Source organism: Nicotiana sylvestris, chromosome 7 (genome assembly GCF_000393655.2).
Source record: "Nicotiana sylvestris chromosome 7, ASM39365v2, whole genome shotgun sequence".
Taxonomy (NCBI): domain Eukaryota; kingdom Viridiplantae; phylum Streptophyta; class Magnoliopsida; order Solanales; family Solanaceae; genus Nicotiana; species Nicotiana sylvestris.
Genome location: NC_091063.1, coordinates 24,458,335 through 24,530,423, shown reverse-complemented (window position 1 = coordinate 24,530,423; position 72,089 = coordinate 24,458,335). Strand labels below are relative to the sequence as shown.

The 72,089-nt window shown below is 38.8% G+C and overlaps 3 protein-coding genes across 5 annotated transcripts; 1 reads left to right on the top strand and 2 right to left on the bottom strand.

Annotated features, from left to right (window-relative positions):
• The first annotated feature begins 42,350 nt into the window (after positions 1-42,350).
• LOC104230105 (uncharacterized) lies at positions 42,351-47,272 on the top strand. The gene is made up of 9 exons (XM_009782844.2): positions 42,351-42,545; positions 43,670-43,741; positions 43,870-43,959; positions 44,516-44,558; positions 45,209-45,324; positions 45,681-45,785; positions 46,463-46,653; positions 46,754-46,823; positions 47,209-47,272. The coding sequence occupies exons 1-9, from the start codon at positions 42,351-42,353 to the stop codon at positions 47,263-47,265; spliced, it is 939 nt and encodes a 312-aa protein (XP_009781146.1). The 3' UTR covers positions 47,266-47,272.
• Positions 47,273-48,452: 1,180 nt separating this feature from the next.
• Positions 48,453-54,018, bottom strand: LOC104230104 (uncharacterized). Its single transcript, XM_009782841.2, has 3 exons — positions 53,592-54,018; positions 50,750-52,122; positions 48,453-49,062 (listed from the first exon to the last, which is right to left on the bottom strand). Exons 1-3 carry the CDS (start codon positions 53,916-53,918, stop codon positions 48,876-48,878), a joined length of 1,887 nt encoding a protein of 628 aa, XP_009781143.2. The 5' UTR covers positions 53,919-54,018; the 3' UTR covers positions 48,453-48,875.
• Positions 54,019-55,239: 1,221 nt separating this feature from the next.
• LOC104230103 (probable lipid-A-disaccharide synthase, mitochondrial) lies at positions 55,240-59,809 on the bottom strand. 3 transcript variants are annotated; one of them, XM_070151818.1, is made up of 9 exons: positions 59,713-59,809; positions 59,361-59,622; positions 59,082-59,181; positions 58,861-58,966; positions 58,563-58,783; positions 57,994-58,072; positions 57,366-57,604; positions 55,929-56,155; positions 55,240-55,780 (listed from the first exon to the last, which is right to left on the bottom strand). In XM_070151818.1, the coding sequence occupies exons 2-9, from the start codon at positions 59,594-59,596 to the stop codon at positions 55,588-55,590; spliced, it is 1,401 nt and encodes a 466-aa protein (XP_070007919.1). In that variant the 5' UTR covers positions 59,597-59,622; positions 59,713-59,809; the 3' UTR covers positions 55,240-55,587. The 3 variants fall into 3 exon arrangements, with proteins under 3 accessions (XP_070007919.1, XP_070007920.1, XP_009781142.1); XM_070151819.1 differs by having other exon boundaries at positions 59,447-59,804; XM_009782840.2 differs by having other exon boundaries at positions 59,440-59,803.
• Between the last annotated feature and the right edge of the window lie 12,280 nt (positions 59,810-72,089).

The window sequence follows — 72,089 nt, the reverse complement described above, 5'->3', positions numbered from 1 at the left end:
TTAGCTGTAAGAGAGGCAGAACAACAAGAAGCTGCGCAGAGAATTGCTGATGAGACTGTCGAACATAATGGGGGTCGAAAATTCAATCTAAACCGACTTTTTGTTGAAGACTAGTTTGGGAATGCAGCACCCAGGCCTTGAAGATCATTGGGTGATTATGCTAGGCCAGTCTACAATCAAGGACTGTCAAGTGTCAGACCTCCACCCATTACATCAAACAACTTTGAATATCCAAAAGAACTGCATTTTTAGAGGAAAGGTGAACGAAGATCCTAATACTCACCTGATGGACTTTGAAGAAATCATGAACACCTTCTAATACAATAGAGTATCAAAGGATGCAATCTACTTACATGCATTCCCTTTTTCATTGAAAGATGATGTGAAATACTGGCTTCGTAACTTACCCACAGGTTCTATCAGGACATAATTTCTGCCAGAAGGAGACAGAAATGGTTTTCGAAGCTTGGGAAAGATTCAAAGAGATAGTCAGAATGTGTCAGCATAATGGAATTGATTTGTGGATGCAACTCCAAGATTTTTTTGGATGGACTGACACCTACCCCGTGACGAACTTTGAATACTGCATGTGGAGGTCCAATAATGAAGAAAATTCCGAAGGAGGTTGTCTTAATCCTTGATGAATTATCTGAGGATGCTAATCAGTGGCTGACTGATAGTAATGACAGAAGAAAATCAGTTGGGGTTCACAAGGTGGACTCTAACACATCTATGCAAGCCTGGCTAGACACCATGGCCAAGGAGATAAGAAAGCTGACATTGGCCAAGGTACAGAGTGAGCCGCAAACAACATGTAACTTTTGTGGAATGGGACACCCTACACATGATTGTCAAGCATCAGCTGAGGAAGTCAACGCTGTGGGGAATTTTAATAGAGGAAACTACCAAGGTGGGAACAACTATAATTCTATGAGTCAGTTACATCCAAATGTTTCGTGGAGTTCACCTAGTGGGAGTTTGAACTCATGGCAACAAAATAATCCTTGAACCTAGGGTCAAGGACCACCAGATTTTCAAAACCAGTTGAGGCAGCAATACCAGCCACAACAGCCAAATTAGTTTAGTATGGAAGATCTTATGAAGGCATTCATCAACAAAATAAATGAAAAATTCGAGACTCACGACACGACTATCCGAAATCTAGAAAGACAAATGGGACAAATTGCAAACTTGTTATCTGAGAAGGCTCCTGGGACTCTTCCCTCTAACACTAAAAAGAATCCAAAGGAAATAATCAAAGTTGTATCTCTGAGAAGTGGCAAAACATTGACTGACCCAGTGGTGAAAGCTAGACCTAAGGTGGTGAACAAGCGGTCAAGCAGACTTAGACACCAGCAGAGAAAGAGAGTGAAGAGAAGAAAGGCTAGAGTAGTGGGGTACAAAAGGAGATTGAAGAAAGCAGACATATGCCAACTCTACCATCCCTCAAAATATGAAGCGGGAGAAACTTGACAAATGTTTGGGGCGATTCTTGGAGATGGTCAAGCAAATTTATGTGAACATTCTCTTCACAGAGGTACTCACTCAAATACCTGCTTATGAAATATTCTTGAAGGAAAAAATTCTGTCTAGCAGAAAAAATTGGAGGAGACAACAGTGGTTTAAGCTGAATGCCCACTGTAGTGCCATATTGCAAAAACAATTCCTAAAAGTGTGGAGACCCAAAAAGCTTCACCATACCATGCTCGTTAGGAAATGAGAGGTTCAACAAGGCCCTCTGTGACTCTGGTACACAGGAGCAAAAGCTGGTGGAGCTGTTGAAAAAGCACAAGAAGGCCATTGACTGGAGTATATCTGATATTCAAGGAATCAGTCCAGCTATTTGCATGAACAAAATTTTGTTGGAAGAAAATAACAAGTCAATGGTGTATCCCCAATGCAAGTTGAACAAAAATCTGGAAAAAGGTAGTGCACAAGGAGATCATCAAATTGCTAGATGCGGGAGTGATTTCCCCGTCTGTGATAGCCAGTAGATTAGTCCAGTGCAAGTTGTACCTAAGAAGGGGAGCATGACAGTGGTGAAGAATGAAGACAATGAATTGATCCCCACAAGAACAGTCACTAGGTGGAGAATATGCACTAATTATAGAAGGCTGAATGATAAAATAAGGAAAGACCACTTTCTACTCCCCTTCATTGATCAAATGCTCGAGAAAGTGGCTAGACGTGGATGTTACTGCTTCTTGGATGGGTACTCAGGGTACAATCAAATACCCATCGCCCTAGAAGATATTGAAAAAACCACATTCACTTTCCTGTCATATAGTGTGACTTGAAGGTGTGTGCCTAAAGTAGAGATGGCAAGCATTCTTTCTCATTGCCATGATGGAGCAGCTGGAGGACACTATGATAGAAATTGCACTACAGCAAATTAAAGGTCATGGAAGTCGGTTTCTATTGGCCTACTTTGTACAAAGACGCACGGGCGTATATATCTTCATGTGACAAGTGTCAAAAGGCAGGTAACATTAGAATGAGGGATGAGATGCCACTAAACTCCATTCTGGTATGTGAAATTTTTTATGTTTGGGGCATTGACTTTATGGGTCTTTTCCCATTGTTTCATTCTTATGAATATATCCTAGTAGCCATTGACTATGTCTCTAAATGGGTTGAAGCAATTTGTACCAATATAACGTATCTTTTCATATTATACTATCATAGACAACCGAGTCGGAAGGCTGCTATGAGATAAGTAGAATACAAGATGTGATACCAACTTATACATAAGACATACGGGCCTATAAGACCAAAATAACCACTTGTATACTGAACGTAGGCTGACAAGGTCATACAATCTTTTACGTACATGACATCTGTCTACAAGCCTCTAAGAATACATAATTTTTATAAAGGTCAGGATAGAGTCCTGTCATACTAAATAGTACACGTCTAAATCATACTAACCAAATAAGAAACTCCGAAACAAATGGAGCGCACCAACATCTTTCGCTAAGCTGATAGCCTACTTGGAGGTCTCTCAACCTATCTATCGGGACCTCGAGCATGAAACACAGCGTCCCCAGGAAAAAGGGACGTTAGTACGAATAATGTACCGAGTATGTAAGGCACATAAATAAGTACATAACAGACATGTAACACATATAGAGTAAATGACTCAACCTGTAAGTCTGGAAAACTTTGTAAATCATGAAATACTTATAGTGTCATGCATATGCGTATGGATGTCATATCGTGCATAGGTACATGTTTCATAACATCATCAGCCTATGAGGGCATCCCATCATATCATCTCAGCCACTGTGGGCAAAATCATCAACATTTACCAACTAATCAGGAGGTGGTGTGTATATAACGTCGTAACCTTTTTCCATATCCCATATACATATAATATACATATATACGCGTATATAATGCCATCTGGTCATGGGTCAATGTACATGTATAAATGCATGATATGCATAAGAAATTCGTTAATAAGATTTTCTCGGATTGCCATAAAAATCAATATACCTTTCAGATAAACTTTATCAAATACGTATTTTTTGAAACTCATGAACAGAAGATATAGTAATAATTCACATGGGGAATCGAGAATATATACACCCCTAGTATTTCTATGAATAGAGTCATATATGAATGTTGCGTATTTTGCTCGTTTCATTTGTATTATTTGGATCATTCCAAAAAGAAAGAAGGAATAGCCTTAACATACCTGGAGTAAGGAAAATCCGTATAATATTCTTGGAAAAGATTGCACCGTACTCCTTTAGAACCACAAAATTTTATGTTGATAATGTTTAAATAATTCTTACTGGAATTGTTGATACTTGTAGGAATCGCATTGCTTAATGAAGGATTTAGAATATGTCTTAAGTATTTGAAGATGAAAGAATTGAAAACTTCACAGTAATGGCCAACGTTAGTTTTGCCATTAGTTTTCCATCTAATGTCTTGAGAATGAATGTTAACATCTAATGTCTAATGTCTTGAAACTTATCAGAATGGCTAATGTCTTGCCGTATTTTATCCCAAAATGCCAAACTTGGACGAAAATTCATTTTCTTTGACTTGCTTCCCTCTCACCTTCACGAATTTACTCATCACTTGTTTGAAATAGCATAATCCTTATAATCTCCAAATAATCTTTTCCTTGGACTGATGTCAATTACCTTATGATAAATTCAACGTACTATACTACATGGTGCAACATCGTCGTAATTTAATATTGTGAAGCGTAACATCATCGTAATGTAATACTGCAAAACGTAACATCATCATAATATAATACTGCGGAACGTAATATCGACGTAATATTGCGGGGCGTAACACAATCCCTACTAGGACCAATGATGCTCGGGTGGTGTGTGAGTTTTTACGGAATAAAATCTTTACCCCCTTCGGGACACCTCGAGTGATTATCAGTGACAATGGGTCACAATTTGTGAACAAGCAGTTCGCTGCATTATTGTTTAAGTATAATGTCACACACAAAAGAGGAACCCCATACCATGCCCAAACTAGTGGGCAAGTCGAAGTGGATAACCGTGAGCTTAAACGAATTTTTGAAATGACGGTTAGTGCTTCTCGTAAGGATTGGTCTGTAAAATTGGATGAAGCTCTATGAGCGTACAGAACTACGTTCAAAAAAATTATAGGGACTTCACCATTCAAATTAATGTACGAAAAATCGTGTCACCTACCTGTTGAGATATAATATAAAGCTTATAGGGCAATTACGATGCTTAATCTTGATCTTAGTCTTGCAGGTGAGCACAGATTGTCTCAAATGAATGAATTGGAGGAGTTTAGACGGCACGCGTATAAAAATGCGCGAATTTTCAAGGAAAAACAAAAAAAAATTGCATGATCATCTGATAAAGCCAAAAGAGTTTCAGGAAAGGGACAAAGTCTTACTATACAATAGTAGACTTAGGTTGTTCCCCGAAAATTCAAATCAAGACGGACAGGTCTGTATGTGGTGAAACATGCCTCACCATATGGTGCCATTGAAATACATGATGAAGAAAGGAATGAAGCTTTAATGTGAATGGGCACATGTTGAAATTGTACCTTGTTGGAGGATTTGACAAGCAATGCTCTAGCATCGTGATAAAATGAGCCTAAGTGACAAAGTCAAGCTGACGACTATAACTCAGAATTGCTTCTATCCCTTTTTCTTGATTTTGTAGAATAGTTAGATAATTGTAGTTTAGGATTATTAGAGTTTAGGAATTTTGGTCCTTGTTTGGGCAGGTGTAAGCATGAATTGAACATAAAATAAGTACATACAACCAAACCTCTCTATAACAGTGATCGATACCAACCCTACACCACTCCGAAGTGGCGAGAGTGGTCGAAGCAGCTTTTACCTGAGATGGTCAGGATCGAATCCACAGGGAGCTAGAATTGGGAATTGGATTCCTATCTAAACTAGTAGTGCGTAGTTCTCTTAGTTACACTTCCAATTATGTTTGTTTGTTTTGTTACTTCTAATTTTTATGCTAATAGTATGCTAAATTAAACTAAGACTGATTGCTTGTAAGGTTTTCTAAGTAGTTAAAGAGGCACTAGGGAAGTGACTTTCTTCTAGGTGAATACTTGATGGGATCTAAAGCCTAAGGCAAAGAAGTTATGTTGGGGATTGCGATATAGGCAATGCACATAATTACTCACTCTATACCTCTCGGTAGCTTTGACTTTGCCCTAATTGACTTTCTCAAGACCAATCAGGTGTCAAAATTGTGCAAGCAATATAGGCTCAAGTCGGGTATTACTATCTCTAGGTTTAACCCTTTAATTGGGACTATCAATATCTTGATTACACCCCAATTCCTTATTGGACTGATTTTCCTAGACTCAAGCTCTCTTTCTCAAGAAGAACCCAAGTCAAATAGGCACAAATTAGTGTTTGCAACCACCAATTTAACTTAGAAAACACAAATCAGTCCAAATATCAACTACCCATAGACATCTAAGCCTTAGAGCAAAAGACCTATCAAATACCCATACTAGGGTTGAGCCACAACCCTCTAGCTAATGGGTCTAGCTACTCATAATAATGGAAGAAAACAGAGAAATAGATGAAGAATAACCCATAAGATTTGATTACAAACTAAGATAATAAAGATTCAGTGTTAATATAGCTACAAATTACTAAAAATGGAATAAAACAGCCGTTCACGTGCTCTGGTCTCTAACAGATTACAAAATATACCCTAAAAATGTGAAAAGAAAGTATTTATATTAGGCCAAATTTTCTGGACAAAAATACCCTTGCGGAGGTACCGCAAACTACGAAAAATGCACCGTGGCCGTGGTGAGGCTTTTTGGCTTGAATATTCACTCTCTGAATCTGGACACCGCGGGCCGCACAAAATGTACCACGACCACGGTGGCTTCATTGCGGTCCGCATAAAATGCTCTACGGACCGCACTAGCTTCAAATGTCCAAACTTCCAACTCTCTGAAACCCCCTCTTCGCGGACCGCATAAAATGGATTGCGGCCGTGAAGAGGCTTCTGCGGCAGCGAGAAAACCTCCACGGACCGCGCTGCTTTAAGCTCCAAATTTGCACCTCTCTGAATCTCCTCACCGCGGACCGCACTAAATGGATTGCGGCCGCGGTGGGTATGTTGCAACTGTGCTTTGACTTGTTCTTGGTACTTGTAGATGTTTCACTCTTTTTGAGCTGGTTTTGACTACTTGTCACCTTTTTTACCAAACCCTGCAAACAAGTACAACATGTAAGCCTTTGGGACTATTTGTATACATTTTTAACGAAGTGTAAAATGAACTAGAATCCCTAGTTATCAACTCCCCCAAACTTAAGCTTTTGCTTGTCCTCAAGCAAACAAAATAAGTCAAACCTCTTTAAGAGTAAAAGCAAGAAAATTCAGCTGACTTAAAGTGACCTCATCTAGCATCAATTAGGACTAACAATTGCCCTCAATTCAAATGAATCATTAACAACATTCAACCTTTTAAGCACCATGGTTTGAGTGCGACACAAGAGCATCAAGAGTTGACTCAACCCATCAAGGAAACTCTTTCTACTACTTTGGTCATTGTGGAAACCAAACTCGTACTCCTCACTCTCCTTTAAGCAAACCTCACTTTTAGATTGTAGCACTCAGAACGAGAATAGTGGAAAGACACTCATATCTCTCAAAGAAAGGTCACAAGTCCGGCTCTAAGTACCATAAGCTTGCCCCTTATGTGAGTCACCACTAATGTAAGCTTCATTCAACTCAAGATCATATAGGGCTTTTGTGGAGATATAGTGAAGGCTTTTGGTTCAGGGTAGGAAATATTTGGTCTAAGTAGGTTCCATCTTCCCTTAAGCTCTTCATTTCTTTCATTTTGGCACGCATTCTCTTGACTATTTGAGTCATTTACTCCTTTCTTAGGGGTTAGAGAGACACACTATTACTCTTTCTTGTTCTTTTCAAACCTTTTTCTCTATTATAAACTTTCCACACCTTTCATCTCTTTTCTTTTATTGAATCCCTTCATTTCTTTTACATTGTTCATTCTTTTTGACTTTTTGATTTTCTTTTTTTTTTCTTTATTTTTTCATTGCCTTTCTTTTTCTTCATTTTATACCTTTTACCACTTTGTTGCATTCCTCGTCTCTCCTCCCAAACTTATGATTTTGCCTTGTGCTAAGGAAAGATCGGGTGCCAAGAGAGGGTATTTTTAGAATGGGTAAAGGCTTGTATCATGGTTTTTGCAAGAAAAGGGGCTATGTGTCAAAAGGGTTGACTAGGGATAGTATCATTGGTAATCTATGGAAGTTTTCAAGATATCATTCGGATCAAGGAGAGCCTATAATCACTTCTCAAGTCAAGCTCCACTTAGGATTTCGCCTAGACAAACATTCAGGGCAAGTTCTAGACTAATGGCACGGGACTTGGACTTGCAATTCAAATTCTCACCACACAATCTATAGGATTGCTAAAGAGATAGAGTCGGGGGGCCACAACAACCTTAGTTAAGATTTGAGCAACACGAATGGTCCCAAAAAACCATTTGATGATTATCATCCAACACAAGAGTCTCAAGGTCACAACTTTCACCATCCTATACACAACAATTTGTTTTTGACCATAAGATCAAAGGCAAATGTGCTAGACCCAAGTGAAGCTTTGCTTAAGGCACCATTACTCACTAACTACTATTTACACAAAAACAAAAAGAAAATAGACTCAAATCCTTAAGAAGGTTGTCATGACATCCATCATCGGGAAGAGCCACCCGGTTCACATAAATTCCACCTTTGGAAAGAACCGTGATATTAAGAAAACCAAAGGCTTATTGAACGCAAAAACTCAAAATAAGAAGCTACCAAAATGAAATAAGAAGCTATGAAAGAAAAATGCGGAAAGTAGAATAAATATGTACAAGAGGGGATTTAGACGAATATACATAAGGGGGAATGAATATATACATCAGAAAGTAACTTTATATATAGACCAATGTTGCAAAGTACAAAAAGTGAAATAAAATGGTAAAATTATGTGCATACCAAAAGTGAAAATCAAAGCATAATAAAAAGAAAATAGTATCATATTTACAACACCAAATCATCCAAATAGGGCTACCCCCTTAAATGAAAGCTAGCATTGTCCTCAATGCTAACTAACCAAAAATAGCTCAAAATAAAAGAGAGAGTAAAGAAAAATCCCTATTGGCCTTATGCCTGCATATGATCATGAGTCTGGGTCCCTGGGTCCTCAGACTGCTCGGGAACCTGTGACTGAATCCTTGTAACCTGTGTCTGCACTAGGACCTAGGCCTGTACTGGGTCCTGAGGCTGGCTAGAGGAACCTCCCTGTGGGTCCTCCAACTTTATCACAACATCATCAGCACAGGAAATCACCCTCTTCCTCTTTGTTGGCCTCTCCACCTCCTACTCCGGCTCAGTCTGGGCTGCTGGAGCCGGGTCATGCAATAATAGCTCCAAGGGCAAGTGATCAGCCTTCAATTTTTCTACTTCCACCCTCAACTCTTTCACTGACTCCTTTGATGCCCGAGTCTTTCTCAACTTCTTTGTTTCCTTTGTCATCTCCTTTAATGTTTTGCCATGAGAACCTACAGCCTCCAAAATTAATTGCTGGTTCTCCAGGAGCTTCTTTGGTTGTCCAAAAGCTCCTTGAGAGTATCCTTCAATGACTGTGGAACCTGTGGCTGAGGGGGTACAGATTGGGCTGCCACCAAGCTAGAAAGCACAGACAGCTTAGACGTAGATGTCTGCATCCAGTTGTTGATGCTGGCAAGGGTTTGGCTCAGACAGTGGGCAGTCAACGGGTAAGCTAAGGATGAGGGGATATATAGAACTATGGAAGTAGAGGGTCCTGGGGCAATGTCTGGTATAGTTGAGGGAGGCTGAGAAGAGGCTACTACTACTACTGGCTCTTCAGACTGGCCAGTAGAAGCAGTGGCTACACATTTCGGATCTTTAGGGTTGTCATCACCCTTGAGGCTGTACTAGGAGAAGGGTGCCTTTGGTTTCACATTTACATCAAACTTTATTTTCTCCACATCTTGATTCTCAAAATACATGGTCAGGAAATATGGGAAGGGGTAGGATCTATCACCTTCATTCACCACCTGTGTAATCACCCTGGATATAACATTCCCGATGTTGATCGGGTACCCCACCATGATAGATGCCACCAATATAGCCCGGGAGATAGGAAGAGAGTTCTCGTGAGTGGTGGGGTCTAGCCTGCTGCACACAAAGGTTTCCCACCCTTTCACCTTGAAGTTTAGGGTTCTTCTCAAAATTTGGACCCCTGTTGTCAACCATGCTAGGGTGGTACCTGGGATTGCCAAGTAATCTGCTAACCACGGATGGGCATCCTCTCCCAATGCTACCTTTTCTAAGTATAAAGTTTCATCCTCCTCCGAAAAGCCCAGGTAGTCATTGATTGTTTTCCCATCAAACTTTACTTTCAAATTTTGCACCTTAGTCACTGTAGTGCCCTTTTTGATGTGGGCAACATTAGTGTAAAACTCATTTACCAAGTGCTCATTTGCATCCTCAATGTTGCCTATGAAATAATCCCAGCCCGGCTTCTCTCTAAATTGCCTCTGCACATTTGGGTTGTAAGGTAGAAGATCCTTGTCAATATACCTTTATTCAAGTATCAATTTCCTCTCGGGCCACCATTCTCGAAATTTGTGGTAAGCAAGCTCACTGACAAATCTATCCTGCCAAGCCTTCGGCTTTCTAGTTCTCTCCACCCCCTACTTGAGGCACACCTCCTCCTCCTCTTTCTTCTTCTTCTATGGGATCCTCACCGGGTGTTGAAGCTATAGGTGAGGTAGAAGAAACATCATCACTCATCTCAGCTGAGCCCTCAGACGACTCAGAAGAAATTACCACTAAAGCTTGAGTAGTAGGAGTGCCCGAAGGTATATCTCTCAATCTTCGCCTTTCCGGCTAGTCCGGAACATACTTCGGCACTGACTCGGAGTCGGATGCCTCCCGGGAGGGTAAATACTCACTTCCCATATGGGAAGCAGCTCTATCCATAGCCTTTATTGACTTCATAGTGTCCTTGATTGCCTGCCCGACTTGGGAGGTCAATTTGATCATACCTTTCCCCTACCCCGGGAGGAATCTCCTTTTCCGTGTTGTTTTCTACCACCTCATCGTGATTGAACCATTATCTGCAAGTGAAAGTCAGTTAAAGCTTGTTAGTATCAAACCAGAAGAAGCAGTGAAAATTATGATTGTAGACAATAAAGAAAATAGTTGCGGACTGCAGACTACGGACCACATAAAATGCAGTGCGGCCGCAAAGACACCATCGCAGACCGCACAAAATGGCACCACGGTCCGCATTGAGGTGGGGGTCAGAATACCCACTCTCTGATTCCAGGCACCGCGAACCGCAAGAAATAGTCTGTGGCCGCGGTAAGGCACTGCGGACCGCAAAAAATTGACCGCGGCCGTGGTCCTTAACATTTAACTTTCTGAAGTTTCACCACTGCGGTTCGCACAAAATGGCATCGCGGACAGCAACGAGGCACCACAGACAACAATAAATCCACCACGGACTGCGGTAAGCCATAAGCAGTAGTATCAACCTAGGGTTTTATTTTTTGTCTCATTTTTAGCCTAAAATCACATATCATTAACCCACTAGGTGTTCAATCATTATTTTTAACTAATTAACCCTATTTTAATATCATTATTTAAACCTACGCTGCAATTTAAAGAAAAGGGAAGAAAAAAAAGTACAACTAACTAATTAAAAGAAAATAAAACAAGGTTAAAAACTAAGAAAAGATTAAAATTATCAGTAGTGAGATGCAACACAGATGATTTAGAAATAGGGTTTGAATTTGTGCAGTTAGGGCTTGGATGAACATTACTTTTTACTATTGAGAGTAAGAATGAGCGAAAAGTTTTAAATGAAGGCCTAAGGTCCTATTTATAGAAAAGAACCCTGGGACCCACCGTACCTACCCACCACGGACCGCAATAAATGCACCAGCTCCGCGGTGCTTGAACATATGAAGTACTGGGCATAAGGGCACCGCGGTCCGCAACAAAAGCTCTACGGTCGCGGTAGGGCACCGCGGACCGCACAAAATGCAATGCGGCCACAGTGACAACTTCAGAGAACTCCATTTTTAATCATTCACCACTGCGGACCACATTGAAATTTTTTCCCCGCACTAAGGCCTTTGCGGCCACAAGAAATGCAATGCGGCCGCAGTGCAAACTTCAGAGAGTGACATTTTTCCAACTTGGTTCTGCACTGCATCAAAACGATCCTACACACATCTCACAACCAGTTAGTCCAAAAGCAAATACTATATTAAAAAAATCAATGGAAAAAAAATAAAGACACATGGGTTGCTTCCCAAGAAGTGCCTGATTTAACGTCGCGGCACGATGCAAGTTACCATTAAATCACTTTAGATGAAGCAGTGCCACCACGTGGCTGTCATCAATTTTGCCCAGGTAATGCTTGACCCTGTGCCCATTAACTCTAAAAACCTCCCCATTTTTGTTCTTCAAGTCAAGTGCACCAAACGGAGTCAAAAACACCACTTCAAAAGGTTTACTCCATTTCGACTTAAGCTTTCCCGAAAACAGACGTAATCGAGAATTGAACAAGAGAACCAAATCACCCACTTTAAACTCCTTGCCACGAGCATACTTATCATGAAGGTACTTCATCTTGTCCTTATACAAGGAGGAATTGGAGTAGGCATGGAATCGGAATTCATCAAGTTCATTAAGCTGCTCCACACGAAGATTTGCTGCCACATCTCACTCAAGATTCAGCTTCCTCAAAGCCCACATGGCCTTGTGCTCTAACTCAACCGGTAGATGGCAAGCTTTCCCAAACACCAACCGGTACGGAGACATACCAATCAGAGTCTTGTAAGCAGTCTTATAAGCCCTGTCATGCCTCCTTTTTTACTACACCCCGTAAAGGGTATAAATATAAGGGAGTTTTTCTAATTAAAGGACAATCAAAACGGGATTTGTTTAAAGATTCAGAGTCGCCACTTCGGATAATTTAGGGTGTCTCAAGTCACCGGTTTAAATCCTAAATCGAGGAAATGATTGACCCTGTACTACAGTCTGCGAACCAGAAATCCGAGTAAGGAATTTTGTTAACCCGGGAGAAGGTGTTAGGCATTCCCGAGTTCTGTGGTTCTAGCACGGTCGCTTTGATCATACTTGGCTTATTACAATTGTTTAATTACTGACTTTAGATCCTATGTGCATTTACCCTTTACCGCTTTTTAATTAAGAAAATTATCTTGAAATGGGTCACGCATACGTGTACCTATTGGTTTGGCGCGTCAAAAATCATGCCAGGCGAACGTGTCCATAATTAATAACGCTTTATCGTTATTAAGAAAAATTGATTGAAGTTGCGCAGACGTATCCCTTGAGTCTTTTTAGAGTTAAATTTGCAATTACATTACGCGAAAGTATATATAATCGCAATACTAATCTAAATCGGGCCTAAAGCAAACTACGAATATTATGATTCTTTAAAAGCAACATTTATGAGGGCCATAGATGATTTAATTTATTTATGGCACACCTCAAACCCTTTCTATAAGTGCTAGTTCTTAATCTAATCTTACGAGGCCGTGAATTATCCATCAAGCATGTTAACCAGATTTCTTAGACTGTGCAAGGCAATCACCATATTCACCAAACCCATGATTCTCAACTTCTTTATTAATCAAAGAATACACATAATTTCTCAAAGACAAACCAAGTATTTCAACAGACTTAGTATATGCATTTTTATCATTCACATCAATTCTTGCCAATGTACCATTAACAACACTATGCAAAATATCAGAAGAATTCAAATAAATCAACTTAAGAACACCATCAACAGAACTAAGAGAAGCAGAAATCGACCTCTTAACCATAACAAGACACTTCCCATAAATCAATAAACAAAGGCAATATTTAACAATCAAAACATACCCGTAACTGGACATGAACAATACGACTAATCGTACCCGGAAAATTTATTGACCCTCGACGGAACTATGACCAGACCTCGAAACCAGCATCACCTCGACGTACGACTGGAATGGACTCCTTGAACGATGACCTCCGACGAACTTGAAGCTCGCAGGAAAGAGATGCTAAACGAGCTTGAGTTGATAAACTTACTAGTTGTTCTGTTTCATGGGTGGCTATAGAGGGTGGTCATTTGGTGTGATTTTTCTGCTACTGGCGACGGACAACAACTGGTGAAGGGTTGGGTACTGGATTTTGGGTCTGTCCGTATGAGTTCCGACGAGTGGGTTCGCGATGTTATGGGTTGTTTTCTGACGAGCTGGTTGAGTCGCTGGCGTGAGGAGGAGGACGAGGGGAGGTTGTTCTGGTTGATGAAGGTTTAGAATCATCAGTTGTTATATGTTCGATGTGAAGGGTTTTCTGGTTTTCCAGCGAGTTCTGTGATGAGGGAGTGGTTGGTGGACGACTGGTTCGCCGGCGATTGCGATAGCGTTGAAAGAGTGGAGGAGCTCTGGCATGTTTGAGTGGTGTGGCTGGTCATTCAACAAGAAGCCATGGATGGCTGCTTCAGGAGGAGGATGAACGAGAGGGTAGGGTTCTTTTGTGTGTTGATATGTGTTCTCGGTGTTTCATGGTGGTTTCAAGCCATGGCTGCTAGTGGGTTAGTTATGAAGAAAACGTCCGTGGAAGGGGGGGGTCATCGGAGAAGATGGAATCGGGGGGTGCGGGTGCTTGAAGAAGACGACCGCAGCCTTCAACTTTTTTCGTTCTTTTTTTTAAGAACTTATTTATAGGTAGAGTCTAGGTGTATCTTTGTATATTTTGCCCATTAGTCCCTAGATTTTTTGTGTTAAGTCCTTAGGGTCTTCTTTATTTATTTTATTATTCCAAGAAGTGTCTAGGAGGGTCCCTAGGCTTAATGGACTAATCCGAATTGGGCCAAGAATTGAGTTCTAGAACTCTTGACATTATGATCTAACACCTTAATTGACTCATTTTAAAGTAAGATAAAAATACTACCCCATGCCAAAGGCTAACATGAAACTATTATATATTTTTTTATTTTTAAAATTATATAAAGATAAAAATAAGTACTATTTTTGTATATTTTTATTTAAATTTATGAATGATATGTAAGCTAAAAATATATTTTTTCGTAATTTTCCATTTTTATGACGAAAATAAAGTGAAGAAGTTAAAAATAGTTGAAATAGCTATATTAGACCTAAATTAAATATTTACATGCTAAAATATAAAAAATCTTGGGGAGGGTCAAAAATCACATGTCTACAGCTGCCCCTCTTTGACTGGAAACGCGAAGCGTTTTCGGACAAAGAATGACTAGACAGGTTTTTGACCCGACCCTTATTTGGGAGAGACTAAATCTAAGAGAAAAGGGGAATGTGACCGAGCCCTGGTATCTGAGCTGCCTACATATCCTTGGCTATAAAGGAATCGGGCCACGTGTAGTTCAGAAGTGAATGAGGTGATGGAGAGTGCCGAGGTGGAGATCCGGTCGAGGTACCGTTCCGCCGAGGTTCCGGTCCGTGGTCCCTGTTATTACATCAAAAATCAAATGAAAAAGATAAACTAAACCTTTCAACTACGAGTTACAAGGTTCCTATATATAAGTCTTCTGAAGCTTGATCTTGGGTCTTGAATGGTTCTTCATGCAGACTTTAGATTTGAACCTTGGCGCTTGTTAGCTGCAAGTGCTAGCTCGTTCTTCTACAGCTTCTGGATAAAGACTGGACATGTAGTGCTTGTGACTTCCACCATGTCTTAAGCAGTTCACACCTTTCATCAACTTCTGCATTTGGATTCACTTCTTGCATTTCTCTCTTTTTCTTTATTGTGACTAACTTTTGTTGATCACCCCGAACTGCTGACTCGCATTTCTGCCGCGAGATTCTTTGGTTGCTGACTTGAATTGCAATCTGAGATGCTTTTCCTTTTCTCCAAGTGGACGCCTGACTGTTGAACTCGAACCGTCTTCTCTTGTTACTTGACACTGTTTTCCCTTGCACCTTGAACCATTTCCCCTAAAACTTGAACCGTCTTCCTTCGAAACTGCTTTCCCTAGAAACTTGAGTTGTCTCCCCTTGTTCTCCAGGTGGGTGCCTGATTACAACAAAATAGACAAAACAAAGGAATTTTTTCTGCCCCAGTTTGCACTAGGAAGATTTGTGAGTTGTTAGCAAAATTGTAAACCACTTGTACTATTGATGCAATAATGAAATTAAACCAAAAAAGAATAGACTAGGAAAACTGTAAACTAAGCTTGACTAAAGTAAAAACTGACCCTATTCTCCAGGCGGGGCTCCCTAACTGCTAACTTGAAATGTATTCCATGCTCTCCAGGCGGGCTCCTGACCGCTGAACTTGAAATGTATTCACTGCTCTCCAGGCGGGATTTTGACTGCTAACTTGAAATGTATTCCCTGCTCTCCATGCGGGCTCCTGACTTCAACAAAATAGACAAAACAAAGAAAATTTTCTGCCCCGGTTTGGTGGTTGGGCACAGATGCAAGTGTAAAATGGATCACATTACCAAATATCAATAAGAACTTGAAAGCTAAAACTTGAATTGTACTCCCTTGTTCTCCAGGCGGGCTCCTGATTGCTGACTTGAAATATTCCCTGCTTTCCAGGCGGGCTCCTGACTTCAACTTGAAAGCGCTCCCTGCTCTCCAGGCGGGCTCCTGACTTCAAGATAGACAACACAAAGAATTTGAAAGCTAAAATTTAAATTGTACTCCCTTGTTCTCCAGGCGGGCTCCTGACTGTTGCGCTTGAAAGTATTCCCTGCTCTCCAGGCGGGCTCCTGACTGCTGACTTGAAATGTATTCCCTGCTCTCCAGGCGGGCTCCTGACTTCAACATAGACAAAACAAAGAATTTGAAAGCTAAAATTTAAATTGTACTCCCTTGTTCTCCAGGCGAGCTCCTGATTTCAACTTGAAATGTATTCTTTGCTCTCCAGGTGGGATCCTGGTTTCAACAAAATAGACAAAAACAAAGAAAATGTTTTGCCCCAGTTTGGTAACTAGGCACATATGTGAGTGTTAAACTGAATCATATTACCAAATATTACTAAGAATTTGAAAGCTAGGTCCCATTATGCAGGGGGTCCTGACAACTCTTAACTAAACGACAATTTTAAATCTAAGTTATATCTTCTACATGTGTGACTTCTGCTAAATCTTGCTATCCAAGAGAATCTTTAAACTACTCCCCATTATTTATGAGGGTCCTGAAAATCAAATGTGAAATTTTATCTTAAGGGTGACAACTTTCATGTCTGAATTATACTACCCTACAGCAGAGTTTACGCTAAATGTTGTTATCTAATCGAAATCTTAAAGCTAAGTCCCCTTATTCAGGAGGGTCCTGGAAACTTCTAATTGAATCCTATCTCGAACATGCAAACTTCTAAGCTAACTTATATTCTTTTGGGATACATTTATGCTAGATTATGCTATTTCTGAACTTTAAACTAGCTCCCATTTTCCAGGAGGGTCCTGAAAATCAAAAATCAAACCTTTTTGGTGACTGCCTTTCTCCACGGAGGGTTTTTCCGAACAAACGAGATTTCTGCCCCTGTTTCAAATCAAAGAAAATCTTGTCAGCTTAAAAATATGGTGGTTGGTTTGTGGCCTTGACTTTCAGGACGGTTTCTCCTTCACTTCCCATGATAACTTTGATTTCCACTCGAAGACCTTGCTTGTTTATTGATTAACCACTTTCTCTGTCACCCTTATCACGGAAAATACTTCTGATCCGTTCCAACCCAATACCCTTTATCTATTGCATTGTGATCTTGCATTGACATGTACTAAACCTTTGTGTTTCTCATAAATCTCAAAGCACGACAATTGCCACCCACTCATCGCGCATGTTGTTTTTTCTTAACTTAAACCACTGGCCCTGGCCTTGAGGTCTGTTGCTCCTTCACTTGCCACGATAACTTTGATTTCTGCTCGGAGGACCTCGCTTGTCACTGATTAAAAACCTTTTGTTGATCTTACCACAAAAATACCTTTGATCCGTTCACCAAACCCCTCTATCTTGTTGCATTGTTTATGAATTGATATGTACCAAATTGTCGTGTTTCACCGAAAATATCTTTGATCCGTTCACCTAACACCCTCCATCTGTTGCATTGTTTCTGAATTGATGTGTACCAAACCTTTGTATTTCATAAGGATCCCAAAGCATGTTGATTATTACCAGTTCAATGTGCTTGTTGTTCTTTCCTGACTTATGACACTTTGATGTACATGGACAGATCCCGTTTTGTGCAATTGAAAAGCTTGTGGCAAATTTTGAAGTCATTTCTCACTTGTTCTGACCAAACAAACTCAGAACGAGGAGGTAAACAAGACAAAAGGAACAGAGTAAAGGACAAAGGAAAGAGATGATTCTTAACAAGAAAACTACAAAGTAGAAACCTATCAGATGTGGATACAACTCTAATGACCATGACATGAACATGTTGATTAAGTGGCCTAATCTGTCAAATAATTATGATGTTCAACTCTTGTTATACCCCTGAACCATGAAACTGGACTTCAATGCTCCGATTATCCAATCTGATTTACAATCCTTATTCGACTTGTAGTGCCTGAAGGGTTTTCACCATCAAGCCTCTCTCATTCTGTTCTTTCTCTCAACTTACCGTCGCCTTACGGTCCCCGCGTGGGTTTTCACCAATAAGACTCTCTCATTTTTGGATTTCTCTCAGCTCTCGTCGCCCTACGGTGCCCGTGAGTGTTTTCACCAATAAGACTCTCTCATTTTATTATTTTTTTGCTTGGACCAGAGTGTTGCCCCTGATATGAATTACCTCTCCTTACTTGACTTGGCATCTCTCGAAGACTGATCGGAAGGTCTTTCTTTGGAACGTAACGTGGGATTTTGGATAGGGTTAAAAAGAAAGGATATCAAAGGCTCAAAACAATTCTTATAGGTTCAAAATTACAACTTTCGGAATCAGATTTCTTACAACAACCACAACTTCTGCCCCAGTTTCTTGCTCGGGGACTTTTGAATTTTTGTTTGATGAGACCGAACCGTGAGGCTGCCTACGTATCCTTGAAAAGAATCAGGTCTAACGTAGTTCATGTCATAGAAATTACTTTGTTGTTGTGATTTTCTCTTTTCTCTTTCTATTTTTTCTCTTTTTTGCTTTCTTTTTCTATTTTTGTTGTTTTTCTTCTTTTTTTCCTTTTCATTCTTTTCTTTCTCTTTTCATTCTTTCTTTCTCTTTTCTTTCTCTTATTTTTTTTCTTCCTTTACTTATCTTTTGCGCTTGCGTTTCTGAACTTTGCTATTGATTCCAAAAGAGGGGTATGAAGGAAAATAAATGAGACTCAAAGGGGTAACTAAGGATAAAGTGTTTAGATAGCAGCACAAAATGCCTTCGTCGTTCCAATCTTCAAAACAAGGCAAGTACAACCAACACAATTAAACTAACCAAGGAAAACATTCGTAACACCTTTTGATTGTATCAGACTTGATAACCATATCCACACATTCGGCTTCTACATCTGTTAAATACAAAGCACCATTGGACAACACTCTCACCCTCATTACCACGAACGACCCCTGTCGATTTGGGCAAACTTGCCTTTAGCTTCAAACCAATACGGCAAGAGGCATTTCAATAGGGTTTCTTCATATTCTATCTGCCCCAGTTTCACACAATTCGGGCTTGAAGTGATCTCAAAATGCCTTTACTTATTTCCCTCAAATGTCCCTACATCTTCAACATTGTTTCATTGCTTCGTGACTAAACTGACTTTTAAAACCAGGCTGAGAATTATGCATGCATGTCATGTCACTAGAGTCAATAGGAAAAGAACCATAAAAAGAAAAGAGAACTAAACAAAAATGATTAGAAATTACAGAAAACAGAAAATTGCATTAAACAGATGGTGAAAAGGTTTGGACAACAAAACAAACAAACTAAACTGGGGTTACAAACCTAGAACAAACCTAGACAACATTAGACGGGCTACTATGACTAAACAAACTAGGAAAAATAAAAGGATAGAAGGGTTTAAGTCACAAGACAATATCCGGATTACAACCCTGAAATAACCCGGACAACAGAAATGACAACAAAATAAACCACTAAAACTCCTCCCCGGCTAACCAAAAAGGGAGCGTCTTTCCAATTGCCAAGCTCGGCATCTTAGCCACTGAATTCCGAATCAACATTACTAGGACCTTCACAAACTTCCATCATATTGTTCTTAATAAATTGACTTTGGGTTCCCTTTGCTGGCTCGTTCTTAAGATCAGCCTCTGATAGCACTGAAAACTTTGCAGCGCGTGGACCTTCAAGGATCTTAGAAGAATTCTCATATTCCTTTTCAAAACAAATCATACTCACCATATGCGTCTCATTACGAACAGGCGATGGACTTTGGCTAGTGTCTGCTGCATCTGGATTTTGCACGACAATGTCACCTGCATCAATAAGCTTCTGAATTGTTTTCTTCAGATTTGGCAATTTTATATGAATCGGCTTCAACATGTCCAATTACTTCAACTTTTGGAACAAACTGGCATATGATTCTCCAATAGGGGTGAAAGCCTTTTCTTTTTTTAGCAACCTCTCATTCTTAAATGCTTGATTGGGCCGGAAACCTGATTCAGGGGGTTTTCGGTAGGCCCGTGGGGGTGGATAGGCATTTCATGGAACTGGGTACTGGGAAAATGATGTACGACTTTGGGAGTTCTGTGGAGAGAAGTGGCATTGGGGAGGATCATCTGGTGCACAAGGATATCCCCGGGGACGATGTCGAGGCTGGAAGTGTTGATCGGGAAAGCCCATCGGATCATCTTTTCTATTTCTTTTTCTTCCACCCAAGCTTACTGGGATGTTCTGAATGTCTTTCAAAAAACTCATGATTTTGCCTGATTTGATTCCCTCTTCTACCATCTCCCCCATTTTTAACATATCATTGAAAGGCTTTCCCAAGGCTGGGATCAAATGATCGAAGTAGGTGGGCCCCTGGGCTTTTAGGAAGAGCTCAACCATTTCTTCTTCCCCAATCGGGGTATTGACTCGAGCAGCCTGCTCTCTCCATCTGAGTCCAAATTCTCTAAAGCTTTCCTCTGGCTTCATTTCCATTCTAGATAGGGAGGAGTGGTTTGTTGTAACGCTCAATCTGTACTGAAAGTATCGAACAAAATCTTGAGCCATGTCACCCAATGTAGGCCACTTACCAGTATCTTGATGAATATACCAGTCCAAAGCTGCCCCAGTCAGGATCTTACTGAAATATGCCATCAACAGGTCATCTTTCTCTCCAACACTTCTCATTTCATTGCAATAGACCCTCAGGTGGGCTACCGATTCTCCACACCCATCATACAAGTTAAATTTTGGCACTTTGAACCCCGCGGGCAAGCGAACATCAAGGGACACAGACAGTTCTTTGTAAGTCATGCTACCTTGGTCTTCCCTTCCTTTTTGTTTTCCAAGGATTGTTCTATGCCTTTCAGCCTCCTGGGTATCCCGTCTTTCCCTTCTCTTCCTGTGAACCTTTCATTTTCAACATGCAACTTATCCCGAGGGCTCTGTTTGTATGAGTTGGGAACTTTGTGGGCAACCTCTGAGGGGTAATATTGGGCATCGTGAGCTTTGAGTGGGTGTTCATTGTTGGGGATAGTGGATAAGACAACAGGGCAATTTTTGGAAAAGGTAATTGGAAGATGAGTGACGGAACTACTAGGGTGGTTGGGAAAGCCATGATAAACGGGTGGATCTGGAGAGTATGGGGGATCATTTGGCACTGTGACCGGTGTTTGGGTAGGGGTAGTATTTAGGAAGCTAGGTGGTGGCGAGGGTGGTGTCTTCCCAGTCATCCAGGCCTGATACATGTCCGCCATGTGTTGTCTTAACATCCTCACCTCTTCAACCAACCCATTGTCCTGTTCAACCAATTGCTTTTGGGCACCTGTATCAACCAACTCAGTTTTGTTGTTGTCTGCCATTGCCTTTTGACTTTATGTTGTGGAGAGGAGTTACTACTTCGAGAACCACAAACCAACCACCTTTCTGCTATGAAGATATCAAAAGGAACAAAATGGGGTCATCCCGTTAGCGTTATGGCATTTAACACCAAAAATATCACATTGTGTGCAATGCACCTAGCAACAATTAATGGTTCTAGAATGACTTCGAGGGTCATAAGGTCACTTGGAATCATCCCAATTTGTCCATTTGAATCTTCTCTTTTCTTTTCTTTTCTTTCCTCGCACTTCTTAGCTCGCTCATTTTCTTTCCCTTTCTCTTTTTGATTGTCGCTCTTTCCTTCCTTCTTCTTCTTCCCGGGCACACCCCCAGTACCGTTTTGAATGGCCTGAGTGGTCGCTTTGATCGCTGAATAACTCATGATCTTGTTGGACTTGAGTCTCTCTTCAACCATGCCTCCCACTTTTACGACTTCATTAAAGGACTTACCTACTGCTGACACCAAGTGACCAAAATAAGTGGGTTCCAAAGCTTGCAAGAAATAATCAACCATCTCGCTTTCTTTCATTGGAGGGTTAACCCTCACTGCTTGCTCTCTCCAACGGAATCCATATTCCCTGAAGCTCTCACCGGGATTCTTCTCAAGCTTTGTCAACGACAGACGGTCTGGGATAATTTTGAGGTTGTACTAAAAATGGCAGGCAAAGGCTTGGGCCAAATCATCCCATGTGTACCACCTGTTGTGATCTTGTCTGGTATACCATTCTAAGGCCGATCCACTTAAACTTTGGCTGAAATATGCCATCAGCAATTCATCTCTTCCACCTGCTCCTCTCATTTTGCTACAAAATCCTCTTAAGTGTGCTTCTAGGTCACCATGCCCATCGTACAGATCAAACTTGGGCATTTTGAACCCCACTGGCAACTGAACATCTGGGAACAGACATAAATCCTTATAGGCCACACTTACTTGACCTCCCAACCCCTCATATCTCGGAACGACTGTTCTAAGCTTTTAACCTTTCTGATCATCTCTTCATGCTCGGGATTTTTGGGTGGCTTCTCGGTCTCTACCGGGAGATCAAGATAAGGGGTGTAAGAATATGGTTCTGGAACTTTGAAGGTGGGTTCAGGGGGATAGTACTGGTTGTTATGAGTTTGGAACAGGGGTTCACTGGAAGATCGATGTAATGTAGTAGGTGGAGGTGCCACAAAAATGGGAGTGACTGGTGGAGGAGGGTATGGGACTTGTTTAGGTGGAGGAGCTTGTGATGTATGGGAAGTGGCGCCATAGCATTGTTGGTAGAGGGGAAAGGCTGGAGATGAGTTCACAGTGGGAGGCTCCAGAGGTTGGGCTGATGGTGGGATATAAGCAGGGTTGGCGGGATAAACCGGTGGTGGATGCCCCTTCGCCCAGGCTTGGTACATTTCAGCCATCTGTTGCTTTAGTTTATACATTTTTTCCCTCATTGCATTAATGTCCAATTCTTCCACTTCTTTCGATGGGTCGACAATACTTGTTTCCGGTTCCTGGTTGGCCATATTCAGCATGTCTTTCGATCGGGTGTTGTATTAGTGAGTTGCCAGAATGCCAATCAACTAACCACCTGCCTGGACTCAATGCATCAACAACAATATTGTTAGAGATTAGGTTTTAACAGATTGGTAACCGCACATTGGACATGAATGCACCTAAACAATTAACTGTCTCTACTATGTATTTGATCAGTTGTATGTGTCATCCCGGCTTTTTAATTGCAAACTTCCCCCTTTTCTTTCTTTTTGTTTCCTTCCTTTCACTCTTGCCTCTATTCTCTCTTTGTTTTTATTCTCTCTTGATCTCTTATTTTCTCTCTTTTCTTTCTTGTTTTTCCGCTCTTTTCTTTTCTTTACTCTCTTGTTTTTCCTCTTATTTTCTTTCTCTTTTTTTCAAAAATAAGGCCAAACCTTATGTAGGTTGCCTACATATCCCAGATCCGGTGAGAATCAGACCTGCGTAGTTCGGTCAGTTTTGACACATTTGAACGAACACAGTGTTTGACTCTTTTGAAATAACTCTTTTTGAAAAACATTTGGGCAGAGTTTCAGGACGTTTTTCAAATACCGGGATTTTTAGAACCGGGCCTTATTTCCCTCCCTATATCACTCTTGGTTTTCCTTTTCCACTTTATTTTCCCTGGTTGGTCAGCATGCAAGCCAAAACAAATAAATGTACACATAGCACATAGAATGCATCAGGATGGTCTGTTATTTTGGGCATACCTGTCCTAAACGGACTCAACCCCTGTGTTGAGTCCCCTAAGTCAAATGCGCATGATGCAAACGAACGTTCCTACTAGGGATATGGCATGAGGCTGTGTTTTTCTAGGTTTAAATCCTAGGGTTTTGGTCTAGACTTGGGGTACCAGAGCGGACAACTGGGGCCGAAGACTGGGTGACGTACCGGGAGCACTGAAGTCTACCCAGCCTTGTCGCTTGCCCAACCTCGTTCTATTTGGTATAATTTCTACAGAAAAAGCAGGCTATGCAAACGTATGCACAATTTCTAGAAGATTCAGATGGGTGGCGTAAGAAGACAGTTATATACAATTCGAATAATATTAAAGCGGTAAACAAATAGCATTTAGCACAAAAGATTCACAGAATACAGTAATATTAACAATAAAGCCAAACAAAATCATATTAACAAGCTCGAATTCTTGAACCTTGAACCAGAGATTCTGGGTTCGATCCCCAGCAGATTCGCCAGAGTTGTCACGCCTCCTTTTTTACTACACCCCATAAAGGGTATAAATATAAGGGAGTTTTTCCAATTAAAGGACAATCGAAACGGGATTTGTTTAAAGATTCAGAGTCGCCACTTGGGAAAATTTAGGGTTTCCCAAGTCACCGGTTTAAATCCTGAATCGAGAAAAAGATTGACCCTGTACTACAGTCCGCGAAACAGAAATCTGAGTAAGGAATTTTGTTAACCCGGGAGAAGGTGTTAGGCATTCTCGAGTTCCGTGGTTATAGCACGGTCGCTTTGATCATACTTGGCTTATTACTATTGTTTAATTACTGACTTTAGATCATATGCGCATTTACCCTTTACCGCTTTTTAATTAAGAAAATTATCTTGAAATGGGTCACGTGTACATGTACCCATTGGTTTGGCGCGTCAAAAATCATATCACACGAATGTGTCCATAATTAATAACGTTTTATCGTTATTAAGAAAAATTGATTGAAGTTGCACGGACGAATCCCTCGAGTCTTTTTAGAGTTAAATTTGCAATTACATTACGCGAACGTATATATAATCGCAATACTAATCTAAATCGGGCCTAAAGAAAACTACGAATATTATGATTCTTTAAAAGCAACATTTATGAGGGCCATGGATGATTTAATTTATTTATGGCACACCTCAAACCCTTTCTATAAGTGCTAGTTCTTAATCTAATCTTACGAGGGCCATGAATTATCCATCAAGCCTGTTAACCAGATTTCTTAGACTGTGCAAGGCAATCACCATATTCACCAAACCCATGATTCTCAACTTCTTTATTAATCAAAGTATACACATAATTTCTCAAAGACAAACCAAGTATTTCAACAGACTTAGTATATGCATTTTTATCATTCACATCAATTCTTGCCAATGTACCATTAACAACACTATGCAAAATATCACAAGAATTCAAATAAATCAACTTAAGAACAACATCAACAGAACTAAGAGAATCATAAATCGACCTCTTAACCATAACAAGACACTTCCCATAAATCAATAAACAAAGGCAAGATTTAACAATCAAAACATACCCGTAACTGGACGTGAACAACGTGACTAATCGTACCCGGAAAATTTATTGACCCTCAACGGAACTACAACCAAACCTCGAAACCAGCATCACCTCGACGTACGACTGGAATGGACTCCTTGAACGACGACCTCCGATGAACTCGAAGCTCGCCGGAAAGATATGCTAAACGAGCTTGAGTTGATAAATTTACTAGCTGTTCTGTTTCATGGGTGGCTATGGAGGGTGGTCGTTTGGCATGATATTTCTGCTACTGGCGACGGACAACAACTGGTGAAGGGCTGGTTACTGGATTTTGGGTCTATCCGTATGAGTTCCGACGAGTGGGTTCGCGATGTTATGGGTTGTTTTCCGGCGAGCTGGTTGAGTCGCTGGCATGAGGAGGAGGACGAGGGGAGGTTGTTCTGGTTGATGAAGGTTTAGAGTCGTCAGTTATTGTGTGTTCGACGTGAGGGGTTTGCTGGTTTTCCGGCGAGTTCTCTAATGAGGGAGTGGTTGGTGGATGACTGGTTAGACGGCAATTGCGATGACGTTGAAAGAGTGGAGGAGCTCCGGCGTGTTTGAGTGGTGTGGCTGGTCGTTCAAAAAGAAGCCATGGATGGCTGCTTCAAGAGGATGATGAACGAGAGGGTAGAGTTCTTTTGTGTGCTACTGTGTGTTCTCGGTGTTTCATGGTGGTTTCAAGCCATGGCTGCTAGCGGGTCCGTTATGAAGAAAACGTACGTGGAAGGGGGGGTCGTCGGAGAAGATGGAATCGAGGGGTGCGGGTGCTTGAAGAAGATGACCGCAGTCTTCAGCTTTTTTTCGTTCAGCCTTTTTAGTTCTTTTTTAAGCACTTATTTATAGGTAGAGTTTAGGTCTAGGTGTATCTTTGTGTATTTTGCTCATTAGTCCCTAGGTATTTTGTGTTAAGTCCTTAGGGTCTTCTTTATTTGTTTTTTTATTCCAAGAAGAGTCTAGAAGGGTCCTTAGGCTTAATGGACTAATCCGAATTGGGCCAAGAATTGGGTTCTAGAACTCTTAACATTATGATCCAACACCTTAATTGACTCATTTTAAAGTAAGATAAAAATACTACCCCATGCCAAAGGCTAACATGAAACTATTATATATTGTCTTATTTTTAAAATTATATAAAGATAAAAATAAGTACTATTTTTGTATATTTTATTTAAATTTATGAAAGATACGTAAGCTAAAAATATATGTTTTCGTAATTTCCATTTTTATGACGAAAATAAAGTAAAGAAGTTAAAAATAGTTGACATGGCTATATTAGGCCTAAATTAAATATTTACATGCTAAAATATAAAAAATCTTGGGGAGGGTCAAAAATCACATGTCTACAAGCCCATAGAGCATCATCCAATTTCTTTGACCAATCAGTCCTATTTGCATTGACCGTCTTTGACAATATACTCTTGATTTCCCTGTTTGAGACTTCAACTTGGTCACTCGCCTGAGGATGATAAGGAGTAGAAACTTTGTGATTGACACCATACTTTGCAAGCAAAGTGTCAAAAGCTCGATTACAAAAATGAGACCCCCCATCACTTATGATTGCTCGAGGAATGCCAAATTTAGTAAAAATTCTCTTCTTGAGAAATGCAATAATACTCCGGGCCTCATTATTGGGCAAAGCCACGACTTCAACCCACTTTGAAACATAGTCAACTGCCACTAGAATGTATGTGTTCCCACACAAACTAACATATGGGCCCATGAAATCAATGCCCCATACATCAAAAATATCAACTTCAAGAATGGTATTGAGAGGCATCTCATCTTTCTTCGAAATTCCACCCGCTCTTTGACATTCGTCGCATATCTTCACGAGTTCACTTGCATCTTTGTACAAAGTTGGCCAATAAAAACCACAACTAAGAACTTTTGAAGCCGTCCTCACCCCGCCATGATGGCCACCATAGGGAGAGGAATGACAAGCCTCTAAGATACTCAATTGCTCCTTCTCTGGGACACACCTTTGGATCACACCATCCGTGTAGATCTTGAACAAGTACAGCTCATCCCAATAGAAGTCCAAACTATCCCGTTTGAGCTTCTTCCTTTGGTTAGAAGAGAGCTCACACGGGATTATACCAGTCACAAGAAAATTAGCAACGTCCGCAAACCATGGCATACCATTCACCTAAACCGAAAGTAGTCACTCATTGGGAAATGAATCATTGATCTCTAGGCCATCACGAGGCCTCCCCTCATCCTCCAAGTGAGACAAGTGATCCGCCACTTGATTTTCACTACCCTTCCAGTCCACAATCTCCAAATCAAACTCTTGAAGTAACAAGACCCATCGCATCAGCCTAGCTTTGGAATCCTTCTTCGTCATCAAGTACCGGAGTACGATATGATCGGTATGAACTATGACCTTGTCACCCATGATATACGGCCAAAATTTCTCCATTGCGAACACAATAGCCAAAAGCTCTTTCTTAGTCACCGTGTAGTTCACTTGAGCATCATTCATTGTCTTGCTCGCATAGTACACTGGATGAAACATTTTGTTCACTCTTTGACCCAAGACCGCCCCAATCGCAACATCACTTGCGTCACACATGAGCTCAAAAGTTAAGCTCCAATTGGGTGCGGTAATAATAGGAGTGGTGGTGAACTTGTGCTTGAGAAGTTGGAAGGATTGCATACATCCCTCATTGAACACGAACTTGGCATCTTTTTCCAATAACTTGCACAAGGGATTCACTACCTTCGAAAAGCCTTTGATAAATCTCTGGTAGAACCCCGCATGCCCAAGAAAACTTCTAACTCCCTTGAAAAAGTAGGGGGAGGGAGTCTTGAAATCACATCAATTTTTGCTTTGTCCACCTCTATACCATGCTTTGAAATTTTATGCCCAAGAACTATGCCCTCATCAACCATGAAGTGGCATTTCTCCCAATTAAGCACAAGATTGGTTTCTTCACAACGGGCCAACACTCTATCAAGATTTTTCAAACATTTATCAAACGAGTCATCCACAACACTGAAGTCGTCCATGAATACCTCCAAAATATCTTCCACCATATCGGTGAAAATAGCCATCATACACCACTAGAATGTAGCCGGTGCATTACACAACCCAAATGGCATCCTAGAAAAGGCAAAGGTACAATATGGACAAGTGAAGGTGGTCTTCTCCTGATCTTCCAGAGTAATCAAAATTTGGTTATACCCAGAATACCCATACAAAAAACAGTAGAAGGCACGCCTAGCAAGTCTGTCTAGCATGTGATCAAGAAAAGGCAATGGAAAGTGATCCTTGCATGTCACTTTATTCAACTTGCGGTAGTCCATGCACACCCTCCACCCGGTAATAGTCCTGGTAGGAATCAACTCATTTTGCGAATTGGTAACCACGGTCATACCACCCTTCTTCGGCATAAATTGCACTGGCGAAGTCCAAGAGCTATCATAGATGGGGTACACAACCCCGACATCCAACCACTTGATCACCTCCTTTTTCATAACTTCTTGTATTGCCTCGTTAAACCTCTTTTGATGTTCCAAGGAGGGCGTTGCATCATCATCTCGAATAATCTTGTGCATACAGAATATGGGGCTTATCCACCGGATATTAGCTAATGTCCATCCAATTGCCTTCTTTCGCTTTTGGAGCACCGCCAATGTGGCATCAACCTGCATGTTAGTAAGACAAGAGGAAAGAATAACTAGAAAAGTTGAACTAGGGCCTAAGAATTCATACCTGAGGTGTAGAGGCAACGGCTTCAACTCCAACATCGGAGGTTCCTCGATTGAGGGATTTATTGGTGGAGTCTTCCTATTCTCAAGATCCAAAGAGAGTTTCCTATGCTCATAGGAGTAAGAGCCCATTCCATGTAAAGCATTCACACACTCCACTCGGCATTCATCCCTATTTACATCACGATTCAACAATACCGCCTCTAGAGGGTCCTCCACATTTATTATTGCACTAGTATCATCAACTATCACTACCATAACAAGGTCCACAAAAGAGCACACATCAGAACTGTTGGGCTGCTTCATTGACTTGCACACATGAAAGACCACTTTCTCATCACCCACCCGGAAAGTGAGTTCCTCTGCTTCAACATCAACTAAGGCCTTCCCGGTAGCAAGGAAAGGTCTACCCAATATGATCGGAACTTCATAATCTACCTCATAATCAAAGATCACAAAATCGGCCAGCAATATAAATTTGTCCACACGGACAAGCACATCATCAATTATACCCAATGGTTTCTTCATCGTTCTATCCTCCATTTGCAATCTCATGGAAGTCGGTCTCGGTTGCCTAATACCCAAAGTCTTGAAAACTGAGTAGGGTATCAAGTTGATACTTCCCCAAATCACATAGAGCTTTTGCAAAGTCTGCACTCCTAATGGTGCAAGGAATAGTGAAAGCACCAGGGTCTTCTAGCTTCGGGGCCATAGAGTGCACTATTGCACTAACTTGGTGGGTCATCTTGATAGTTTCAAAATCCATGTATCTTTTCTTTGTCACCAAGTCTTTCATGAATTTAGCATAACCCAGCATTTATTCTAGAGCTTCTACCAAAGGCACATTGATAGATACGCTCTTCATCATGTCAATGAACTTCTTAAACTGGTTCTCATTTTTCTGCTTCGCAAGCCTTTGAGAATAAGGTGGAGGTGGCCTTGGCAAAGTTGCCTTGGCTTTAGGTACAACCATTTTCGGAATGTCTTTTACGTGTTCCCTAGACGGGTTCATGTCATTCTGAGTTTCCACCTCGGCATCTTGGATATCAATCCTCACTTTCTCATTCATGTTCTCATCAATCACATTCTCAACCACCAAAGGAATCTCATCTTCTTTCAACTCAACCTCATCATTCAAACTTTCTTTTTGCTTGGAGGCATTCACATCACCGCCTCTTCCACTTCTTGTAGTTACTGCCATAACATGCCCGAAATTGTTCCCACCCTTCGAGTTAACTACTGTATCACTAGGTAGAGCCCCCTTAGGACGAGTATTCAAAGATTGAGAGATTTGGCCTAATTGAACCTCCAAGTTTCTGATTGAAGTATTATGGGATGCCAACTGGGTATCAGAGTCAGCGTTCTTTTTCATCACCTATTCAAACATTATTTTAATTCTCCCCAGTTTGTTGTTGGAAGAACTAGGACCTTGGGATGAAAATGGGGGTGGATTGTTCGGTTGTTGATACATTGGGGGCCTTTGAAAGCCTTGCCCCCAATTTCTTTGATTGCCATTGTGCCAACCGCCCTGATTGTTGTTTCCACCCCAGTTGTTGTTGTTACCATTCCAATTACCCTGATTGTTCTGATTATTGTTCTAGTTGCCCCAGTTTGAATTTTGGTTATTGTTCCCCCAATTACTATTCCCTTGTTGTTGATTTCCCCAATTACCTTGGGGTCTCCATTGTTGTTGGTTGGAAGAATTTTCCCTTTGGCTCTGATAATTATTCATATATTGCACTTCTTTATTCTGCCTATCATAACCATCATCTTGGAATCCACCACTATCATTGTCATACTGATCCGAACTCCCTTGACTTTGTTGACCTCTTTGTCTTCTTTTGTTCACTAACATGTTGACACCCTCCATAGCATTTACCTGTCTTGGATTTTGAAGTTGTTGTAATTGTGCATTTGCTAGCTGGTTCATTGTTGTTGTCAGCTCTGCTATTGCCTGCCCATGATCATGGAGCTCTTTGTGCAAGTGGATGACCATGGGGTCTCCCTGTGGCACATTGGCTCTACTTTGCCAAGCGGAGGACGTGTCAGCCATCTCATCAAAAATGTCACAAGCCTCATCATAAGATAGCTTCATGAAATTATCCTCGGCTAGTTAGTCACTATGCACTGATTTGTTGTGTTGATGCCTCGGTAGAATGTCTGTTGTATCATTGCCTCAGTCATATCACTGTTGGGACATTCCTTTACCATGGTTCGGTATCTCTCCTATATCTCATGCAATGGTTCGTTGGGCTTATACATGAAAGCTAAGATCTCGTCCCTCAATGCTGCCATATGTCCCAGCGAGAAAAACTTAGCAATGGATTTATCCGCTAACTCATCCCAAGTAGTGATGGAATGGTTGGGAAGCCTCTCAAGCCAATACAATGCCTTCCCTCTAAGCGAGAAAGGGAATAATCTCAACCAAAGTGCATCCTCTGACACATTAGTTTTCTTGCTCCCCCAACATGTATCCACGAAACCCTTGAGATATTTGTAAGCATTCTTATTGGGAGCACCCGTGAAATACCCTCACTGCGGTGGGACAATTGCACTAGTATATCCTTGGTTGGGAAGCACTAGAGGAGACACTCTTGTTGGTGGCAGAGAGGGTCTAGAAAATTATCATTGGCCTGACGGCCTCTCCTTTGTACTTGAGGTACAATAGGAACCTCATCATCAATATTGTCATCTACCTCCTCCCCCGGTGGAAGATCTCCAAGAGGTGCATTGTTTGCTACCATTTTATACCTAAATTTGCGATACACAAATTAGTAACACAGAAGGAAAGAAGAACAATACACAAAACTATTTAGATAGATAGCCAAAACAGTTAGCTCCCCGGCAACGGCGCCAAAAAGTGATCGGTTCCAACCCTACACCACTACAAAGTGGCGAGAGTGGTCGAAGCAGCTTTTACTTGAGATGGTCGGGATCGAATCCACAGGGAGATAGAATTAGGAATTAGATTCCTATCTAAACTAGTAGTGCGTAGTGCTCTTAATTACACTTCCAATCATGTTTGTTTGTTTTGTTACTTCTAATTTTTATGCTAATAGTATGCTAAATTAAACTAAGACTGATTTCTTGTAAGGTTTTCTAAATAGTTAAAAAGTCACTAGGGAAGTGACTTTCTTCTAAGTGAATACTTGATGGGATCTAAAGCCTAAGGCAAAGAAGTTATGTTGGGGATTGCGATATAGCCAATGCACGGAATTACTCACTCTATACCTCTTGGTAGCTTGAGAGACTTTGTCCTAATTTACTTTCTCAAGACCAATTGGGTGTCAAAATTGTGCAAGCAATATAGGCTCAAGTCGGGTATTACTATCTCTACGTTTAACCCTTTAATTGGGACTATCAATTTCTTGATTACACCCCAATTCCTTGTTGGATTGATTTTCCTAGGCTCAAGCTCTCTTTCTCAAGAAGAACCCAAGTCAAATAGGCACAAATTAGTGTTTGCAACCACCAATTTAACATGGAAAACACAAATCCGTCCAAATATCAACTATCCATAAACATCTAAGCCTTAGAACAAAAGACCCATCAAATACCCACACTAGGGTTGAGCCACAACCCTAGCTAATGGGTCTAGCTACTCATAATAATTGAAGAAAATAGAGAAATAGATGAAGAATAACCCATAAGATTTGATTACAAACTAAGATAATGAAGATTTAGTGTTAATCTAGCTACAAATTAATCAAAATGGAATAAAATAGTCGTTCACGTGCTCTGGTCTCTAACATATTACAAAAGATACCCTAAAATATGAAAAGAAAGTATTTATACTAGGCCAAATTTTCTGGACAAAAATACCCCTATGGAGGTACCGCGGACGGCAGAAAATGCACCACGGCCGCGGTGAGGCTTTTTGGCTTGAATATTCACTCTCTGAATTTGGATACCGCGGACCACACAAAATGTACTGCGGCCGTGGTGGCTTCATTGGGGTCCATATAAAATGCTCCGCGGACCGCACTGGCTTCAATTGTCCAAACTTCCAACTCTCTGAAACCCCCTCTTCGCGGACCGCATAAAATGGATTGCAGCCGCGAAGAGGCTTCTGTGGCAGCGAGAAAACCTCCGCGGACCGCACTGCTTTAAGCTCCAAATTTTCACCTCTCTGAATCTCCTCACCGTGGACCGCACTAAATGGATTGCGGCCGTGGTGGGTCTATTGCAACTGTGCTTTGACTTATTCTTGGTACTTGTGCATGTTTCACTCCTTTTTGAGCTGGTTTTGACTACTTGTCACCTTTTTTACCAAACCCTGCAAACAAGCACAACATGTAAGCCTTTGGGACTATTTATATACATTTTTAATCAAAACTCAAGTAAAACGGAGTGTAAAATGAACTAGAATCCTCAGTTATCAAACAACATCCCTATATAACAGCACTTCACCTATAAAAGCCAAACTTTTTCGAAACAAATTTCATGTTATGTTATAATATATGTTCTCTATAATAGCACTTTGCTATAATATCAAAAAATATTTGGAACAAACGAGGCTTTTTAGAGAGGTTTGACTGTAATAGAGTCGAGGTGCAACTCGTGGCCTAAAATGCATAAATCTCTGGAACTCTAAGAAAATTATCCTAGCGCGCCGCACTAGGCTATTACATATGCCTAGCATCAAACGTCCAACTCTCTGGAAAATTCCACTACCGCGCCGCATAGGGCGTCGCACCTAGCGGCCCGGTAGTACAAAATTTATGGTTGATTAATATTTCACAATTAAATTACCCATTTTCCCCTCCCTTTTTCCCACATGTCTCTTACTCTATTCTTTCACTTCTCTCTCTCACTCCAATTCTCTATTCTTTCCTCCATTTTTTCTTCCTCAAATCCTTCATACTTCCATCTCCCTCTCATCTTTATTCATCATCAAGGTACAATGTCTCATCGACCTAGCAAACGTTCTAACACAGGTTCCTCTGAAGTTGCCTCTAGTAGCCATCAAGGAGGTAGGCGGACACCTCCCTCCGACCCTGTGGAGGATGAAGAAGAGTGCATTGATCCAGATGTCGATATAGTACCAGACTGCAAGTGTGGTATTCGGGTTGTGCCAGCTCATGTTGGGATGTGGTACCGAACACTTGTTCCGGCAGTGAGTCCCCACTCGGAAGTCGGTATTGATGATGGTAAGCTCCATATTGATGATGGCAAGCCGGATCCACTTTTTTGAATTGATAATGTTTGAATCTTTTACCTCTCTAAGCACTTGATTTTGTTATGAGATTGTAAAAGCTAAATGAGGTATGGTTGGATTTTTGAGTGGAGCTATAGAAAGGGGAAAAAGGTGCACTGCTTGAAAATTTTGAGATCCACTTGTAAAGAATTGAAAGAAAACAGCTATGCATGTATTAGAAAAGAAAAAAATGGATTCCTTGCTAGTGATAGTTCTCATCTTGTTTATGCTTAAAGAAATTGGGAGCTTGATGTTGTTATATTGTAAAGGTTGAGATTTGGTTCAACATAAGTGTGTGGTTTAAATTCTGAAATTGTATGTATTAAAGTGCTTAGGGAGGTGTAAGTCACTATTATACATATGTATCCTACCCGTCTTGCAAACTGCATTATAACTAAAATAATGTCCTACTTGATCTTTGACTAAATTAGGTCAATTAGTAGAGCATTACACTACGGGCAAGCTTATGGTACATTCTCTGTGGCACGTGAATTTTATTTCTGAGAGTGAGTTAATTTTTTCTATCTTGAGTTCCTATTTGTTCTTGAATTTTATTGTGTGTGGAACTACTCTCTATTGGTTGTGTGAGGGAACATAATTTATGAAGGTAAGGTAAAGTCTTTGACCTCTGAGTTAGAGTAAGTGAGCAAGTTGTGAAAATTGCGTGGTGCTTGTGAGTCGAGTTTTGAGGCTAGGATGTCATGATATGGTGCTTAGTATATTTTAAATATTTTTTGCATGATGCGTTAGGGAAGTTGTCTGATAAGAAGGTCGTCTCTATGTGAATGCAGTTTGATTACTTGAGGACGAGCAATGGTTTAAGTGTAGGGTGTTGATGGTAGACTAAAAACTCATGTTTTAGCCGTAGTATTGCACTCTAATTACTGCATTTTACATTTGTTTGAGCTTAAATGATAGTGAATTATACTTATTATGTGTTTTATACCATGCAGGAAACTATCTCGAGCAATTAAGGTAAATTGAAGCTAAATCAAATAAGTTGGAGCTTTGAAGTCTGAGTAGAAGCCCAAGCAATTAAACCGGTATCATGTTCGGGGGTCGAGGACCAAGTCCGGATGTCAAAAAATGAATAAACGAATTTACTTTGTGAAAAATACACAACCTTGCTGCATGGGGCGTCGTGATGCGCGGCACGGCAGTGCAAAAGTTGGCCAGATAAGATTTTGCCAAACGCTCTGGAATTCCCTACAGGTGCACCACATGGGGTGGTGCAGTAGTACGAAAATATTAGAGTGATTTCTTATTTTAGCTAAAAAAGGATAGTTTCGTCTAGGTTTGTTTTGGGGACGGCTTAAATATACCAAAAACACCATTTTACAGCACTTTTGACCTAGAGAAGATTGGAGAACCAACCAAGGCAATAAGACTCAAGAATTCATCAAGATTTCAACCTGCAATCGGTGCAATATGAGAGTTTGTATCAAATCATTAGAATTGATATTTTCTTTGTTCTTAGACTTATTTGAGATATCTTACTCCATTTCTATGGAGTAATTTCTATTTGGGTGTTGATAGATATGGTGTTTTAATAACTTTATTAGGGATTTGATTCTTGATAATTATTAGAATTAACTGATGGAGCTTTAATATGTATTGTGGAGTTATTTAGTATTTTGTTTAATCGAAATAGGAGTTTTATATTGGATTTTTTCACATCTTATGATCTAATTTAAATTCGTGATTCAAATAGGTAATCTAAAGAGGCTCTTGAATTGTTAATCGAACTAGAAAATAGGGAATATTCGTGAGAAGTTACCCTTGAGATCATAAACATCATTTTATTGTTGCAATTATTTATCGTGCTTCAATTGGATTAATTACTGAAATTAATGTTTAATCGAAAGAGGAAGATTAACTTCAAGTGTAATATGATTATCAGTTGAATTCGTGAGAATCAACCGTATTATAGAGTGAATTAACTCAAGAATTGGATCCCGATTCGGTTATCTTGCACCTGTCTAGTCAATTACCCTTATTTCCCTCATTGATATTTCTTCGTGCTCATCTGCTATCTTTTGTGATCAATTATTATTTGCTTAAATTTTAGTAGTTAATCATAGTAATAGTCATCAAATGAAGTGTTAATTTTCCTGGATAGTAATCAATTGGGGATTATTCGAACACTATGTAAATCCAATCTCTGTGGAGACGATAATTAATCTATACTATCTTTAGCTAGCGAGCATAAATTTTTTGTTATGTTTTGCGCTCGTCAACATCAAAAGGTACTATTGTTGACGAGCATCGCCTATACTGAAAATATGTGTTGCAACGGAAAGCATACTACGAAGGAAGCTTCGTCGGCAGAAATAAGACCTAAATGATAAGGCATGCAGACAACGAGTCACTATGGAGCGGTTAGATAGTCTTTTGCTCGGTAGTAAAATTCCTACCGGGAAGTAAAGTTTGCTATTGGGCCAAAGATTATCCGACCGTTCACGAGTGCAAGCCACTAGGGGATTATTAGATAATCTTTGGCTCAATAGCAAAGTTCCTAAGGGGAAGTGAATCTTGCTATCGAGCTAAAGATTATCCAACCATTCACTAGTGAAATCTTTAAAGGAGCAAGACTTCCAGTATTCAAATTCGCATTCTTCGCACTCGAACACTAGGGAGTGGGGGGGGAATGATATGAGAATACAACAATAACTGCCACATCGACCGAGACTACAAAATCTGGAAACACTTTATCATCAGGACAAGGGACTGTGCGGCCAGCCCTGTAGAAACAAGTTGTACAAGTTAGCCACAAGTTATGGCAAATTTCTTTTTAGCACATCGAAGGCTTATGTACTTTTGAAAATGGAAGGAATAAAGTAAAGTCCTTTTATTTTTATCTTGTTTCTTGTCTTATCGATGAATTAATTTTATCATTTGAAAGTTAAATAAGTACGTCAAATGGTAGTGTCGTAATGAACAGGAAACACCCTCTTCAAGAGCACCTAAACATAAGAGGGTCCTCTCTTATGAAACCCTCATGGTAAAGGGTTAATTCTGGAAGAACTTATGCCTGGAATCTAAATGTTGTTGGGGAAAAATACACTTGAAGCCTCGCATAACTCGATGCAAAGAGAAAAACTTGTGCAATACTTAAACGAAAAAATACTTCTATATACAGTAAACATGCCAAACAGCACGAGTACAAAGTATGGAAAAGAAAAGAAAAGTGAAACGAAAGCAAAAGGCTAAGCTACCGCATCTCCAGAATTCGGAGGAAGAGAAACATCTGCACCCCTAGGAGAAGTATACGGATCCGCCGCCGACTCACCATCTTGTCCTTCACCATCATGCCCTTAAGGTTCTTCTTTAGTTCTCGAGAACTCGGAACCAGAACCAGAAGAGTCAGTAGCATCAGGTTGGACTAGAAGACCCCTTTGGGCAATTGACTCTAGCTCACGGGCCTTGGCGATCTTGGCATCAAAATCAATGGCACCCGCTTTGTCCTCTTCCAAGGTTTTTTTCCTTATGATATACATAGAATACATTTTTTCAACAATGAGGGAAGCCACTCAGCGCAGAAGCTCTTCCTTAAGCTAGTCAACCTCGGTTGAAAGGTTGTTCCTCTCAGACCATGGCTTGAAGGCTGACATCGAGGTCACAGATAGTGGAGTTAAAAACTTTATTATGATCTATGTCTCTATTATGCCTCTCTTCTAACCGGGCATACTTCTCCTCAGCAGCAGCAACCTCTTCAGCTTTGGAGTTCAAGGCTGCCTCCAAATTATTCAATCTTTCTGTAGAGGTAGCCTCGCGATCAGATGCAGCAAGAACGGCATTTTGGACCTCAACCCATTTTGCCTTAACTTCTTCAAATTGTACCCTTAACAGGGCGGCCTTTTGACCAAGGGTCACTACCTCTTGCTTGCTTTGCTACAACTGAGACTCCAACTCAATAGCCTCAGCAGCTTGTGCTTCCTGTTATGGGAGGCGAGCAACAATTTGATCATGCTCGGCCAATAATTGATCTCGCTCGGAGGTGAGTTTCTCCTTGTCAAGGATAAACCTCTGAAGGCCCTCAGAAGCAAGGAGGTTAGCCTGCAAAACAGAAGTATAAACTAAAAATCCTGCCATAACAAAGATAGAAGAAACAACAGAGGAAACAAAGTCGTTGCATTGTGCATGGCATTGTTCACCATGCACTCTCCCGAGAGAGATTGTATTTTATTCAAATCCTTTTCTGAAGCCACAAGCTTCAGATAATTAGCAAGTTCCACTGGCCGGGACAGCAGATAGCATCAGGTAGAAATCGAGAGGGAAACACTCCTCCTCCTCTGAGAATCTTCGACGGGGGCAAAATAATTATGCCCCAAATTCCCATGAACTGGGGACTGGAGAAGAGGGACATCCTCCCCTCGGACGCCCTCGGCCAGTGAAGATGATGTATCAGTTGCTAATGGCAAAGGCAAAGTCGGCAAAGAAGGAGATGAAGTTGATGGCATTGTCTTGAGAAGCAACTACGACAAAAAGAGTGCTAGTTGTTGGTTCCTCATCAACCGAAGAAGGGAGAGACCCGGTACCCAGCCTCACGATATCGGAAACAGTGATTGGGACTCGAAAGTGAGAGTTAGCATCTTCCACTACATCATATTCCCCTAGAGAGCCATGACATCATCCTCGATTGGCATAACTAGATCAAAAGATTGAGCATTCTGTTGAGCTGATGAAGGTCGTCGCCTTCTATGTAGAGAAGCCCCATCATCACTGGCTCATCCATCATCAATGATCACTATAGTGTCTATGGCTGGCTCGGGCGTGGCGCTCATCATCATAATGTCCCTAGATGGATCGGGCACGGTGCTCTTCGCCTTTTTATTTTTGCCCTCGGCCATGGAGGCACGTCATCTTTTTTGTTGCTTGTTCTCCAGCTGGGGACTCCGAAAAGAAGCACTTGCACCAGAAGTAGGCCCGATGACATCCATTTGGGTGAAAGCCTCGTGCAGAAACCTCGTCGCATTAGTAGGATCAGCCAAGACGTCCTCCTCGGGGACGGTAATAGAGCCCTGTGGAAGACTTGAATTCAACAGGGGAAAAAATTAACCAATTTTCCTATACGAAAAGTTAAAACAAGATACATTCAACCTACTATGATTTTTATCCTTCCACCCGTATTTAAGGGCCAGTTCTTTCCACTTTCGGGTATTAGGCGTAGTGACATCCAAAATCTTCTAGACCCATCGGTCCAAACCTTCAACCCTTAGTAGTGTCGACCGAGTTGCTGAAATAGTGAAAGAAGAAGAATCAATAATAGCATGGGACAATCTTTAACTAGAAGGAAAGACAGACGATGAACTTACGAGTACGGTTCCATGATTCAGGAAAGGATAGAGTCGTGGCTGGGATGATGTCCCTGGTGGTGACTGCAATGAACCGCTCTATCCATCCATGGTCGTTGTCATCGTCCATGCTGGTTAGCGAAGCATGGTGACCACGTTTGCTGAAGTTTATCATTCCCCAACGGAAAATCTTGGGGGAATAAAGATTCCCCAGTTGATCCAGGGATAACTCTTCTCCTGTCTCCTAGCATAGACGCCGAAGACAAGTAATCGTCTGCCATACAGAAGGGCTCACCTGTGCCAAGTAGACTTGGTAACGGATGTAAAACTGCAAGATAACAGAGTCAAGCACCGCGATCAATGAGAACATGCCCAAAGTGAATGGGTATATATAAACATACGTAAAACCCTTACTTAGAGAAAGTTACCCGCTCTGCTAGGTCAGGAGCAATGATATTCAAATCTTGACAACCACAATCTTACTTCACATCAGTGATACTAGAAGGATGGATGGAAGAAGAGTATAAACCAACAGCCCATGTGTGGGGGTTAGCAGAAGGGTACTTCTCTTCGAAGTCTTTAGTTGTAGTAAGTCTTCTGGGATAATGGTGCTCACTGTAGGAGGAGCATCATCATCAGTGTTTTCTTTGTTCTTTGAAGAACTGAAATTTCTAGAATAGGAGGCCATTGTTATTAAAAGGAATTAAGGGGTTTTCCTCCGAAGAAGAAGATTAGAGGAAGTTGAAAACAAGTGTGAGTTGAGTAAAGAGAGTTTGAGAGAGTTTAGAAAATTATGAAGTGCAAAAGGAGAAGATAGATGCGTATAACCAAAGGAATAGGCAGCTAAAATCATGGTCATAATTACCTCGAGAACCGGCGAAAGTTTTGTTGAATCATGGGATGACGCGTGTTCGGGGCATTAAATGCGGAGAGACGTGCGTCTAATCAACTGTCAAAAAACTTTTCAGAGGGGATCCGAGAATTTTCCGCCAAGAAAGGTATCTTCACCAACTTTTCGGTAACACAAGGATGTGCCACCGAAAAATAAGGGGACTATTTGTATAGGGTAAAGTATGTTCATATTAAATGCTCGCATAATAAAGTGACACATGGAGCCGAAGGCAGATGGAAAGCGAGGCAAATGGCAATCAGGTCCGAAGGCAATAATCATGTTTGTTCCCGAAGGGAATGATGCACATAAAGACAAAATAAATTCCTTTCACCCGATAGCATTTAATGGAGAATATTCTATAGCATTAAGTACGTAGTCCATTACAGAGAATATGGCATTCATTGCCTACCGTTACACATTCTTTAATGGCCTCCATAATTGTCATTTAAGAGGGGCTTGATCCTAGGACCTTGTTCCCTGGGAACAACTATAAATAGTGAGCTCAACAGCCATTGTAAGGGAAAGGAATTTTTTACAAGCTCATAATATACACTGTTCAAAGTTCAATAATATTTTATCTTCTTGCTTATTAATATCGTTACTACTGCCTCCGGAAGCTCTGCTCCTCGAACCAGAATTTCTGTTGTCTTATCTCGATTTCAATGTTAAGTCTTACATTCTTGTTTAATTTATTTGTCATTTTGGGATTAAATCAATTTACTTGTCTATAAACCATATATAAATTCAACTGTACCGTTTTACGGGTAAACAGAAGTGTTCCTTTTACTAAGGCATTTTATCCCTCATCGAAAAATAAAAAGGAAATCCTTGTGCTTTTATAGAAAAGCACATCTTCTATCTCTTAAAAGAGTCGAGAAGAAGTGATGTCTCGTGTTGTCGTCTTTGAGCATCGCTTGCTCGGCATTGATTAATATAGTAAAATTCGCGGTTTAATTTCCTTTTCCTAAAGCAAAATTTATTATTAAAATTTTCGATTTAAATTTATTATTTTCAACAGTAATTTCTAATATGAAAACACTATCCCCTCTTTTTCTGTATATTGCATAGGTTTTCAAAGCAAAAAAGTAAATGTTCAGTGTGATTTGCAGTCGTTTGTTTAGTTCACTAAAGTTTTGTAATTTTCATTGCCTGTATTACAGAATAGTTGTTTCATACTTCCATTCTATCTTGGGAAGATATCCAATAACCTTGGGCAACAATGAGGGGATTAAATTCATTAAGAAAAATACAATTATCTGTTGGCTTAGAACAATTTAATTCTCCTACTTCTATTTTTGTTTTATTTTTTTTTACAGAATTTATTATCGAACACAATTTATTAACATTAAGTGTTATATAGGGGTAGTGGTAAAAAATTAAACTAGTGTTTAGAAAGTTAAATAGTATGAGCAAGAAACCATCATAATAAGGTATAACCCGTTATTACTATTGCTTTCATTTTCAATTTTTCAAAGTTACTAATCTATAGATACTAGTAATATTTTACTATAAACAACATCTAGTTGGCTTTTAAAAGTTACACCTACTTGATTATGTAAATATATATCCTTTACTTTTTTGTATACAAAACTTAAAATTCTTACTTAAAAGAAAGGAGTATCAAACATTTGAAATTATTTAAAATAAAAAGAGTCATATCATTTAAAGTGGAAGTTATTGGATAGTAATTAACTACTAACTAAATCTAAACTTTCTCCTCCAATTACAAGAATCTGCATGACTAAAAAAAATAATTCAAAACCTCCAATTACATCACCTACTCCACCCCTATAAATACAGCTAACTTTGTCCATTTTCTGCTACTTCATTTTCTTTCAAAGGTAAACACTAAACAACTCTTTTCCTTTCACTTGGAGAAAATTCAGACCCTCATTTGGTTTCTTCTTTCTCATTTGGAAGGTTTTCAAAAGCAAAAGTTTTGTTTTAATAAGAACTTTAAATGGAGAATCTACCAGTATCATTGTTTATGGAAACTGCATTAACATCAACGCCAACGTTGCCCCCTCGCAACAACATTTCTTCTTCTTCACAGAAAAATGAGGGTCTTGATTTGGCTTCTGCCACCCCAAAACAGTTGGTGTTATTACTACATGATGTTAATCTTCGCGAAGAGGTTATCAATCAACTAACTAAGGTGACACGTTTTAAACCTTTTTATCTAAGTGTTTATATATATATGCATTTTGAGTACGTGTTAGTTTTTGTTTATCTATTTGTTTGTGTGTTTTTGTCCTCTACTTTGTGGCTGTTCGGTGTGTGCATGAGATATATAAAGGTAAAAGAAGTTCATCTGTGTTGTCTTTCATGCCTTCTTTTGCTCTTTTGAATGATCGCTAGAATCCACATTAAATTCTCTCAGAATAATATGATTGAGTGTTTTCTATTTCGATTAGAGATGTCAAAACAGGCTAGCGGGTTATAGAATTCAACGGACAAATAGCCGTCAAAGTGATGATTTTGAATTTTTATCCCCGTTTGCACAACTTCAAATTTAATATGCGTCTCGCTTGCCCCATAACTATCACTTTTAACTTTTGACCTTAAAGTTCTTTCAGACTCCCAAAGAACGTCAATTATTTCTGAATTCTTTTGGAATTCTAACAGTCGAGTTCAGCCCAATCCTCGGTTAAAAGGGCTTAGCTTGCAAAATGCTAGCCCAATTCATCCCTAAGTAGGCCGCAAGTTACCACTTTATATTATCTTGGAATTTTGACTTTGATGGACAATTATCTTCTTATGAATGAGTGAAAAAATCCTAAAAATAATTGATGATACATAGGCTATTAGTTATTTCACCCCTTATATGTGGGTATTTCTTATTTATATTTCGGTAAAGTGGTAAATTTGAAAATTATGACAATCAATTTGCTTGTACTTAAAAACACAGTGTTAGTGCTAAGGAGGTAGTGATCGGTGATGATGGTTCATTGCAATTCCGTCTACATCAACGAAGGATTAGGCAATTTTGGCTTAATTCAATTGTTTGTGGCCTAATAACATAAATTTAGTTTTAAATTGTAATTATTAGTTATAATTCCTAACCAACTTTATGATTTCAGGAATTAATATCCTCTAATTTATATTTGTGCAATTAGGATTTTGCAACTGCATTAAGCACGTGCAGTGAACTCATGCCTCTAGTCCCTTTTTCTGTTACCTTTTGAAAGTGCTAGAAAATATTGTGACATATATATATATATATATATATATATATATATATATAAGTTTTGGGTAATTAAACTTTTCTTATTATTTCAGAAGCGAGACACATGCACAGAGCTACCTTTGCTGTTGTGGAACACCTTCAATGCAGTCTTCATACTTTTACAGGTATATAATATAATATACCTCTTCTTATTTTCACTCATCTACCTAACTTCAGTTGGATAATGAATCTAAATTTTAAGTTGAATCCATCATTTTCGTAATACACAAATAGATTTATCTGTTAATTTCAGGAAGTGATAGCAGTGTACCCAAAGTTGTCAACCTCAATGATATCTATTAAGGAGTCAACTCGAGTGTGTAATGCCCTTGCTTTGTTTCAGGTCAGAAATGCACTACTAAATTATGTATTTGACATGCAACCTCTTTTATGCACTTATGAAAAAACCTGTTTGATTTGGTGATCAATGTGCTTTATGCTGCAATTGTCGTTGGCTTCGAGGAAAATCAGAGATGTGATGTCTTTATTTTTCTTGGCTTCTAGCCCTCAAGTGAAACGCAGCAGAGATACCCTTAAATTCTTTTAAATAAGTTCAGCCGAGTAGTTGTTACCATGTGACCAGGAGGTCACGGGTTCGAGTCGTGGAAACAATCTCTTGCGGAAATGCAGGGTAAGGCTGCATACAATAGACCCCTGTGGTCCCTCTCTTCCTCGCAGAAGCTTAGTGCAACGGACTGCCCTTTTAAGTTCAGCTGAGTAATATCTGATTAGACAGTAATATCTTTTCCATGGCACAAGATTATCGTAATGTTCAGTCGATAGGAAGAGGAGGTCATGAAATGAAATTGATGATATCATGACATAACGTATTTTTGACACCAGTTTTTACCACTTCATGATATGCATCCACCTTACTCTTTTATGGTTATATTCTACAGTGTATGGGAAATCACCAAGAAACAAGAAGGGAGCTCATAAAAGGTAATAATGTCAGTTCTTGAAATGATACAAATTTAAACCTATGCTGAACTACTTGTAAAAAGTGAATCAAATTGCTGCAAGTGTATGAGTATGGGAAGATTCAGGTACATAGGTTTCAAAATGATCTATCGCTTTACAGTTTCAAAATGATCGTATTACATTATCTATTTTACCCTTCCAATAGCCTTCTAGAGTTAAATAAATTTATCCACATCTATTGGCATATCTTCCTTCTCTATTCCTGCCAGCGTCTAAATGCATAGAAGTACAAATTCTCCCAGCTGTAGTCCATTTTCATTCTATACTTGTGTTTCATCTGTATAATTGTTCAAAAGAAAGTTTCTATTTCTATGAACTGTGATTCTAATTTTGTCCCAACACAAATGGAAGATGTTCATTCCATTATCATTTTTGTGGTGAAACGTGCAGATCATGCTTGCGAAGCTTTTGCAAATCATATGTCCTTTTAGTGCTCTAGTTGCCTTCAACTCTAATTTTTGCGCATTTTTTCAATAAATCGTATCGCTCTGCATCCCCCTCCCCATCTTCTCTTTTGATGGGAATGCTGGAGTAATTGCAGACTGAATTACAATTGGTTTTCCTATTGTTGAGAAACACAGTTTAACTCTTCTAATAACTATTCTTTGCAGCTAAAATACCATTTTATTTTTACCCATTTCTCAAGACCAATGGAAAAAATGGAAATGACAAGCCTTTGGAGTTTATCAGGCTCACCAGCTTGGGTGTTATCGGTTCCCTAACAAAGGTATTCTTCCATTTGAACAAATACATGCGTGCTCTCTCCATTGTTGTCGCTCGTTCATTTCATGCATTTGTTTTTTTTCAACTTTCTTCAAGACTGGATGTTCGGTAGTTAACACTACTTTACTGTTTACATATGCCTTAACTAGACATAGTGTAAGTATTAGTTACGGCTAATGGCTACCTGATAATCAGTTCTTGAATCAAGTATCTTTTTTTTTTTTTTCTTCTTGAGGTATCCATCTGCATTTCTTGAATCATTTATTCACAACGCTATATATGGCATTTCATATTGGTAATTAGACCACTGATCATACATTTATAGCATTATTTGATTCCGAATTTTGCTTGCTAATGCAGTTTGATGATCCATACGGTGGAGAGGTCCTTTATTTTTTCCTGGAAACAGAACTGGTTCCTTTGTGCCTGCATTGCATGGATCTAGGTGATGAATTGTCGCGTAAGGTTAGCCTGCAACATATTGATTCTGTTCCGTATTTGTTTTTTGTGTTGAATTATTAGGTTACAACTAGGATAATATAGTGCAGACAGGATCAGTGTTATCAAAGGCGCGCTTAAGCCGTGAAGCGAGGCTCAAAACATGTTGAAAGCTTCGTCTCACTTAGCAGGCGCTTCAGTATTTTCACCAAGGCTCTAAGACGTACTTTTCCTTGTCAATAAGCGAAATCTCGAAGAGGCGACATTAAACCATTGATAGTTTACTTTGTCGTAAAATTTCTTCAATTTCTTTCTTTCCATATATTTGGTATTCATGCTTATAGATATTAGTCTTGGACTACACATACAAATTCGTGGTTTTTCTTCATTTGCGCCTTTCTTCATTAAAGCCCATATATTTGCACTTTGCGCTTAAAGCCCTAACAGACCTTAGAGCTTTTTTGCGCTTTTGGCTTTTGATAACACTGGATAGGATTGTATCTAGTGAATATCTTTTCTTTTTTTGTATAAGCTTGATTGCTGTTGCATCGGGAAAGGGAGAAAAGGGTGCTTCAGAAATGTTTGCGAACTCCTGATTTTCCATTCTGCTTTATAAATTGTGTTTCTGATTGACTTTACTGGTTTGTGGTGATATACTGATTCTTGGCATCAAAATATGAAAAGAATGTTCTATGTCTGCACAGGTCGCAACACTCATAGTTATGAAAATCTTGATGCAAGAGGAAGGACTAAGCTATTGCTGTGCTTTAGCTGAACGGTTTTACTCAATAGTACAGGTCTTGCATCGAGTGGTAGAGAAACTTTCTCAAAAACCTTGTATACTGCTGCTAAGATATGTGATACAGTCTTATCTGTGTCTTTCACAAGTATCAAGGTTCGTCGGGTAGACATCTTTGTCCTCAGGTTTCATAATTTGCGATTTTTCTGTTATATTTGTCTTTGAATTTGTTGTTTGATCCACTTTCATAATGCAGACCATCTGATGCATTCAGAAGCCAAATTCCTTGTCAGCTATTCGACAACACCTTTATGGACATGCTTCGTGTAAGTTCATCTTCTCTCCTCCTTTTTACACACTAATAAACATGATGCATCTTCTAAAGAATTTCTAGTATTAGAATATCGGAACTTGCTATCGCCTATACACCCGGACCCCACTTGTGGGATTACACTGGGTTTGTTGTTGTTGGTATTCGCCTAGGTAGGTCTTTCTCAATTATTATTACAACTTCAAGTGTATACAGTCAAACTTTTCTATAACATCCCTGTTTGCTCCGATATGCACTATAGTGAAATGCTGTTATAGAGGACATGTATTATAACATAACATAAAAATCAGTTCCGAAACAAACTTGGCTTTTATAGTGAATGATTGTGCTATTATAGAGAGGTCTGACTGTACTTGTTTATTTTGCATATGACTTTGCAGGATGACCCCGAAACTTCAACGATGTTGCAGCAGCTATATCTCCATATAATGCGCTGATCAAGACAGTAATAAGATTGTAAACATGGATACGACTCTATCCTCTATACTAGTAGGAAAAGAGGACATGAAACACCAAATAGCCACCTCAGTTGGCTCATTTTGGAATTTTATATTGTGCTTCAACTGTATTATTCGTAGGGATGCTGATGCCAAATGAGGGGTAAAATATTTTTAATTTTTCAACAGTAAAAGCTCGAAAACTTGTTGCAAAGTTATGTCGGTATAAGTTATGCTGGAATAGTTATGCTGGGATTGTTGTTTATTCATTGTTTGGTATGTTGTATTAAAAATGACAATTGCATAATTTCTAAAAAGAAGGTATAAGTTATACCGGTGCTAATTACCCCACCTTCTATAAAGTATAAGTTATCCCGGTGTTAAAATTAACACCGGGATAACGTATACTTGGCTTGCTAACCAAACAGAGTATTAAGGTGGTATTAAATTTTTATATCACCCTTATACCTTCTTATACCTCATACCAAACGACCCCTTATAGTTTTGTCTTTGCTGGTGGACTACATTGTATACCAGTTTTTCCTTAATCTGCCCTTAGTGCTAATTAAGTGAATCGCTTAAGGAAGAGATGAAGGTAGCTCGGAAAATATTCTTATGATTACTATATACTGCAATTAAAATGTCTTTCCTATGCAAAACTTTGAAAGACGGATATATGAGAAGAAAGTATCAACCAAGAGATTAAATCTAAAGACCCCTTTCAGCCATTTTCATTTGGCACTTTTGCAGACTTATGTAAAGTGCCAAAAAAAGATTTTGGATCTCAAGCAGGTTATACACATTTCTCTTCTCCCTCGAGCTTGAATCTGTAAAAAATTCAAGGAAATAATCCCTTGTGACCACTTATAATTTGAATAAAAGAAAATGATCTTTTCATCTCTTGTGTGTTATTTTCAAATCTCTATGTATTAAAAAGAAGAACTCCGGTAAAAAAGAAATAAAACTAAAAATAAATTTGTAAAGGACTACAAAACCAATTCTCCGTAGATTAAATGGAAGAAAAAAAAAACTATGCTTAACGAACATAATAGCATCACGGTAAGTCTGATAATTTCATCCACATTGCACTTGGACTGCAGAAAGGAACATTGTGAACATCCAAACCAAGTTTGTCTCATTTGTTTCAAGCTAAGACATTCATGTGGTTTCCAATAGTATGCCAATGATAAAATCATTGTAAGAACACAATCTAATCTTTTTGAAAATGAGAACACAATCTGATCTTTACAGAAGAGTCCAAGAAAATTTTTGTAAACCAGAACACAGTCTAGTCTTTATATATCTTCCTATGCGTATGTCATAAAGGGGTTCATTGACAATACATCTCAAACTAACATAGCAAATCAGAAAGCTACTCTAGGGATGTGGAAGAGTTCATTTGTTTACCTCTAAAAAGAAACATAACTCTTCTTCTCTCTTCAGATACAACAAAATATCCCGAAATTTATGTGTTACTCCTTCGCACCCATTCAAGAAATTCAAGACAGAAAATTACAAAAGCAATCATATTCTCTTACAATAAAATACATGAACAGGATCGACCTGATTACAAAAATCTTGAAGGCTAACCAAGTGAACAAACCCAGGTATCAATCCCTGGGAAGAGAATTGTTGGATTTCGAGGGAATGGATAGATTGGTCTCGAGCATAAAAGAAAGATCATGCATCTGCGACATTATACCTTCTATATCCATATTATTCTTTGATGGATTTGATTCACCACGAATGTCTGCATTCTCTGAAGCATCACCAACCTTACTTGGGGTATCAACGGCACTAAAATATGTCAAATGAAATGTAAGAAATTGTTGATCGAACTCATAATTAGGAAGTTAACAGTTCAATGACAAAAAAACAAAAATACAATCATGATTTAACATGGCAACCTCTCCAAGTATTGCCTCCTATGTATTTCTCAGTTTCTTATTCTTCACTTAAGGTCGTAATGGGACCTCTTCCACTAGAAATGTTAAGTCTAGTTATCTTTATATAACATAAGCTTCAACGATATCACTAGTGATCATTGTCAGCCATTATATATAGCTAAATGGCTCAATAGATACAGAAGCGAATTCAGAAAGTATCATTTTTTTTTCTTTTTTTCTTTTTTTTGTTGCTTCTTTTGGGGTGAGCAGGGTTGAGTTGCTTTGCTCTCATGAAATCTCTAGAATAAAAAAGAAAATCAATGTAAGGTTTAGCATCAATTAATCAACAGAGCTACTTGTTATTTACTCAAGGAAGATAGTTGGATAAATAGGTAATAAAGATCTATCGAGATTCGAGTCAATCACCCTGGAAATAATATCTCTTGATTTTTTTTTCTTTCCAAAACTAGGCTGGATTTGAATCATCGTTTTTGTTATTGTTGTGAGTTTACCTCTCTGGGACAAGGAAAGTAGGAAACATGTAACTCTCATCCTGGGAAGACGGAAATAATTTCCTCTCTCAGCTCCAAAAGAGCCCATGTAATCCTCCTCTTCTAGAAACTTCTACCTTTCAACCTCCAAGTCATTACAAATGTAAAACCCTTTAATGAACACGTTCGTATCTTTTTTCCATTTCTCTGAATTTCTTGTTTTCAGGTGAGGGAGGCACAGGGTAGGTGAAAGGGGAAGAGGAGTCTAGTGAGAACGGACCTTGCACCTCCAGGATGAAAGACAGTTACCAATCAATAGTCAGTTCCTATTTTCTTCTGTCTCAAATTTGCACAAAGCTGAATTTTATACTTCCTCAAAATTTGCACAAAGTTGAACCAACAAAACTTCAAAACTGTCGTAAGCTTATTGTACCCTTACCTTCTCCAAGGAACTTTCGGCGGATACTGCAGTATTTTTCCTATATTCTTTTCTTCCATTGCTCCTTCCTCATACTTTTTTATTCTTTTTCCCATTTCACAAATATTTTATATTCTGTGATGCTTATTTTGATTTAATTCATTTATTTTACTTTCAAAAGCCATGGTTGAAGCCGGCGTTCTTCCAGATTCTCCTTTCTTTTCTATTGCTTTTTATTTGTCTCGTATTCTGTGATTTTCACTATGTTAAGATCTAATCCCCCCATTTCTACCTTAACTCTACGTTTGGCTCCAGGAAGGGGAGAGGGAGGGTGAAAGAGAGAAATTAACTGGTTTATTTCCCCAAGGTAAGATTTTGATAATTTACTTCCAATCATTTGGTATAGAAGGAAATAAATCCAAATTAGTTACTCCTTTCAGTCCAAATCGGAAGATCTTATGTGGAGGGGTATTCTGACCCTTCTAAATTTACTTCACCTGCCTTACTCTTAAACAAGGGAAATAACCTTAATCCTCAGATTTCCTGCCGATCCTCCAGCCCCTGCACTTTTCGCCCCAACCATAGTATAAGAGCAATATTTGACGCCTATGTTCCTCGGAATCTCCACTAATCAAAAGAAGTCTTCCTAAATCAGCCATATTACAAAAATAATAAAAATATGCACACACCTGAATATGGTAGGAACTTCCAAAATATTGTCATTCACTTCCGCAGAAACACCTTCTTTACCAGGTGCACCTGAAAAAGGATCTGACTGCGAAAAACTGCCAAAATCCATATCTTCAAGGTTTGAACTGAAATTTGTTAGTTCTGCATTATTGTTATTGTTGTCATTGTCGCTTTGCACCAGAACATTCTCAAATGGATCTTTGGTGGGTACAGAGGAGGTAAAAGTATTCCATTCATCAAAGGAATCATCATCCCCATTTGCAGTATCATGTTTAGGTGCAGGTGCATTCTCAAATGGATCTTTGATGGGTGCGGAGGAGGTAAAAGTATTCCACTCATCAAATGAATCATCATCTCCATTTGCTGCATCATGTTTAGGTGCAGGAGCATTCTCGAAAGGATCTTTGATGGGTGCGGAAGAGGTAAAAGTATTCCACTCATCAAAAGAATCATGATCTCCATTTGCTGCATCATGTTTAGGTGCAGGTGCATTCTGAGTCTGCCATGTGTCATCTTGAAACCAATCAATGCTAGTAGAGGGGTCGTTTGAACTATCTTGTAATTCAGCATCCTTAGGTCTCACAATTGGAAGAACTTCCCCAGCATTTTGCGATGCTCCCGAATTTGCATTATCCCATAGGTCAACTGCCGGCCAATCATTAGCTGCAGGAGAAACTGCTGCAACATCCATCAGTTTTCCATCTATTGGGCCTTTTGGGGTTCCAAAAACCGTATCTAACTGAGCTGAAAGATCAACATCTGAGCCAACAAAAGTATCAGTTGATTTGGAACCCTCCTGCTGGTTTCCAGAACTAACTGTGGAACTCATAGAGGTGCCAAATGTGGTAAACACATGCTGACCTGCAGAACCTATAGGAGTGCTAGATTTGTTAGACACATTCTCCTCTCCTGAATCAGCACTCTGAAAATCTGCTTTCCATCCAGAAAAGTCATTCGTAGTTTCGACAGTAGAAGAGGTCACAGCTCGTTCAGAGGATCTGTCATCAGTAGTTTGGACTGTAGCAGAGGTCACAGCCAGTTCAGAGGATCTGAGATTCTCAAACAAACTAAGATCCTCATGACTTCCATCAGTTCTATTTACTGCAGTCCCAATATTATCGCTTATGTCTGCCTGTTCTCTGTGAGCACTGGATATGTTTGTAAAAGAAAGGAAGTTGTCCAGGTCAACTCCAGTCGAACTGTAAGAGCTTTTGCTTTGCTCTAGCTTCTTATTTGTAATAGTGTTGTCTGTCTCCAGCTCAGTTGGCCATCTAATTTTCAGGTCAAGCAAATCAGACAAAAGAATTTCATCATGGGGTGAACTCGGCCCCTTGTTTACCTGATTCTTTTCAGTAGCTGCTCCAACCTTCTCCTGGAAACCAAAATGAGACAAGTTCTTAACTACTCCTAATTCAACAAGTTTACAGTAAAACCAAAGTCTATTGAAAATGCTAAAGGGCTTAAGAGAAATAAATGAAAGAAGAAACAGTGTGCAACAGAGGTGGATCCAGGATTATAGTTAGTGGATTCGAGCTTCCACTCACCCACTAATTTTTTGTGAAAATGAGTTGTGATGCAGCATATGTATTCTTAAAAAAGATTCAAATATATAATGTGTATATAAATTTATAGCTCAAGCCGAATCTGCATCTGCTAAGCAAAGCTACAGAAATATATATCGAGCCATAGGACTGAAGCATAATAACCAAAAACAACACAAAAAAGCCCAATCTTGCATAATCGTCCAATAACAGGAAGCAAGAGACATATTGAGATAGAGCAATGAGCGAATTTTGTGTGTTTTGAGATAGAGGAAGAGAAACCTGACACAATGTATCAAGGAGGATGAGGATTTTAAGTTAGTAGATTCAGAATATCACTACACTAAACTTTTGTGCACACACTAATTCTTGGTCAAGGATTAGAATCTATAATATATTTGTTTTTAAGAAAATCTCAACTATATAGCTCAAGTCAAATCCGCCCCTAACTGAAAGCAACTAACGTACCCATACAAAGCAATAAAGCAAATTGTATGTGTTCAATAGAAAGGAAGAGGGGCCCCAAATACTGATCCACAAGAATCTTAAGTCAGTGGATTTGAAGTACCAATGGAATCACTACTTCTTGGTTCGCATGTAAATATATACTCCCTCCGTTCACTTTTACTTGGCACGTTTTGACTTTTCACGCTCCTTAAGAAAGAATACGCTCCTTAAGAAAGAATAAATGAAGTGCATAATTTACCATGATACCCATATTAATTGATGCACATTTTATTGGATTTGAGAAAATAATTTGAAATGAGTAATAAATATTGTGGGTATAATAGGAAAAAAAATATTGTCTTCTCTTGATAAGCGTAAAGTGACAAGTAAAAATGAAAATCTATTTTTAGTATACATGCCAAGTAAAAGTGTACGGAGGGAGTATATATATAACTTTAGAAAGTTTCCAAGTATAGATATGTAGCTTAAGTTGAATCCACAAAATATAATAAAAAAGATCTAATCTTGCACTATCATTCCTCCATAACAGGAAGCAACCAACACACTCATATAAATCAGTGAGCAAATCGTGGACATTTTGAGACAAAGGAAGAGAGACCCAATACACCACTCATCAAGGGTTCCAAGTACCAAAGCAATCACTAATTCTTTATGACTACAGCTTGGAACTTAGTATAGTCATTATTTCTAAACAATGATTCAAAAATATTCTCAAGCCAAGGAAAAAACAATCTTGCATTATCATTCCTTCATAACAGGAAGCAACCAACACACTAACATATTGCAATAAACAACATGCGTTCCAGAAAAAAGTACAACAGACACAGCATACCGATCCATCAAGGCGAAGGGCTTGGAGAAACCATTGATAACCAACAGTGGACTTAAAAGAAATAGGGTCAGGAGCCACGTCAGCGTTTTTGTGCAATTTCTGACCGCAATATATGCAAATCAAGGACTGAAGCCCTCTGAGAAGCTTGCCTTGGCAGTGTTTACAGCGGAGATAGGGTGGAGAAGGGTCGAAGGCGGCGACGGAGGCGGAAAGAGAAGGCATGGCCGGAAGTGAAGGGTCATCTGGGTTGTAGTCGGGTAGACCCGCTTCGGTTCGGGTCGAGATCTTAGCCTGCTGGATCAGATCATTTGGGAGCTCCAACGCCATTGTCGAGCAAAGTAAACAGAGTGGTGTATGTTTAGTTAGGGATTTTGTTGTTTTCTTCAGTTCAATCACTTGAATCAACTGTCTGTTCCCACATCATGTACTTTAGTAGTACGTCTTTTCTTTTAGTATTTATTTTGGTCCTTCGCCCATTATTTATTTAGTTTACCTGACTTAGTTTTTCTTTTATTTTTTCCCTTTTCATTTGGACATCTGCTTTCCTTTTTCTCCCCCTTAATTCCTGTCACAATACAGGGAAAATACGTTTTCATGGTTATTCATAATATTGTTTGAAATTAAGAAAGTATATTTTTTAAAAAAACTTATGTCTAAAAGTAAATTTCTCGTGTGTAAAAAAAGCGATAAGGTTACAAAATTAAAAATAATTTTGTAAAGACGCACAAAACCATTTGACACCCCTATAGGTTTTATCCTAACATGAGATTTGTAGTTAATTTTCCTCTAATACTTTTTATTTGTCGGATTAAAGTAATAGGTCCCCATAAATTTGGAACGTGAGAAATTTCCTCGATAGTTCTCGATGGAACAAATAGACTTTTACTTAGACATGGAAATACAATTTCCTTGTCCAAATTCCAGATATGGTCGATCGGACCTCACATTTCCAAAGGACCTCTATTCTTAATTTATAATTCGAAAAACAAGGAAATAATCAAATATATAATTATGGCGAATAGTGATGAAAAATTAGTACATTGTCATTTGGTACTCTAAGATACAAGGGCAGTGGCGGACCCAGGATTTTGTGCAAGCGGATTTAATCTTAGAAGTACATAAATTTAGTTGTAAAATAGTAGTTGTCAAGTGGGTTCAAATAAAATATTTATACAAAATTTACGCAACTTTAATCGTAATTTAGACATATACACAGTATTATTTTTTTATGAAACGGGTTCAATTAAACCTACTTGTCACCACGTGTGTCTGTCACTGTCTAAGGGTGGTTTTTGGGACCAAAAGAGATGAGCAAGTTCATGGTATACAACAACAACAACAGACCCAGTGTAATTCCCACAAGGAGTCTGGAAGGATAGTATGTACGCAGATCTTACTCCAAACTTCAAGAAGACAGAGAGGTTGTTTCCGAAAGACACTCGGCTTAGGAAAAGATAAAAGGAAGGGCAGCAGCAAGTTCATGGTATAAATATAGTTTTATTTTTTTATAAAGCACTAGAGTTTACATCACCTAAAAATTAGTAAAGCACTGAGGTAAAGAACATGCCAACTTATCAAATATACTTGAATAGTTCAACCACTAGAACCCCATTTGGTTCAAATCCTAGATTGATAGCTTATGATCTCCTTTTCATGAATCTTCTAGAAATATTTCTCATCTCCTTTTCATGAATCCAATGCAACACAGCTGTTACAATCCTTAATCTGAGAGAGGAAGAGAAAGAAGGACGATTTCCACGAGAGGGGAAAATTTTTCATTAACTATTTTACACAGCTTGCAGATATAACTTGAGCTTCTTATAGGTTGAAGCTCTATGCAAGTGAAACTAAATATGGAAATCAACTAACAAAATGAATAGAAATTATCCAACTGCTATACAGTTGCTGACTTCCAAACAAATTTTCTTCAAAACTCTCTAGCTGCATCTTATCTCAACTTTGCTCACAGCGACTGCTTGAATTTTCACGAATCACATTATTCCAGCTTATTCCGAGAATACAATATTGCATATGCTGCAACCATACTTGGTGTACAATCAGAAAGTGGACCGCTCGTCTCCCCCTGGGTTGAGCAACTAATGTTCATCTTTGGAGGTCTTAGCAGCTCAATAACCTCTTCAGCAGCATTAATTTGTTTTTCTCGAAGGTTGTCATCAAGTATTAAATCCCTGTGATTTTAAGATTCCCAAGTCATATTTAAGCCGTTTTTAATGATTACTGCACGTACTCTTACGCAAACAGAGGCAGACAAATGCTGCTCTCTGTTGTGAAAACAACACAACTACAAGGGACAAGGATCATTTAGTCGAAGCTTACTTGAGTAATGATGCCAATTTTGAAGGAGTGCAATCTTGAAATAGAGCTTCAGGGATTATAGCTGAATCCAAAAGAATATTAGGAAGAGAGATGTATGGTATAATAGCTTTGTATCGTATAACTAATTCTGTCAGGAGATGGGCTCGATACGCAACAACACATGGCAGTCTTGCAAGCTGCACTTCCATCGCAACTGTACCAGAAGTACATAGTGCTACACTGCTTGCCTGCAGAAGCACAGTTCATGTTACCACATCCACCTTGAAACATGAGGCAACTTAATATATTCATGAATCATGAACCAGAAAAGTAAAGAACTGAGAATTATCTCCATATTGATTGTCATTCATTGGTATGTTACTTCTTTACGCAAAAGATGATTTAACAGCAGAAAAATTGTGGGCCATAGGCTATGTATATCCCCCTCAATAATTAAAAAAAAATACATTAAAGTTTCACTTTGTGATAAAAAATTGGATAAAAAGGAAAAACTAATTATAGTGACAAAGTGCAAAGCACACAATTCACATAAAATGCAAATACTAATAACTATATTTAGGAAGCGTCTTTTGGATAAAACAAAGATTTTCTGAAACAGACCTTGGAGTTACTGCTGGCACTTAAAAGCATACCTATAGCTTGCCTAGTATCAAATCCACATAAAAAGTCTTTGAATAACTGAAAAAAAATGAACAATTTGAAAGAAACTCGTAACAAGCATAAAGTACCATTTACTTGTTCTTGATTAATAAATAACTTCAGCAAATCTGCAGGAGCTTAAAGGATATACCATCTATTATCAAGAACAAAACTAGAACTAGAAAACATGGTAGCCAATTGGCAACCTCTAGTAGCAACGACTAGGTTTTCATCCTTGGAAATGAGATCCACAAGATCCAAACCAAGTGTCTGGCTCTTTCCTACTCACGATGTATCATACTCCCAACACTATGAGGAACAATTAAATACAAACAAAAGATAAAAAAGGGAAGCCCGGTGCACAAAACATCTCGCATTCACGCAGTGTCCGGAAAGGCCGCACCCTAAGGGGTGTGATGTAGTCAGCTTACCCTAATGCAAGCATTAGTAGCTGCTTCCACGGCTTGAACCCGTGACCTATAGAACACACGGAGACAATTTTATCATCGCTCCAAGGCTCCCCTTCATAGATGCTAATTATCCATTGCAAGGCACATTCATCGAGCTCTGTACCTTAAAAATACCGTCAAGGGACTTGCTCCATTTCCAGTTACACCCTTTTTCCAATTCATTGAGTCACTTCGACCACAGTATGTCCCAAAATAGTTAATTCTTCCAGAATAATGAACATTGAAACCTTTTCCTATTCCCCCAAAGTTCACAGCCGGAATAGGAAGCATAATTCTAGTCCGAGCTACATCACTTCAAAATGTAAAGATACAAGAGTCAAGGCCTTACACTAAATGAATTGTATTTCATCTGGTGTGATCCTCCAGGAACCAATACAACAGATGATGGCCACTTACAAACAGCTTTATCAATGTAGCCTTCCACATGTTGATTAGGTGCCACATGAACTGCTGTTACCAAGTCCGGAAATGAACCTTTCAAATGTTCCAAAGTGCTTGAGAATATGGGGAACATTCGAGTAACCTCCTGTAATCTACTTCCAGGAAGCAAGGAAATGACTGGGGATCCTTCAAATTAAGCTAACAACACAATTAGAAAGTTGGCAAGGAGAAACAAAATTGATAGAATAGCAAGTCAACCGATAAAAAGGTAATAATATCCTCTCTCTTTTTTCAGTAAGCCACTGAGAAGGAGACACAGATTTTGACATATTGGAAGTAAATACAGAGAACACGATCTTGCCTCGTTAGATAACCGACAAATTACAGCAAAAGCATAGAAATAATATTTTCTTTTTGAAATGGTATAGAAAATATACATTGTTCATACAAATTGAAAATTTTCACAGCATAGTACTTTCATCACGGGTATGAAACTTGGCTATACTATGCACAAATATAATCTAGTATGATACATCATATACTTTCTCACAATATATTAGTACAAGTTAACATACCTGATGATATTCCATGATCAGTTAGAAATGCTTCAGCATTTCCTTTAATTCTGTATCTTCTTTCTATGGCATCCTTCACCTAAAATTGAATATTAGACAACATTACGCCATTACACTATATAAAATTATAATTTCACTGTTGCATTGGTAGAATAACTTTATTCCCCACTTGTTCATATTTCTTAGCATTTCGCTTCTCTTTGTTCCCCTGGTGGGATTCATCAGTGTATATAAATGATTAATTAGGTGGGTTGTTAATTGACAAGACGAAAAAATTGCCATTTCAAAAGTTAAAAACATTACTTTAACGTGATGACAGAATTATCAAGGAATCACTCAATCCCACCAGGAAATTGCACAGAAATTCTTAGTGAATAGTTTCTTGACAGGAAAGAAATTTTATCACACTAATGAAATCATCACTTAGTAAATTGTTTCTTGGAAAGAAAGAATATCTGCATGCTCAAAAGGTAAAAATCCAGCCACTGGTATATGAAGGCACTATTTGAATGACGAAGTCTTTCATGTACCAAATGTAGAATAAAACACAAATCAAAATACTGATTTACCTGGAAGTCCGAAATATCTTCAAGGGTGGGATGACCAACAAAGGTTGCTGCTAGGCCGTTTGATCTACAGACTTCTGCCTCAAACGGAAGAATGCATAACACATGATCCACAAACTGAAGAAGTCCTTTTAGTCTTGCTTCACCACCTTTCCAAGCCCAAAATGACGGTGATACATAATGGAACTGCAAAGGGCTAAACATCCCCTGCTGAACACATGTAGCTGCAAAAAGTTTTTCCCAGTGCACAAGGAAAACGCGAGAAATCTCTTTCGAACTCACAAAAGCTACAGAGCATTACCCCTCAAATGCTTTAAGAAACGGAAGGAGAATCCTTTAGAGTCTACAGTGAGTACGACATGAGGCCTAAAAGAAAGAGCTGCTTCTATAGTTTGTTTCAGCCTAACCTGTCATTTCAAAATTCAAATAAGGTCCGAATTTCATGCATAGATAATTATTATTTTTACTTGGAAAAACTATAACTTGATTTTTAGCATGCAGAAAATTCATAATATTTCATACTCTAAATTGATTAAGATATGGCAGCAACTCCCAAATGCCCATTACTGCAATATCCTCTATTGGGAACAGAGTATTCAACCCTTGCTTACACATCATCTTCCTGATAAACATACAAACCACAGAAAGAATAATGATAATTAAAGGAGTTGACAACTTGACCTAATTATAGCTGCTGCAACTTTTGACTAGTGAAAAGCATATTAATAATTTCAAGTTTCAATTATAACTTTAAAATATTACTAATAATTAGAAAAGAGGGGGGGGGGGAGGACAGATTACCCTCCAATGCCAGCAAAACGGACAGGCAAAGGAGAAAGTTTTTTTAGAGAACTCATGACACGGGAACCAATTGTATCACCAGAAACCTCGCCGGCAACAATGAAGACCCTGAGTTCTGCATCTTTTGAAGCCAAATCAACTGCACTTTGACTTGAAACTGAGAATGTTCTTCTCATTTGCCGCATCAAGTTTAGGTTTGTTTCAGTATTCGCATTCCAAATTCTTCTAATAAACATATCTTGGTCTCCCTAAAACGGAAATACTAATACGCAAAAAAGAAAAGTTAGTGAAACCCTTATTTTGGAAAGTATTAAATAGTAAATGAAATGGGAATTTCAGCAAAGCACTGAACTTGTAGTATCTTTTTTTTTTTTTTGTCTGGAAAATGGCAGACTCAACCAGCGCTCGCTCTCTTCTTCCCCTTTTTTCTTTTTTCCCACTCTTTCCTTTTCTAATTTGATGATTCGGGTCGGTAAAATGAAGCGGACCAAATAGGAGTCCCGAACCTAAATATTGTTTTTCTAGACTCAAATTACCTTAACAGGTGTTTTAAAAAATATATATATTTCTATATATAGCGTGCAAAAATAAGATGTTATACATTAATGGTAACGTCTGTCATTAAGGTATAGCGTCTTTTATTCATACGCTATACATATAACGCCCAAAAAAAACGCTATACCCTGAATATGGACTCACCAATAAGTGAACTGACAAACACAATAATTTAAATGTGTATAGCGTATATTTAAAGAACGTTATACGGCAAAAAATTTCCATATCCCGGGCTAGCCATTTCCTATATAAAGTGGTTAGGATTTTAGGAAAATTCGTTCACATAAAATTCTAACTCCTGTTCAATTTTTTCTTGTTGTTAAATTCTGAAGCATTTCTTTTGTAATGTCTGAAGAGCGTAGATAAGAGTTTCATTATAATGGGGGGGTGTGAGGTTGTGATGGAGAATAGCTCTGTGAGGTATAGTTTATCTCCACAGGGTCAATGTTAAATTACCACTTACAATAGAGTACGATAAATTGATATCGTTGTTATGCAAAAAAAATGGGTGTGAGGAAACGTTCAGTGATACATAAAGTAACCGGAAGATATTTGTATTTCGTCACTCCGCAAGGGGCTGCTTTTTACTCGGAGTTAAACATCTACGATGATGAAACTTTGAGGGATTTTCTGAGGACTCCGGATGAATACTGGGAATATCTTGTAATAAATATGTTGGATATGTACATCAACATCGAAGACGTTCCAAACAATGAGGTTGCCGGACAGGTTCCGAATAACCCCCAGTCATCGGGTGGCTATTCTAGAGGAGTTTTTGCCGGACATGTTTGAAAGAGTTTTCCTTGATTTAAACTTATCCTCGTCTGCTTTACATAATTCACAAGATGAGTGGTAAGCTTCAATTTTCCTTTGTGTTACGATGCACATTTTTATTGTATTGAATTTGTATTAACGCTCATATATTTAACAGGAGGTACAGTCCGGATATGAATTTTACAAATTTTGAACCCAACATAGTTTTGGTGTATCGGATCATGGTGGTCCATACGAGAGCCATCGCCGAAATGAAAATGTCCATCATGGAATTTCATCACATTACGACTTGTAAGTGAAGTGATACGGCTATATGGAAAGTATTTATTAAATTCAGCATCTTATTATTTTGTTGATTGTACAGTGAAAACGAGCAAGTTGAACCAAATATACTCACTCAATTGCCCGAAGACGACATATTAAATTGGGATCTGGCAGATGCACAGAGTGAGGAAGAGAACAGTGATTACGACAACAATGCTGATGAATCTGGAGACGAGACATCTTTTCTTCGTGAGGATGGTGATGAGGAGGATGAAGGGCACTATTTAAATTGGGGTATAGCGTATGAAAAGAAAACGCTATATATAACGTACAATAACAAGACGCTATATGTGGCAGTCAAATCGTCAGACCATATAGCGTATGAATAAAAGACGTTATACCTTAATGACAGACATTACCGTTAATGTATAGCGTCTTGTTTTTGCACGCTATATATAGAAATGTATTTTTTTTTAAAACATATGTTAAGGTAATTTGAGTCCAAAAAAATAATATTTAGGTTCCGGACTCGACCAAATAGGGGTATTATCACTTTTAGCCCGCATTAGAAATTATTTATATTTGGTAACCGTAAAAATATATAAAATTTATATAATTTTTGTATATAACATATAAAATGTATATATATATAAAAATATATAAATTTTATATATTTTTCGGCTATTATTTTTACAGTGGCTATACAGTGTCATTCCTCCCGGCCAAATATGCTTGGGCGATTGACAGAAATGGCCCCACGGTTGCGCGATTGACAGAAATGGCCCCAGGGATTGGTCTTAGCAGAATGTCTCCGATATTCCTGACCCATACACAATAATCGCTCTTCAATATTTTCCTAAATGACTGGTAGAGTTTATGCTATATTTACTCTATTTATTTGTTAAGTTGTTCAACATAGTCTACCAGATTAACATGATTTTACTCTTCATAGAATTTTTTCTATCGGATCAGTGGAGTTTATACTATATTTACTCTAACTATTTATTAAGTTGTTCATCAAAGTCTACTCGATTAATATTTTATCTTTGTTATTTTAATAAAGTGTTCTTTGAATTTACAACTTCGATTTCGATCAAAACACCCCAAATTTGCTCCAAATGTTCTTAAATTTGAAACGAAGCTTCCAAATACCAACACACAAATCATAATCACCAATTCATTCATATAACACCAAATCAAAAAGGCCTATTTTGTCTTTTCCAATATTTTTTAAGGTCCAATAGTATAGTTTAGAAATTTTATAGTAAATCACTTAATCAATGTTTGAGCTAAAAAATTTAGCATAAATTATCAGCATTCAAACGTTTTTAACAATAATGGATTATTACTCCTCACTTTATACTACCAAACAAGAACTTTAAGCTTTGGAATATTGAAGAACTATGGTGTTTAAGTAAAAAAAAATTGGGATATTTTGCTAAGACCGTAAGAAAAGGGAACATTCCGACAAGACCAATCCCCGTGAAGTGATTAATGGCTAGTTTTAGTAAATCTACGATTAATGACTATTTAGAAATTAGCCAGTGTGTCATGTGTTTCAGTTTTTCAACTCAAATTTTCAGGATACAAATTCTGAAGTTAAGATTTTTAATTCAAATTTTTAGGATAAAATAAATACTGGCTAAATCCTAAATAGTTGTTGGGATATATAATATTAACCATGGGTTTGGTTTAGATATAGTATTTATTATGAAACAATTGTTTATTTAGTTTTAATAAAATTTTAAATAGATCATATATTAGTGTGTGTCATTTGCTTATATAGTAGATGAATTAGTGCATAGAGTTTAGCTTATACACGGAAGATTAAATCATCGGTTCTTATAAGTATAAAGTTTGAGTTCACAATCTAATGATGAAATTGGACAAACCATCAGGAATGATTGTAGCACAAGATTAAATATAATTTATCTTGATTATGGGAATGGTTTACTTCCAACTTTTTGTGCTAGTATATTTTGTATGTATTGAACGGACCAAGTAGAGATAAGTATTTTATATTGACTTAATAAAATAAACTCTCTAGCCATTAAATGTAATTATACTCTTAATCTTGATATAATTATTATTAGTTGTGTACATTATTATTATTTTGATTTATTAAAAGGCGAGATTCTTTCGTGGGTCAATATGTCTGGTAAATTGGATAATAATAATAATAATAATAATAATAATAATAATAATAATAATAATAATAATGTACATTGGCGAAATAATAGTTAGTTTATGGAATCCATATCTTGGTTTAGAGATTGATGATACACCTTTATGAAAGCTTATAAATTTTCATGTGTAAACCCGGTCGGTGGATTTTGTATCCGACATACGAAATAAGTTAAGCGAAAGTCTAAAGGAAATAATCAATAAATTAAATCATCAGTAATTTAATTTAATTGATTAGTATCTTAACATGGGGAGTTAAATAAGATTTAATGGATGAATTTCGAAATTGATTGAGGAGTGCAATTACGAATTTTTAGTGGAATAATTCGTAATTAATTATGGTGGATATTAATTTCGAAAATTACAAATTAATTCCATAAATGGAAGCCTTGTTAATTAAATTTTGTGGTCCCTACTATGCCTAAATAATAGGAAATAAAGGAATCTTTTTTATGGTGGAAAAGAAAACCCAACAGGTTTTGGAAAAGGGTTTTAACCCTTAAAACTTGTGCTATAAATACATAAGGTTTTCCACCTAGAGGAATGAGCACATGGTAGCCGAATTTTAGCCTCTTTTCCTTAGAGAATTTTACCCACACGAAATTGTTATTTTCGGGTATTATTTGGGTAACACAGTAGAAAACCGTGGAACGTTCAGAGATCGTGATCGTGCAGGTGGTGGAGAATTCATTGAGTTGTTGTGAAATTGAAAGCTCGCGTGATAAATGATCTTTGTTCACGCTTCAAGAGGTAACCCATGAAATTCTGTTTATGCTAGTTGTCTAGATTACATGTGATTTTGATACTGGGATTGCTTCCGCTGCTTATTATAACCCATCAATAGCAGCCTAAAAATTACTATCTTCCCTCCCCCCACACACTAATGGAAGGCTTAGCTATTGCTGCTTCCGTTACCATTTACCCTCTTTGTAATTGTGATTGCAATTTTAAGCCCTTCTTTTTTTTTTGGTAGGAAAGATAAGTGACATATATTAAAACATGCGTACAGGGTTTTGATGCTCATGCATCATAATACAAGTGCTAGTGTTAGCTATACTATTAGGTATACTATCCGTACAGGCATAACTATGTGAGGTATCGCTTCTAGTAATGTTACATTGACGATCCTCCAAAGTAGTATGGAATGCATTTTTACTACTAAAGCTATCAAAATAAATACTACCAGTCTCCTTAGGTACATGGTTAGTAACAAAACATCTATTGATGTCTTGATCATCCAGCTGATGTACTACTATAGATGGAACCATGCGCTGGTATGTGAATCCTCGCTGGTCTTCTAACAGTTGTTTTGTAACACAAAAAGGTGGTTCAGCAAAAATGCACAATACAGTAGCAGGTGGCATCCTACTTCCTAGTTTTGCAAGATTATCTACTACACAATTCTGCTCCATGTACGTATGGGTGACTACTGGATCATAGAGTGTCCCTAGGAGGTACCTGCAATCCAAAATTAAGTAGAATACCTCGAATTTTGGTTATCCAAAAGTGTAATTACCTCTTTTGCATCTATTTCCACTTGAAGTGGTAGCAGTCTCAGTTGTGTTGCTAGACTTAAACCTTTGATGAGTGCTTGTAATTCAGCAGATAGACAGTTCATATAGGGAATTGGGCCAGTGAATCCCACCATCCACTCGCCCTTGTGATTTCTAATAACCCCCCCCCCAATTCCATCTTTGTCAGTCTCAAAAGAAGTTGCCCCATCCGTATTTAGTTTGTAAGAATTTATTGCTAAAGGAATCCATCTTAGATGTACTGGAACTCTATTAGAAAGCATATATGTTGAGCCTACCAAGTAGGCATGTTTTATTGCAAGATTTAAGACATTAAAGGGATTAGGCTTTTGATCTTTATGCTCAAAAATGTATTTATTACGAGTAGTCCAAAGGTTCCAAAGACTTGTAGCCAAAAAAGTTCTTGAGTTAACTTTATGTGGAAAAGTAATTCCTTTGTAGTTAATGAGCTTCTTCAACCAATGGATAGGGGCAGAATTTGGTGGTATATTTTTTATTATTTTTTGTAAACGAATGACATACCAGTAATGATCTGCACAAGAGCAATGGAGTAGAATATGACTTATCGATTCTTGGCTAGCTTGGCATTTTGAGCAGATGGAACTTATTGGAATACCTATGTAATTTAGATATTGTAGAGTCGATAGTCTATTACGGAGAACCAACCATAAGAAGCTTCTAATCTTTGGTTGCACAGGAAGTTTCCATATCCATTTGAAGTCATTGCAAGCGGCAATTGAATAATTGCTATTGTTAGTAAGTTCTTTGTACATTGTTTGCACAGTGAAATTTCCATTAGTCATTAGGCCCCATAGGAGTTGATCATGTTGTTGAGCATTGACGGAGATATATTGCTTGTTTATTATTGTTTCTATCTCATTAGGAATTTCAAAACTCAAATTTGCCCAGTTCCAAGTATTATTATTGAGAATAGTAGAGATAGTGTGAGTATCATGTAATTTAGGTAATGAGCCTATAAGCATGGACCTTAGAGTTGTACCCATCCTAAGCCATGGGTCAGACCATAGATTAATGTGTGTCTCTGCTCCTAACCTCCAGTAGATATCCCGTTGACAGTGATGCCAACCCTTGATTATATTACACCATATTGAAGAAGTAGCATATCCATGTTTTTGATGAACATATTTATTGAGAAGGGTCATTACCCAAAGAGTTTCTGGATTATCAAAAATTCTCCAGGCTAAGCTTGCAAGCAAGGTGATCGAGGCCAACCATGCACTACTATTGAGTAGCGAGAGAGGTCAAAACAGCTTTTACCCGATGAGGTCGGGATCTGTTACACCCCAGGTTTTCGTGCGTGAAAGTATGCCATAAGTAAAGTGATGAATGTCTGAAAATGAGATATTATACTTAGCATTTTCGTACGTTAAAGCGCCGTCGTACGTTATAATTTCATTTTCAGTTAACCGACGTAGACACGTGGATGAGATCATCTTGACGTTAACGTACTTACGCTATTTATAACAAGCGATAAATAAGTATTATGAAGGATAAAAGGGTACATGGATTAAAGAAAACGAGTTTCGTTGAAAGTGGACAATTTGAAATAAAATACGGGTCGTGCGATAATACCCGATAATTATAAACTAGTACCATGCAATGTACCATATGACCATGGTAGTGTAATATATAAAGTATATATGAAGTATTTTGAAAATAAATAGAAATTTAAGTAATTTGGGGTAATTTTTTAAATTATGTAGGTAATTGATTAATTAGCGGGTAATAGGACATTACCTAGTTAACTAATAAGTGGATAAAAACTTAATAATTTATGCCCAAGTGATGTTGCATCTTAGTCGCCCTATGTATTAGGTGTCAACCTTGGCATCCAAAACAAGACATAAGTCTTGTTACAATTCATTTGGGGTCAAAAGAGATGAGATCAAATAAAAGACTCCTTTCTTGATTTAGAAATTCAAGAACAGAAACAATCTTCATCACTTCATTAAAGTGAGGAGCTTGAATATTGTTCAATTGATTCAAGAAACGTGAAAAATTTAGAAGCTTCATTCATTCAATTTCATTCAAATTCATTCAAATCCAGAACCAATCTCGCTCCTCAAATTCAAAAGTATAGAAACTTATATCCGATTTTTTTTTGGATTCTAAATTCAATCCACGAAGGTTTCCAACGGGATAATTATACGAAGTTGTTTCAACTCCAGGTATGTTAAGGTTATTCCTTCTTTCTTATTGGCATGATCCATATACGAACGAAACGTACAAATGCACAAATTCCATAAATGACTCTATTCATAGAAGTATTAGAGATATCTATGTTCTTGAATTTCCATGTGTCATAATATTTTATCATCTGTTTATGGGTCTCAGAAAAAAATGAAAGTTGAAAAGAGTTTACTTCATGATATTACTCAGAGGCAAAATGGTCTTATGACATTCCAAATAATTTTATTGGCGTACTTTTCATGCATTGCATTCATGTGCATTGACCCATGACCAGATGGCGTTATATACGCGTATATATGTAAATATATGTATATGGGATATGGGAAAAGGTTATGGCGTTATATACGTACCACCACCTGATCAGCTGGTACATGATGATGATGTTGCCCACAGTGGCTGAAATATGACTCAAATGGCATTATATACGCGTATATATGTATGTATATGGAATATGGGAAAGTTTATGGCATTATATACGTACCACCACCTGATCAGCTGGTATACGTTGATGATTTTGCCCTCAATGGCCGATATGATATGATGGGATGCCCTTAGAAGCTGATAATGTTATGAGACATGTACCTATGCACGACGTGACATTCATATGCATATGCATGACGCTAAAAGTATTTCATGATTTACAGAGTTATTCAGACTTATAGGTTGAGTCAAGTACTCTATATTTCTTCCATGTCTGTTATGTACTTATTTATGTGCCTTACATACTCAGTACATTTTTCGTACTGATGTCCCTTTTGCATGGGGATGCTGCGTTTCATGCCCGCAGGTCCCGATAGATAGGTCGATAACCCTCCAAGTAGGCTATCAGCTCAGCGGAAGATGTTGGTGCGCTCTATTTGCTTCAAAGTTACTTGTTTGGCTGATATGATTTAGACGTGTATTGTTTGGTATAAGGTGATATCATTCGGGCTTAAGAACGTAGGGGCCACGTATCAAAGGTTAGTCACCAAAATGTTCAAAGAACAACTCGGTAAGACAATAGAGGTTTACATCGATGACATGCTAGTGAAGTCGGCAAAGAAAGAAGATCACATTGGTCATCTGAAGGAAGCCTTCGAAATACTAAGGCAGTACAGAATGAAACTGAATCCTGAAAATTGTGTCTTCGGCATTACTTCTAGAAAGTTCCTCGGTTTCATAGTATCACCAAAGGGAATCCAGGTCAACCCGGATCAAATCAAGGCCATCGACGCAATATCGGAAATACTGACTAGCAAAAAGCAGGTGCAAAAATTGACAGGACGAATAGCCACCCTATCAAGGTTCATTTCACGATCCTCGGATATATGCCATAAATTCTACAATGTACTAAGGAAAGACCACGGGTTGCAATGGAACGATGAATGCATCGACGCCCTGAGAAAGCTGAAAACGTAGCTATCCTCGCCACAACTACTCGTCAAAGCGAACCCAGATGAATGCATACTCGTGTATCTAGCAGTTTCCGAAGTTTCGGTAAGCGCAGTCTTGGTCTGTGAAAATAAAGGTACACAATCTCCGATTTACTATATCAGTAAAACTTTAATCGATGCCGAGATGAGGTACCCTCACCTTGAAAAACTAGCTCTGGCATTGGTCATAGATTCACAGAAGCTTAGACCGTACTTCCAATGTCACCCCATAAAAGTGGTGACAACCTTCCCTCTAAGGGGTATCCTACACAAACCCGAACTATTGGGTAGACTAGCCAAATGGGCCATAGAACTAAGCGAGCACGACATAACATACCAACTGCGAACTGCCATTAAGTCGCAGGTGCTTGCGGACTTCGTCGCTGATTTCAGCACGAAAATATTGCCCGAGGTAGAATAGGAAGCACTTCGCACTTCTACACATTCCAACTTCTGGGTCCTCTACACCGATAGTGCCTCTAATGCCTCGGGATCGGGACTGGGACTTGTCCTCGAGGCCCCTAAAGGCGAAGTAATTCGCCAGTCCATACGATGCCCTGATATGACTAACAATGAGGCCGAGTAAGAAGTTATGATTGCAGGTTTGAAGTTAGCCCTCAAATATGGCGCTCGACGACTCGTCCTCCACTGTGACTCTCAACTCGTGGTGAATCAGATCATCGGGACTTTCTAAATCAAAAAGTATAGGCTACAAAGATACCAGTCAGAAATCCACAAACTACTGCCAGAATTCGATGAATGCAGCCTCGACCAAATACCCAAGGCACAAAATATCGAAGCAGATGGCCTCGCTAAACTAGCTGCAGCCACCAAGAATATCAACAAAGAAAACGTGGTCACCCTCCTTCATTCCGCAATAGACCACGTCGAGGTACATTCTATAAACTTAACTTGGGACTGGTGTAACTGCTTCATAGCCTATTTGCAGAATGGAACGCTCTTGCAAGACAAAAAAGAAGCCAAAAAATTTTGGGTGCAGGCAGCTCGGTACAGCCTAGTAAATGGCGATCTCTACAAAAGAACGTTCGGTGGCCCCCTCGCCAGATGTCTTGGACCACATCAAACAAGGTGAGTACTGGAAGAAGTACACGAAGGGCACTGCAACGCCCACACAGGAAACCACGCCCTTGTCCAATGCCTCATTCGCACCGGGTACTACTAGCCCACTATGAAAAAAGAAGCCATCGACTACGTCAGGAGATGTGAACAATGTCAAAAGTACGCCTCTATGATACATCAAGCAGGGGAACTCCTTCATTCCGTCACTTCACCATGGACGTTCATAAAGTGGGGAATGGACATAGTCGGCCCCCTTCCAGCAGGACGAGGTAAAGTACGCTTCCTTTTGCTTTTAATTAACTACTTCTCTAAATGGGTGGAAGCAGGTGCATACACTCGGATACATGAGCAGGAGGTCATCGCCTTCATATGGAAAATATTATATGTCGTTTTGGCATCCCCAAAGAAATCAGCTGCGACAACGGACCTCAGTTCGTCGGAAAAAGAACGACTGAGTTTTTCGAAAAGTGGCGCATCAAACGAATACTTTCCACGCTATACCACCCTGCCGCCAATGGTCAAGCCTAATCCTCCAATAAAGTAATATTGAACATGTCACACCTCCTTCTTCACCGGCGCACGCGAAGGGGCGCAGAGGGAGTTTTTCCGATTAAAGGACAATCAAAACGGGATATATTATTTAATTCAAAGTCGCCACTTGGGAGATTTATGGTGTCCAAAGTCACCGGTTGAATCCCGAATCGGGGAATATATTGACTCTGTATTACAGTCCGCGAACCAGAAATCCAAGTAAGGAATTTTGTTAACCCGGGAGAAGGTGTTAGGCATTCCCGAGTTCCGTGGTTCTAGCACGGTCGCTCGACTGTCATATTCAGCTTATTTATCTGATTTTAATACATGTTGAACCTAAGTGCAAATTTTAACTGTATACCGCTTTTATTATTATTATTTTTTACCGAGGATTGCAACATCGTGAAAATACATCTCAAACCACGTCACATCAGTGCACCCGTGGTTATTGACACATTTCAACTCTGTTGAGATTTGGATTTGGGTCACATAAATGTGCACCCGAGTTTAAGAAGATAACATTATTAAATACGCACCTAAAGTGACTAACGTATCATTATTTTGGGTAGGGCCATGAAATTTTGCTAAACGGCCCATCCCGAAGTCTAAGTAATTTTACCAACACGTATAGAGGGCCCCGCAGTTTGTGTATTTTTGTTTGTCGAGGCTCGTCTCATTCATTATTTTTAAAATGAATTTGCAACGTCGTGGAAATACATCTCGAACCACGTCACAATCAATGTACCCATGGTTAGCGACACATTTCGACTTTCGTTGAGATTTGGATTTGGGTCACATAAATGTGCACCCAAGTTTAGGGAGGTAATGTTATTAAAATACGCGCCTAAAGAGACTAACACGTTGTTATTTTGGACGGGGCCATGAAATTCACTAAATGGCCCGTCCCGGAATCTAAGTATTTAATATATACATTTAACGAGGGCCACGCCATTTATGTGTTTATTCAGCGAGGCTCATCTCGTTTTACTGTTTTTAAAAGGGCAAACCTAAAGTAATCTATAGTGTTTTACTTAGTTCGTTTCTAAAATAAAAGGAGGAGTCCTAGTTAATTATATGGTTCAAGAGCTATTATAATTGGGTCATGAACACCACCCGTTTAAAATCAAAACCTAAGTACGCAGACGGACATGGCTATTCACCAACCTAATAGCGACTATCAGCAATTAATTGATTTTTTACAAAGTAAGCAGTTCAACTCTATATAACCATGGCAAATGGTATTACTTTCATGCAGTCCTTATGATTAATATACTGAAATGGCCTAGAATGTTCAAATCTTATATGTCTACCATTATTTCAAAATTAACTACAAGCCGTATCATTAACAATTTGAGAATCAGATTTTTACTACTAACTATCACAAACCTCTCATGCTAAACTATCATAGGCCAAGTATCAGATTTAACTACAACACGAATTAAGGAGTAAACCAGATTAAAACTGGTGTTTCAATTCTTCACACAAATCAAGTGAGTTAAGAATCCTACACGACCTCAAACAGTCCAATTATACAAATGATATGAAATTCGAATGAACATAATTGCACTACACTTTTGAACTAAAACAAGACATGAGAAGTCAGAAATCATATCAAGCAGTATTTCATTTTATGTCCACATTCTTGAAGGTTCCAGGATATGTACATGGAAGTTTGAAATAGAAGAAGCAAAGGAAGAAGAAGAAATCAGCAGCAGCAGAATGCGAGCAGCAATACAACAGCAATTCACGACAGCAATTTGAAGTTCCAAACAGCCACAAACAGAACCAGCTCAGCCTAGAAACATATTTATCAATCCAGGAAGAGTTCAGAAATGTTTTGAACCAACAGGATGAATAGATTAACCCAAAACCGATTCGAATAAACCTAAATGACCTTCAAATTGACCCTAGAAACATACCATAGCAACAGAACACTCAAACTGATCCGAGAAGTTCTCGACTGAAACCAAAAGTCTACTGGAAAACTAAGTAGAAAACACTACTGATTCCAGTAGCTAGCAATCAACTGATTTCTTCAGGACTAGTGAAACTCCCAAGAACTCTCTCTATTTTTATAACACTGACTCTCAAAAGAAATCCCGGACCAGACTCAAAAGCTTGAAAAAGAACTGGTTTTCTGCTTCCAAAAACCAGCCCTCTATACTCTGTAAAAAAAACCTCCTCTA

Excerpts from the sequence above, each read along its gene's own strand:
- LOC104230105 (XM_009782844.2), top strand. The coding sequence starts at position 42,351 with ATGGAGAATCTACCAGTATCATTGTTTATGGAAACTGCATTAACATCA. Across the intron at positions 42,546-43,669 it reads TTATCAATCAACTAACTAAG|AAGCGAGACACATGCACAGA; the intron begins GTGACACGTTTT and ends TTATTATTTCAG. Across the intron at positions 46,824-47,208 it reads CCTTTATGGACATGCTTCGT|GATGACCCCGAAACTTCAAC; the intron begins GTAAGTTCATCT and ends ATGACTTTGCAG.
- LOC104230104 (XM_009782841.2), bottom strand. The coding sequence starts at position 53,918 with ATGGCGTTGGAGCTCCCAAATGATCTGATCCAGCAGGCTAAGATCTCG. Across the intron at positions 52,123-53,591 it reads CCCTTCGCCTTGATGGATCG|GAGAAGGTTGGAGCAGCTAC; the intron begins GTATGCTGTGTC and ends TTTGGTTTCCAG. Across the intron at positions 49,063-50,749 it reads GAAGTTCCTACCATATTCAG|TGCCGTTGATACCCCAAGTA; the intron begins GTGTGTGCATAT and ends GACATATTTTAG.
- LOC104230103 (XM_070151818.1), bottom strand. The coding sequence starts at position 59,596 with ATGTTTATTAGAAGAATTTGGAATGCGAATACTGAAACAAACCTAAAC. Across the intron at positions 58,784-58,860 it reads TTTCTTAAAGCATTTGAGGG|CTACATGTGTTCAGCAGGGG; the intron begins GTAATGCTCTGT and ends AACTTTTTGCAG. Across the intron at positions 55,781-55,928 it reads AAATTGGCATCATTACTCAA|GGATTTAATACTTGATGACA; the intron begins GTAAGCTTCGAC and ends TTAAAATCACAG.